This window comes from Benincasa hispida, chromosome 1 (assembly GCF_009727055.1).
Source record: "Benincasa hispida cultivar B227 chromosome 1, ASM972705v1, whole genome shotgun sequence".
In the NCBI taxonomy this organism is placed as follows: domain Eukaryota; kingdom Viridiplantae; phylum Streptophyta; class Magnoliopsida; order Cucurbitales; family Cucurbitaceae; genus Benincasa; species Benincasa hispida.
In genome coordinates, this window is record NC_052349.1 from 79045634 (window position 1) to 79100768 (window position 55135).

The 55135-nt window shown below is 33.9% G+C and overlaps 5 protein-coding genes across 18 annotated transcripts; 1 reads left to right on the forward strand and 4 right to left on the reverse strand.

The window, feature by feature from the left end:
* Window positions 1–2718: 2718 nt before the first annotated feature.
* LOC120070632 lies at window positions 2719–3459 on the reverse strand. Its single transcript, XM_039022491.1, has 3 exons — window positions 3262–3459; window positions 3114–3178; window positions 2719–2959 (listed from the first exon to the last, which is right to left on the reverse strand). Exons 1-3 carry the CDS (start codon window positions 3398–3400, stop codon window positions 2840–2842), a joined length of 324 nt encoding a protein of 107 aa, XP_038878419.1. The 5' UTR covers window positions 3401–3459; the 3' UTR covers window positions 2719–2839.
* An 18367-nt stretch (window positions 3460–21826) lies between these two features.
* Window positions 21827–24859, reverse strand: LOC120070789 (ribokinase). Its single transcript, XM_039022676.1, has 4 exons — window positions 24012–24859; window positions 22790–22975; window positions 22343–22538; window positions 21827–22140 (listed from the first exon to the last, which is right to left on the reverse strand). The coding sequence occupies exons 1-4, from the start codon at window positions 24648–24650 to the stop codon at window positions 22049–22051; spliced, it is 1113 nt and encodes a 370-aa protein (XP_038878604.1). The 5' UTR covers window positions 24651–24859; the 3' UTR covers window positions 21827–22048.
* Window positions 24860–26783: 1924 nt separating this feature from the next.
* Window positions 26784–29791, forward strand: LOC120074239 (ABC transporter G family member 10). The gene has a single exon (XM_039027297.1). The coding sequence runs from the start codon at window positions 27243–27245 to the stop codon at window positions 29079–29081; it is 1839 nt and encodes a 612-aa protein (XP_038883225.1). The 5' UTR covers window positions 26784–27242; the 3' UTR covers window positions 29082–29791.
* LOC120074245 (cold-responsive protein kinase 1-like) lies at window positions 29480–35651 on the reverse strand. Of its 12 annotated transcripts, none has more exons than XM_039027350.1 (10): window positions 35478–35650; window positions 35260–35391; window positions 34535–34619; window positions 34360–34443; window positions 34146–34264; window positions 33091–33221; window positions 32767–32980; window positions 32446–32683; window positions 31506–31656; window positions 29522–30169 (listed from the first exon to the last, which is right to left on the reverse strand). In XM_039027350.1, the coding sequence occupies exons 4-10, from the start codon at window positions 34362–34364 to the stop codon at window positions 29798–29800; spliced, it is 1230 nt and encodes a 409-aa protein (XP_038883278.1). In that variant the 5' UTR covers window positions 34365–34443; window positions 34535–34619; window positions 35260–35391; window positions 35478–35650; the 3' UTR covers window positions 29522–29797. The 12 variants fall into 12 exon arrangements, with proteins under 12 accessions (XP_038883303.1, XP_038883278.1, XP_038883266.1 ...); XM_039027338.1 differs by having other exon boundaries at window positions 34360–34449; XM_039027346.1 differs by having other exon boundaries at window positions 34535–34628.
* Window positions 35652–39209: 3558 nt separating this feature from the next.
* Window positions 39210–47168, reverse strand: LOC120088340 (protein DJ-1 homolog A-like). Of its 3 annotated transcripts, none has more exons than XM_039045575.1 (9): window positions 46940–47168; window positions 46649–46849; window positions 46042–46191; window positions 45758–45940; window positions 45447–45527; window positions 44362–44562; window positions 44152–44292; window positions 40789–41017; window positions 39210–39585 (listed from the first exon to the last, which is right to left on the reverse strand). In XM_039045575.1, exons 1-8 carry the CDS (start codon window positions 47078–47080, stop codon window positions 40811–40813), a joined length of 1305 nt encoding a protein of 434 aa, XP_038901503.1. In that variant the 5' UTR covers window positions 47081–47168; the 3' UTR covers window positions 39210–39585; window positions 40789–40810. The 3 variants fall into 3 exon arrangements, with proteins under 3 accessions (XP_038901503.1, XP_038901509.1, XP_038901495.1); XM_039045581.1 differs by having other exon boundaries at window positions 39210–39619; XM_039045567.1 differs by lacking the exon at window positions 39210–39585 and having other exon boundaries at window positions 40529–41017.
* Between the last annotated feature and the right edge of the window lie 7967 nt (window positions 47169–55135).

Genomic DNA, 55135 nt, shown 5'->3' on the forward strand with positions numbered 1-55135 from the left:
TAACTCAAGATTCAGTCTCTATTATTAACAATGTTATATAAAAAGACTAATTATTTCGTGGTTTAGTCTTATACAAACTCTTTGTATAGGATACCCCACTCGCATGTCTCCACATGAATGATTAGGAGATCATTTATAGCACTTTACAACATTTGTAACACCTATAAAGTGGGTCGTATCCATAGTGTTACCGGTATCCAACCTTATTCATCTACTACATACCGTTTTGGTTATTATTTAAACAAGATTCACTTGTATGTCTCTACATATTTGTTTAAATTACATTATTAACAACAATATGTTTATATAGTGTTTACAAACTACGAGATGGAGATTTAGGACACCATTCCCAATATTCCCCATATTAAAAATAAGAGTAACATTCCAATGATTTGCTCACTTTGGTAAATCAAGGTTGATTTTGATAATGATAATTAGTGTATATATATAGAGAGAGGTTAATCGCTTATCAAATAAACAACACATACTAATTAAACCTAAAATTTTTATTCAATATTTTTTTTTTCTTGAAAGACCAACATTATGTACTTTAGATTTTTTTTTTTTTCTTTTTCTTTTTTGTCTCTTCTTTAATTTTCTACGTTAGCAACATTTACAAGAAGAATGGTTGGCCCTAAAGAGTTGTACAAATTATGCTTTTGAAGCCCCTTTCTACTTTCTCTTGAAAGGCTATGGCTCCCTAAAAGAAGCATTTACATAGTATATGTAATATATTGAAACATAATATAAGCACTTTTTGCTAAAAAAAAATCAAAAGATTCCCTTTTTTTAGCAAAGGTAAAAGATTCCCAATTTTGCAGTGCCTTTCACTAGCAAAAATCCCTGCCCAAGATCTCTTCTAAAGTTTATATGTATATAAAATAAAAAATAAATAATAATAATAATAATTTAAAAAAATTCTCCCTCCCTCCATCTACTTTTTTCTCATTGGTCAAACTAAATATTAATTTTAGGCTGACATTGCGTTGGCGGCCTTCGATCTGAAAAAAATCTTAACCTTTTTAAGGGTTTGGTAATTTACTATTTTTAAAAATTATAGAAAATTACTTTTTAAATCTTACCGTTTTCAAAATCCGCTAAAAACTAGTTTTCACTTTTAGATTCTCTATAAATCAGACTTTTTTTAACAGCAATTAATTTTTTCCATAATCTTTTTTAATCCATCGATTGCACTCATTTTTTTTTTTTTATCAATCACTTCTTTTTTTATTGACCACTTCTACATCACCATAACATCACAATTACAAGAGAAAACAAATTCAATATCAACCATAATTAATTCAGGTTTTATTTTTTATTTTTACAGTCATCATTCCTTTTTTTTTTTCTCAATTGTCATTTTCTTTTTCCTTCTCCTATTTTCCATTTGTTGAATGATTTATCTCTCTGTATAATTTTAAAATCTTTATGTTAAGTATAGTTGAATATTTTTTTTTAGAATTATTTCAAATTGGATAAATTAGAAGAATAATGTTGTTTGGAAATTGTGTTTGATAAAAATGAAAAATCTTTATAAAAAAAAGTGAATTGTAACTAATATATTTTATTATAATTTTATTATGATTTTCTTTACGGTTTCAAGGTTCTTCCCAAATCAATGGGAATCAAAAAAATCTTTAACGGTGTAATCTCATTTGACCAACTAATCTTTCTTTAGAATCCATTTTATTTATGTATCATTTGATTGTGTATATATCTAATTTCTTTAAACTCTTATCTTGCAACTTTCATCCTTAATTGAGTCATTTAATCCAATTTTTCTAACAAAAACTATCCATGTTGTTATTTCATTAACCCATAATTTTAATTTTGATTTCACTAATTCTAGATGGGGTAAAATATAGTTTGTAATTTAAACTATAAAAAGTATAAATAAATAACTTGTAACAGTTTAATATACTAAAATAATAATAATTAAATAATGTCTAATTCGAACCTAAGATAAAACTATAGTTTTAAAATAATTTATTATGATTTAGTTCTTATCATGAAAATGTTGTTAAAATTAATGAGTATCTCTTAAGAATTGAACGAAACATGTTTATAAATTACAAAAATTAAATCGTTACATAATAAAAATCTCCTCTTAAATTTTATGGATGATTTTTTATTGTAGAGACTAAATTGTTACAATTTCCTTTAAAGAAATTCAATTGTTGCACATGCTAAATTTTAGATGTTAAATTGTTACCGATTTTAAAATATATAAAGATTAAATAATTAAATACTAAAATTCATTCATAGACTAATAAATACACATGGATGAAAATAGTGTTTTATTAACTTTTTTTTTCCAACAATAACATTGTATTTAATTGCAAGAATATGAAAGAAAAAAAAAAAGAATGAAAAGTTTCAGAAATAGTTATATAGATATAGCATTGTTGAATTTTTTAATTGAAGAACAGAAACTTATTATCTTGAAGGTAGTTTAAAAACAAGCTTAGCTAGAGATGTATACTAAAGTATGAAAACTCCCCTTCTTAACTTACTAAAACAACTTAATGTGATTTTTAATTATTTCCATTTTATATTATAGTTAATATAATCTATTTTTTTAGTGACAAAAAAGAAATTAATACAGTTTTCTTCCTAAGCATACAAAATAGACCAAAAACATCAATTAAGGCCTCTTTATGTATATTATTACAAAATATATAAACACAAACAAATACATAGTAAATGAAAATAAAAGATGTCATAAATATAATTCATGAGAAAATTTATTTCATCAATTAATTTATCTTATCAATTATATATAATACATTTTCACTTTGGGCTACAAAGTGTTTTAAGATATACAAGTGGAAAAAAAAAGTTAGGGATCTGATTGTAAAGTGGTGTTCTTGGGGTGTGGAACAGAATTACCAATAGGGTTTGGTCCAGAATGAACTTCATGCAACATTTTTCTTTGGACAAGAATATAATCATCCTTAAACTATAATTAAAAAACAAAAAGTGAAAAACATTAGGAAATTGAAAAGAAGAAATTAAAAAAAAAAAAGATAAAATTTGATATTTTTCTAATTAAACTTTTTGTAAATATTATTCAAGAAAAAAAGAAAAGAAAAGAAAAAAAGAGATATGCTTACAAGTTGAGGGAGAATAGTAGTAGTTGATGATGATGAGTCTCTTAGAACTCTTGGAATCTGAGAATCTTAACAAGATTAAGCTGCAAATTAGTTGATATAAACAAAAATTTGAGTTGATAAATTAATATTTTAGGGAGAGAGAGATTACCTTGAAGCTTTATTGGTGATGATAATGGAGAAATTAAAGGGAAGAGAAGGGAAAAAGAAAAAGAAAGGATGAGGAAAACTGAAAGAGTTAAGAAATTCCAAAATATTTGGTTCTTCATGAGTGAGAAAATTGCATGCATGTTTGATATTTTGGAATTACTTGGAAGAAGAAAGGGATCAAAACCATTTCTGATTAGTTCTGCTTAGAGAGAGAGAGAGAGAGAACATGGAAACTGCCCATAAAGTTCTTATACATGCTTTAATAATTGGATTTGCAATATCTTATCCCTTTTGCCCAACTCATATATATTATTAATTTAGGAAAATTAAAAAAAAAATTAATCACTTGAACTTATAAACCATGATTAAACTTGCAATTTCACTAAATTATTATTATTATTTCACTCTTCTTCGTGGCTCTCCATTGGTGCAATTTTTTAATCATCAGAACTACGCATTATTCCCTAATCATCATAATTACGCACTGTACGTTCTTTAAATCTTTCTGTTCTATCAACATTCACATTGATTATTCATATTCCTTATGATAGAATAGAAGTAAGAATGTTACGTCTGAATGGTGATTCTTCAAGAAAAAAAGGAATCCCATGACTACTCAGTCTAAAGAAGGAACTCAATTTACCTAAGCTTACGAGTGTTTGCTGATTGAGATGAATGACTTTTTAGATTCAAGCTAATTTTAACGATGGTAAATTTTTTCGACCTAAATAATCTTATTAAAATTGAACCCAACCACGAAACATTGGGTTGGATTGGTTCGAGTTACTCGGATCATTTATTTAAATTTTTATTATAAGAAAAATTTTAATACAAAAAAATTCTATTTAACTATTTTCATATATTGAATTAAAATTAACAACTCAACTTCAATTTATATTATGAAAAATTTCTTTCCAAGTTATTAAAAAATTGGTTTTAGAAGTTGTTAGAGAATGTATTATTTGAAAAAAAAAACATGAAATTGAATAAAACTAAAATAAATACATGTATGTATAACGTTACATAAGTAGAAAAAAAAAATATTACACATTTTAAAATCAGTAATAAGTTTAGATTGGTTTGTGTTATTTTAGGTAAACCCATGAACCAACCTAATCTTGGAGTTTTATGCCCTAAATCTCATGGTTTATAATGTGTAAACAAAATTAATTTATTTAATAAAATAAGAAGTTACTTTATTTGGTATTTAGACTTAACTTAATTCAATAAACTGATTCAAGGTTATTTAATGTAACTTGAATAGTATGTGGTTGACATACAGATGGATGTAATTATAATATAAAAGGTCTGTAGCATATGGATAAGGTTGAGTATCTTATCCTTGCAACACTATGTATACGATTTACTTTTTGTAAGTGTTACAAACGATTTGATCCAATTCATTTGTGTGAATGGAGGTATCATATACAAAGAGTTTGTATATGATGGGATTCGGATCCCGAGCGAAGCGTGTGAACGTCTTACATCCCGCAAATCAATTTTTACATAAACAAAATCAGTGTACTAAAATAGAATATGTGTAGAATAATCATTGAAATAACATGCTTTGGAGAAAAAAAAGAACCATCCTTACCTTTGTAGATTCCCAAGCACCTAGAACGATCCTCTCAATATTCCAACGAAAGACTCCTCCAACGATCTTGAACACAAATGTTTCCTTGAACAATCTTGAACATGACTACGAGAATAACCTTGTTATTCTCAAGAATTCCAATAAAAGAATAGATGGTATCCAATTATTGGAAAAGGGTGAGAAGAAAAAACCTTTGGGAGAGTAGAGAGGATTTCTTTTTGTAGCTCAAGGAAAAATTTGCAAAGTGAATGCTTGCCCAAAAAGGGCCATAACGAAGATTTTATATAGAGAAGGGTCAACCCCCTTCTCTAAGTCATTTTACAATTTTTTCTTGTACACTATTAATTAAATAACACTTAAATAATTAATTAACACATCAATTAAATAACTATTTATACATTAAATCCAATTTAACGTATATATATTTAATTATCATAAACATCTTATGTTTATGTGCAACAACTCTCTATTTATTAATTAATTCTTTGTGAATCTAATTCACTTGAATTGATTATTTGAATCTTATTCAAATGTTTCTTTCCAATTTAATTTAAATTACAGATCACATCCATAATCAATTACAATACAATTTCCTCAAATTGATTTAAACAATTCAAATCATTCTTCTTTAATATCCTTTAGTGAGCTAACAAGGGGACTTGGTTGACTTGTAGATCAGAAGCTCCAACAATATGAGATTAATTGGCTAAACTTATTAACTAAGTTAATCAATATTCGTTTACTATGGGTACACTCCACTAAAGACCCACAATTATACTGTTCTCGCTACAGATATATTTTTGTGTCCACGAATATAGACCAATAACATCAAGTTAGTCCTTCACAAATGTTCGTAACTCCAACTAGGTCAAATTACCGTTTTACCCTTGGATTACCCCTAACTCCTTAAGTAACAATGCTCCTCTAATGAACAACCTGTTTATGGTCCAACCAATAAACAGAAACCCTTCTTGGGCCATTGAAAGGGTAGGGCCCTTTGTTCAAGTCTCGGAGACACCACTTAAGGAAACACTCATCTACTTACCTAGAAGATGGGAAAGAGTGAATTCCATCTTGTATTGTTATGTTCCTAGTTCCCCACTCGATCTTGTCCCAAAAATGGTAGGTTTATTGAGTCGGCGAACAGACAACTCTCACCCATACAAATCAAAGGACAATCTCTCGTGAACAGAAGTTCATAATATACTCAGGATTCATACTAAGTTGCCTAGAGAAAGAGTTAAATAATATGCAGCGGAAGTATCAAGGATCCATAGGCATTCAAATTCACTAATTTTGATAGAAATTAAAGCATGGTTTTCTGAAAAGAGGGTTTTAAGATCATACCTTTAAAGAACTCTCCAAGATCTTGATTGTACAGCAGCAATCTTCACAAAAGATCACCGTGAACCACCTCAAAGTTTTCCCCACTATCCTCTTGGAGCTTTAGACAGAGTTGTGGGACTCAAGAATAGCTTGAATTGATGTAGAACAGTGAAGAACACACAGCAGCCCAAAAGGAAGAATTCTTTCTTCTCACATAGATTTTCTCTCAAAATTTCTGCATTAGTTCTACTCAAATGACTCCAAACTTCTTTATTTATTGTAGATGAACATGCAAAGAAGTGAATTGCATGACTTGCAGCTCATGCTTGGAGTATTAATGGAGAGAAAAAGATGAGGTTTATGTGAGCATAATGAAGATGATAATGGAAATACAACATTTTCCATTTGTGCTTAGCATGCAAAAACCAATTTTCATTTTTCTTTTTAAAATCCCAAAATGATTTCAAAACCATTTTGATTAATAAAACTAAAAAATGATTTTCTAAAATTAATTTCATAAATTAATTTAAAATAATAATTAATTTAATATTAAATATTAAGTTAATTTTTACACAATAATCATCTTCATATATTTAAATCATATTTAAATATATTTTCCTATTCCGTTTAATTTGAATGTTTCAAATTAATTTCTCAAGCTACTTTAAAGCCTATCCATTTACGAGCTAGTAGGGGGACCTCGCGGACCTACAGATCATGGGCTTCAACGATTCGAGATTAATCGGCTAAACTCATTAGTCCAATCTAACTCCCATTCATTAACTAATAGGACACTCCACTATAGCCCATAGTTGAACTCCTCTCACTGTATATATATTATGTCCACTTAATAAGCATAATCGGTAAGTCGATCCTTCACAGGTTGTTCGTAATCATAACTAGGTCAAAAATACCGTTTTACCACTGTGAATACATCTTGTTCCTTAAGTTCCTACTGATCCTTTAATGAACAATTCTGAGTCATAATCTCTATGAATCAAATCCTTTCTCTATCATGAGAAGGCGGGGCCCCGAGTATTCAAGATCTGAAATCAGTACTTAAGAGAACAACCTATCTGCTAACCCTAAATAGGGTAGGAGTGAATTCCATCTTACAAGGCTATGTCCCCAGCTATTCATTTGGTCTTATCCCCAAAATGGTAAGCTTATTGAGCAGTGTTGTTAGACCACTCTCACCTTTTGCAGATCAAAGGATAATCCCGAACAAACAGGAGTTCATAGCTAGCTCAGAATTAAGATCGAGTTAACCTAGGTTATATGATAAATGAAATAGTTAATTTTAACAGTAAACGGTCGTTATAAAGAAAAGTGACTATTTTTGTGGTCCAGTCTATATGAAAACTCATTGCATAGGATGCCCCCACTCACATGTCTCAACATGAACAATTTATGGATCACGTTGTTTGTAGCAACTTACAACTTTTTGTAACAACTATAGAGTGGGCCGCATCCAATAGTATTACCAGGATGAGATACCTAATTTCATCCATATACTTATTAGACTATTTAGGCTATATACTGTCAACTTAATCTTATTTATGTCTCTACATAAAGTTACAACATTTAGACTATAGCCAAGGATGCGTTTATTGGATTTTCATAATAAGATGCAAATCAACAAGTCATTATTATTGATAAAATAGAATGTTTAACACAAACTACGAGTTCTAGGACATTCCCAACACCTAAGTCATCCTAGTGAAATAGAAACCTAACTAGTCAATGGTGTTATATTAGTAGCTATTATTTCGCGTCCAGTCTTATACAAACTCATTGCATATGATACCCCCACTCGCGTGTCACCTACAAGAATGAGTTAAATCATTGCATTTGTATCAAATACAAAATGAGTCGTATTCATAGTGTTACCAGGATAAGGTACCCAACCTTATCCCTATACTATAGACTCTTTAGGCTATATCTTGAACATTGATCCATATATGTCTCCACGTACAGTTCAAGACTCATAAGATAGCCTTGGATATTAGTTTATTGGATTTAGGGTTATTAAGACAAAATAGAAAATAACACAATTATTGAATCAACATCTATAACTCTTTCTTGATGACAGTCAATTAATAACACTTACTATCCACAAGTTTTAGGGCATAAAACCCAACAAACACTCACTTGAACTAAAACTCTAGTCAGTGGATTGTACATGATGTTAGAATCCAAAAAGCGGGATTATGGTAAATAAATACAATAAACTAAGGCATCCATATACCCATGACACATCTCCTACATGCCCTAAATTATACAATGTACATGTCTCGTAGACCTAGATTCTCTAGATGACCCTCGAACACTTTAGTCGAGAGAGTCTTCGTAAATGGACCAGCAATATTGTGCTCTGAGGCAATCTTTGTGACAATCACATCTCCTCGTTGCACAATCTCCGATATCAGGTGATACGTCCTGTCAATATGCTTTCCTCGTTTGTGACTGCTATTCTTTAGAGTTGGCTACTGCCCCACTAATGTCATAGTATAAGGTGATGAGAAAGTCTGTATTTGGAACCACTTCCAAATCGCTTAGAAACTTCCTGAGCCAAACTACTTTCTTTGTTGCTTCACAAGCAACTACATACTTAGCTTCCATAGTAGAATCTGCAATCTATTCTTGCTTGATGTTATGCCATAATATAGTTCCCCCATTCAAGGTAAACATTGATCCTGACATGGATTTCCTAAAATCCTTGTCAGTTTGGAAATCAGAGTCGGTGTATCTTGTCAAGATCAAATCCTTAGCTCCATACACCAGCTTGTAGTCCCTCATTCTTCTAAGATATTTAATAATGTTCTTAACCGCAGTCCAGTGATCTAACCCTGGATTAGACTAGTACCTACTGACTATTCTCACTGCATAACAAATATATGGCCTAGTGTAGAGCATAACATACATTAAGCTGCCCACAGCTGAGGCATAGAGAATACGTCTCATATCCTCAACTTCTTGAGGTGTCTTAGGACACTGTTCCTTAGACAAGTGAACTCAGTGCTTGAAAGGCAATAAACCCTTCTTAGAGTTCTGCATCGAATATCGAGTCAACATTTTGTCAATATAAGTCGAGAGCCAATATAATATTTTTGCGACCCTTAATGATTTGGGTCCCAAGTACATACTACGCCTCTCCCAAATATTTCATTTGGAATTAGACTGCTAGTCATTCCTTAATGTCAGTAAGGTACCCTACATCATTTCCAATGAGTAGGATATCGCCAATATACAGTACTAAGAAATCTACTTTATCGTTGATGATTTTCTTGTAGATACAAGTGAAGAAACTCTTATCAAAGAGTACCTATGAGCGGAAGAAAGATCGTTCCAAATTCATTATGATAGAAATACAGTAATCACAAACATACATACAAGTTATGCATCTACTATCAAATTACAACATGCTTTAAACAAATAAATGCAAAGGACCGATAGACTCACCTTTGAAGAATACTTCTTCTGTCTTTCTTTCGCTCTCGTCAAAATAGCACCTCTCATTGTCGCTGCAACGCCAAGCCAATTGTCTACCAAATCTCGTTGTTGTTCAGCAAACGAACGGACTTCTCCTTGAAGAAGCAATAACTAGGACACCACCACTCAATGACCTTGGTATTCTCAGAGTGAGAATCCAAAAGGTGTGGGCTCTGTTGGATTTGGTAAAGGGAAGAAGGAAAGAACGATCGCCCACAACGACCAAGCAAGTGGAAGAGGTTTGAGTCTATCGTATAAAGTGGTGCTTGATCGTTTAGTAAAAGGTATACGATTGTTTAGTAAATCAGGTTGATCGTTTAGGTAATCCTGCTCTCGCGCGCGATCGCTTAATAAAAGCTACACGATCGTTTAGGAAACTATGCGTGTACACAATCGTTTAGGAAAGCTTGAGCTGTCGTGTAGGCTCTTGCTAGCTAAACGATAGACAATGTACAATTTTTGAAGCAATTATCTGATCATTTTGCAAAATGAAAACTATTTTCATTTTATCCTTTTAGTTATGAAAACTGAATGCAACCTCCCACTTTCATGCACGGTTATGGAGAAAACCACCAACAATTATCTCATAATTGTTTAATTATAAAATAAATAATAATAACTAACTTATCATAGTATATTTATAACCTATAGTTTTAATATCATATCATATGTAACATTTTAACTATAGTCCTTTTCTCCTCTACTAGATATAAATCGAGAGTTTAGGGCATCACCCCAACAATAAGGTTCATAAATGTTTTGATCAAAACCAAAATATTTGATCATTATATCAAATCTAATGTTTCAAGATCTGGATGCCTATTTTAACCCATAAATGGATCGATCTAGTTTGCAAAAAAATTTCTCTTGACCTTGGGCTATGAACACCTCGGGCTAAGACACAAAGATATTCTCTTCAAGATTTCCATTCAAAAAAACAGTTTTGACATCCATTTGTCATATCTCATAGTCATAATATGTGACTATAGACAAGAGAATCCTTATAGACTTAGGCATAGCAACAAAGGTAAAAGTTTCCTCGTAGTCAATCCTTTCCCTCTGAGTATAACCCTCTGCTACAAGTCTAACTTTAAAGGTTTGTACCTTTCCAGCTACATCTCTAGTTTTTGTATAGATCCACTTACACCCTATGGGTTTGACCCCTTTAGATGGATCTACAAGATCCCATATTGAATTGGAGTACATAGACTCCATTTTAAGTTCCATGGCTTTGACCTATTGGTCCTTGTCTACGTCATTCATTGCCTGTTTATAAGACAATGGATCCTCAACACTATCACTTGGTATGAAAATCTAAGTTTTAGTTAAACCCAATAACGATTAGAATGTATCACAATCCTCCCACTGCGTCGAGACACTTTTAACGATTGAAAAGGACGTGACTGACCTGAAGTGATGGCTTCTTCATTAACTCTTGATGAAGGACCACCTGCATTAACAACCCTTGTTGATGCTTCAGTAACTTCACTTAATACTTTTTTCCTACGTGGTTTATGATCTCTCGTGTGGTTTTCCTCTAAAAATGTAGCGCTTTTCGGTATAAACACTTTATTTTCTTGAGGGTCATAGAACAGACCACCTCTCATTTCCTTAGGATAACCAAAAAATTGGCATAATCTTGAACAAAGTTCCAATTTCTTAGGATTTGTCACTAACACATGTGCAAGAAAGCCCAGATTCTGAAGTAAAGTAAATTTGATTTACGCTCCCTCCATAACTCAAAAGGTATTTCAAAAACACTCTTTGAGGGAGCATTGTTCAAGATGTGAACTGCAATCTCTACTGCATACCCTCAAAATAAGTTAGGCAATTGAGCATAGCTCATCATAGAACGAACCATATCTAATAAGGTTTTATTTCTCTCTCTGATACACCATTTTGCTGATGTGTACCAGGTGCTGAAAGTTGGGATTGAATTCTATGTCCTATCATATAGTCTTGGAATTCTAAATCCATATACTTTCCTCCCCGATCAAATTGAAGTGTTTTAATTATTTTACTAATAGGTTTTCAACTTTAGTCTTATACTCTTTGAACTTTTCAAAGGCTTCAGATTTATGTTTCATTAGGTAAAGTAACCATACCTCGAATAATCATCTATAAAAATGAAGTATTCATACCCTCCTCTAGCCTTTACATTCATTGGACCACAAAGATCCAAATGTATGAGCTCTAAGTGCTCTTTGGCTCTATAACATTTTCCACAAAAAGATCTTTTAGTCACTTTTCCTTCAAGACAAGATTCACATGGAGATAACGAATCATCTTCTAACTTGCTTAGAAATTAATTCTTTACTAATCTCCCGATCCTATCGAGATTTATGTGACCTAATCTCAAATATCAAAGATACGTATCATTGTTACATGGAGAAATTTTTTGCCTTTTTATTTGAATATTCACAGTTTTAAACATCTCATGATTTAAAAGTTCTTTTGATTCGGTTGGTCTTAACACATATAAGTTGTCTTCTAGTTTAACTGAACAGATAGTCATATCATTTTTCATAATGAATGCTTCTAGAAGAAAAAGAAATAGTGTACGATTGTTCAATTAAACAGGAAATATAAGCAAGGGTCCTCCTCATTTTAGGAACAATGTATAAGTTTTCTAAAAACAGAAATCTACTTCCAAAAAACAACTTAGCAGCTTCCACTACACAAGCTAAAATGGTGTCTCCTGTTCCAACCTTGATCATCATTTCATCCTCCTCGAGCTATTGGAATAAACTAGTTCCCTATAAAGAAGAATAAACGTGATTTGTGGCTTCTGAATCAAGTATCCAGGCATCATGGTTATTTTCCACTAAACAAGTTTCCAGAACTAGCAAATCATATTTATCTTCTGATGCGTTGGAAAAGGAGAGAAAAATAAATATGCAACTTATGTTATGCCTTGATCTCCATACGTCGATGGTCATGCGTTGGACTAGAAATTATACAATATGCATTTAAGAATGTATGCGATGACCATACGTTCCTGCCACAAGTTTTCTCACTTTCTTGCCAAGTATAACGAGAACGCAAGTTTCTCAAGGTAAACCAAGGTCGAACATAGGGACTTGTAACTCAATGTTTGTGAAGTAATGTGCTTGAGGCAATGAATAAAAGTAAAAAGATAAAAGTAAAGGATTATGCACTACTCCTACTCCTAACTAAACAGATTGAGCAATGGAAGTTTAACTATGAGAATTGATAGAGATGCAGTAGTCGTTAATGCATAATAATGTTCATTATGTTAGGTCACTAAGTAATCTCAACTCGCCACACTAATGCATCGCACCTCTCGGTGACCAGCCACATGTCTATATCTCTATAATGCATGGTTGCGTCAAACATAAGATCGTGCCTATCTCTAGAAACAATGCATATTTTACTTTAGTGTGTTTCACTACCCACCCTCTCAAGCGGTTAGTTGTGGCTAATTAGCTCATAGACAAACATTGCAACAGCCTATAGACAAGCATTGCTACAACCTCAACCAAGCGAAGAGGATTAACTCACTATACTCGCACAACGCACACCTCTCGGTGGGTTGTTACATGCGTCCTATCTCTAGGCTACATGATTGAGTATGCGACCGCCTTTGGTAAATAAATGATGAAGGTAAACAATGATAAAGATGAAGAAGATGAAGAAGATGACGTTGAAGGAATTAAGATATGCATTGATTACAAAATGTATTAATGTCTTAAGCCAAAATATAATACAATACAGAGACAAGAGGAGAAATGGAAGGCTAGATGAAAACAATCTCTTGCTTTTCATCTGAAATGCGTCAAGGCTACTGGTGGCGTCATGGATGGATGATGGAGAAGTTTCTCTCGAGCTCTATCTCTGGCGAAAACTCCGGTCGTCACTCGGAATGGGTTATACAGGTGAAGAATCCTCAAAGAAAATTCCGCCCATGCTCTCATCTATGATCGCAAGCATCTGCCTTAAGGCAGAAGCTCGGATGCTTTGAAGTGAAGGTCCAAGGTGCTATTTATAGAGTTTAAACGCCGACAACATTCATGATTGCGTTCTGCCTCACTGCTACCTTTTTCGTGGTATGGGCAATGTCAACATCATCTTATCTTGTTGATACTCCCAAGGTATGCATTCATGCTTGTTTCTCTTGAGGTGCCAACACATTCCATCTATCTTGCGAGCAGACTTTTATCACGATTATCACTCTGTGGACGCAACATTCCATACGGCGAACTAATCTTTATGACAATCAACTCATGCGGTCAACCTTACGGTAGTTTGGGACCGATGCATGTGATCAATTCCTGTAATATCTACAAAAATTGACATTTTGACTCGGAATAACGCATGGTATAGGGTTAGTAAGAATTTTTTGTGCTAATTGATGCAAGCTCACTTTTCACATAAATTCTTAGTATTATCAACGCATATTCTGCTTATTAGCCCTCATAATTCTAAGTAAAAGGCTACAATAGCTTGTATTTCTACGAGCTATCATCTTCCTTCTCTTTCTTCTTCTCGGCAAGGTACTTGGGACAATTGCGTTTCCAGTGACCATCCATATTGAAAATGAAGCATTGCCCTTGCCCTTACTCTTGCCCTTCCCAGTAGCGAGAGTCTTCCCCTTCCCTCTTTTTTTTTTTTTTTTTTTTTTTCTGGATCTTCTTAGAAACAAAGGATGAAGAGATAGACTTAATTCCTAAGGATGAACCCTTATAGAACTTTTTGGAATGGGCACATTTGTCTCTCCTTCTACTGGTCCCTTACATTTTATAAGGGACTCATAAGTTTGTAACTCATTAAGAAGAGTAGTCATAATGTACTGTATTTTATTCATAACCACATTGCTGCGAAATTGAAGAAAACTCTTTGAAAGAGATTCTAAAATAAAGGACACCTAACTCTGCTCGTCGATGATCACTTTGTTCATTTCGACAACATTTAACTAGACCATCAGGTCAAGAACATGTTCTCTCACTAACTGGCCTTCTTTCATGCGTGCATTGAAATGTACTTGAGGGCTTCGTGTCGGATCTGAATAGATAGTTGTCCAAACATCTGTTGGAAGGACTCCATAATCTGACGCATAGGCATCATGGCCTCATGCTTCTTGGTAAGAACGTCAGATAGACTTGTCAAGACGTAGACTCGGGTCTTGTCATTGGCTTTCGTCCAACGGTCATATGCATCATTCAATGCTTGGGATGCATTGTGAGCGGGAACTGAAAGAAATTCCTCCGTCAAGACGAACCGAAAATCATCAACAATCAAAATCGTATTTAGGTTAGATTTCCATGTCGTATAGTTTTCACTGGTTAATTTTTCATTTTTAAGCAAAGAAATGATTGTGGAAGACATGTTGAAACAAATGACAATCAATTAACCATATTAGTTATATTTTTCTTAACCCATTACATAATTATCTAATCAATTTAGAAAAAATACATGTAATCATCGAACCCTAATTAAACTATTGATTTTAGTTTCTGCAACGATACTTCAAAGGATTAAAGCAACAACTACCAAAGGGTGATCAGCCACTCCTCCCCTGAATTAAGACAATCTCAGTAAATCACTAATACCAGAATAACTTTTATTCCTATAGTTTTTAGCTACCGTTATTTTCGATCGAGGATTTTTTAACTAGCTTAATTCGTCCTGTAAGTGTGACCCTTCCATTTTCGAATTCCAGAGGTATGCTTCAATATTCTACCGAAAGGAAAAATAACTGTTGAAGATTAACCTAAGAAACCCTATCCATTGTTGGAGTTTGCATTGTTCCGACTCTTATGATCAGGATCTCCGAAGGGATGGTCACTCTAGGAAAACACACAGGCAGACCATAGGAATCTCACGGTGCAACCTAATGGAGGAAACCATAGGATATGTTGACATGCATCCCTCTCCCACTTACTACGAACACTTTCCCTATTCACCTTGTTATTAATTCACGCAAACACTTTTCAAAGAGAGGTCACGCCCAGGGAGACACGAAGCCGAGCATGGATCTTACAGTGTGAACTCTTAAGGACGTGAGAGCTAAAGCTTGATATATCACATATACCAATTTCATTCCACTAAAGTAATCTAATATTTTTAGGGTTTTATTATACTAATTTCCTCACAAGACCATGGCATAGGCTTTGTTGTTTGTTAACAACAAATCCTTAGAAAGTTCTGTCCTCTGATTCCGTCAAAAGAAGCATTCAATTCCATTAAGAATTGAATCACTTTGTTCAAGTTTTTCATAGCAGCACGTTCCTTTGTTATACCACAACTGCAAGAACAGTAAAGTATAGGCGCTAGAGATTCTTGTGTAATAGGTGACCATAGTTTAATCACCTTGTCTCATAGAGTTGATTTCTTGTTGGATCTAGAACTTGCAAGCCCTTTATCCTCGCCAGGCCCTTTATCCTCACCATATCTCTCCTCAAGCTCTTTTCATAATTCATTTGAGTTGTTGGTGTAGAGAAAGTCGTCTCATATGTCCTTTGAAATGGAACTTTAGAGTCAGGCCATGACCACGCAATCTTGCTTTTGTCATGAATCAAAATCTGCAGCATGTTCAACAGGTTTTTCCTTTTAACCATTGCCAAAATCGAATTTGTTCTTGGCTGCCAAAGCAATTTCCATTACTCTCTTCCATGTTAAGAAGTTATTTCCATTGAACACATTGTTGGCAATAGATATGTTGGTTTGTGTCTGGTGTGTTTCTTCAATTTTTTGTGATTTCAACCATGATGGGTTAAATAGTGTTGAGAACAGAAATGAATAGTTTTAGAGCAAGATTGCTTTAATAACATGAAAAATATTAAGTTAGGATTTCAATCAAAGTATATTTTCACGATAGATCATTATAAATTTTAAAAGATGGTTTATTATAAAACAATAGAAACTTAAAAGAATGAAAAAAAATAAACTGCTATCCAAAGATGAGAAAAAATGGAGGCCTAACCAGACCTTCCTACTATCGAAGATTGGGATAACGTTAAAGTATCGGTAGAATTCTTGAAGACTTTCTTAGAGAGTGCGTTAAAGTTTTCTGCATCTTTTATCTTTACCTGTAACTTCAAATATAGTTTTTCATGCCATGTATTTGGTCCAAGAAATAACTCGTGAATATCCAGTGTTAGAGAATTCACTATTGAGTCAGATGGCAACAAGTGAAGTTGACTAATTTTACAGCTTGGAGGTAGAATGAAAGGTTTCTTGGCCCTTTATAATCTTGTATTGAGAATGTCAGCCATTGGCTACCTCCCACTACTTTTGTTAGTCATTGACTGCTTGTTGCTACTTTGAAAACATCTAGATATTCTTTTCATTACTGCAAAATAGCTTAATCTACTCGCTTTTGAAGCTTCACACTAACATAAACACTATTCTTCGTAGCTCCTGGAGAAACTGCATTTACGCGTATGCTTATTCATATTCTTTATGAATTATAATAGAATAGAAGCAATTAGAAGGCATCCATGACTTCAATACTCAGTCTAAAACAGGTATTCAATTCACTTAGGATGCCTCTCATTTCACTTTTATTCAACCAGATCATTTTAAAACAAAGGATAACAATAGCTTGGAGCAATCCGATAGAATTTATCATACAAACATAATCATGTCGTAATGTTTATCCTTAATTAGAGTGATTTACAGCCAAAACCAACATAGTTCAACTACTTAAATCCTTAATATAAGATTAAATGTTTGATTCGCTAGATAAAAAAAAATAACCCTAAAATCCCCTTAAAAATGCTTACTATTGGACTATTTGATAACAAAAAGAATTCATTATAAATAAAATATGATTATTAAAAATAAAAACGACAAACAAATATTTGAGTATGTTTGGATTTGATTTTAATAAAGTTACGACAGTTTCTTTAAATCTGTGTTCTAACGATGATAAGAATGAATTTAAAATCTATACTATACAATCAAATCAACATTAACTCGTGAGTCCAAGTTAATCCATAAAAATCAATATGTAGTATCAATCATGAGTTTTACTAGGTCGAAATTATAGTTTGGAAAATTGACAAAGTTTAAATACTATTTTAGTTCTTGTAATTTTAGTTTGGTTCGCTTTTTACATTTGATTCAATTTAGCCCCTTTCAAATATCAATAGATCCTTGTACTCTATGAAAGTAATCAATTTGGTCCTTTAATTTTCATTTTTAGCTCGTTTTTCTTCTAAAATTTATGTTAAAAATTTGAAATAAACATTATAAAAGTTCGAAAACCAGATAAATCAATTTTAAAACTACAAGACTAAAATAGTATTTAAACCAATGAATAGACTGGATAGTGTTGAAAATAGGGTTTTTACCCTAGGGGTATTTTTGTAATTGCTTCTAACCCTAGGGTTCTCTACAAGTCTATTTATTCACCCTGTTCTCATGTATTCAGTGTATTAGTTTATAATAATAATTAGAAAAGATCTGTACCATGGTTTTTCTCCCTGGTCTAGGGTTGCACATAAATTTGTGTTTTTTCTCTGTTATTATTTTCATCATGGTATCAAAGTAAAGGGATGAAATCCTAGCTATTATGGAAAGAAAACCATCCACAATCGCCTTCCGCTGGTGGATCTTCAAGTTTTTGATATGCAAACCGCTATTAGGGTTATGGTTAAGGAGTGTTTTCAAGCTGCCCTACCAGACTTAATCTCCACTGTCCGATTGCAGGCAACCAATTCTTCAGGAAAACCATCCGGTTGCAACAGGATCACAGTCGTCGATCAGGAACAGCCCAAGAACGTCGACGAACAGAGGCTTTCCGACGTGCAGGCGACCAACGAACTTCTGATCGCTCCTCCTCGGCTATCTGAGTTTTTGGTCGCCGATTATAGGGTTTCTAACCCTTGAAAATCTCAGATCGGCGAACCCTTCAGATCGATGAAGCAGCGCCGCCTAGGGTTTCATCTTCTGTCGAACCCACCTTTCCGGTGTACACCCAAGGAGTCACGACAGGCCCGGTGAGTTATTCCGTTCGGCAAGGAGAGCAAAATCTCTCCGATTCTGTTCTCGGTTCGTTTGACCAGAGGGATGAGAGATTTTTCGGCAACCATCTTGAGCAGCGCAGCCGACCGGGGCCTTCTCATCTACCGACGATCTCTCAACCGGCTACCAGTGCCCCTCCAGCGACCATGGCGACTCAGTTTCCAGCCGGTTGTAGTTCGGTTCATTACTCCGATGATGTGAGACATCGGTTGGCCTTTTTGCATCAACAGATTTCAGATACAATGCTTGGCACAAATCGTCTGATTTCCGATGTACCCCTCCGTGTCTTCAGCTGTGTCGCTTTTGTCCACTCTCATGGTCCAAATCGCATAAAATTTCACCTTCGTGCTAAAAAATGTGTCTTTGTTGGATATCCCCTTCATCAACGTGGATATAAATGCTATCATCCGTCCTCTAGAAAATATTGTCTCCATGGATATTACCTTTGTTGAAGACCAACCTTTCTTTCCCGTTAGTCATCTTCAGGGGGAGAGTCCAAGTGAAGAGCCTAGTTGGTCCACCTATGCTATTCCCTTAGGGGATTCTACTCTGATCCCTTCCACTAGTTCTGAAAGAGCCTGCCCTGTTCTCCCTACCAGCCAGCTTCCTTGGATAACCTACTATAGGAAGAATCGTTGAAAGGAAGAATTGCCACCTGTTAATCCGTCGGCTCCGGTCCAGGAATCAGAACCGGCATCTAGTTCAGGTACGTGTATTCCTGAAACTAATGAAGTTGATATATGTATGGAGACTGACAAGTGCAGGGACGAAAAGGATGAAGGAGGTAGAAATGGCCATACCGAATATGTGACAGATGAAGAAACAACTGAAAGAGAGAATAATAAAGGGAAAAGCCCTGTTGTTGACAAAGAAATGGAAGATAAAACTCCTGTTGTTGACAAAGGAGTGGAAGATATTACTAAAAATCTCGAGTTACAGGTGACCAGTCATGCTGAGAAACCGAGAGAAGTGGAAAATCGTGATGCCTCTCTCGACCTTCAGATAGCACTAAGGAAAGGTACTCGCTCATGTGCAAAGTACTCTATGCACAGCTACTTGACGTATAATAACTTTTCTTCCGAGTTTAAAGCACTAGCTTGGACACCATAATAATTCCAAGCAATATCCATGAAGCCATGGAGAACTCTGAATGGAAATCGGTTGTTATGGAAGAAATGAGGGTGCTTGAGAAAAATGGCACATGGGAACAGGTGCCTTTACCAGAAGGACACAAGACAGTTGGTTGCAAATGGGTTTTCACTTTAAAATACAAATCAGATGGGACGATTGATCGGTATAAGGCCAGACTTGTTGCTAAAGGTTTTACCCAGACTTACGGAGTTGATTATTCTGAAACATTCTCTTCTGTAGCTAAACTCAATACTATTCGTGTGTTGTTGTCAATTGTTGTTAACAAAGATTGGCCACTGTATCAATTTGACGTTAAAAATGTGTTCCTTAATGGTGAACTTGAAGAAGGGGTCTATATGAGCCCGCATCCTGGATTTGAAAGTCAGTTCAAGCACAAGGTTTGCAGACGGAAGAAATCCTTATATGGACTAAAACAATCCCCAAGGGCGTGGTTCGATAAGTTTACTACATTTGTTAAAGCACAAGGGTACAACCAAGGGCACTCAGATTATACACTATTTACGAAACGATCTGATTCCGGGAAGGTTGCTGTTCTCATAGTGTATGTTGATGATATTGTTTTGTCCGGTGATGATGAGAGTGAAATTATGAGGCTTAAAATGAGAATGGCCAAAGAATTTGAAATTAAAGACCTTGGTAAGCTGAGATACTTCCTGGGAATGGAGGTAGCTCGATCAAGAGAAGGTATTTCAGTCTCGCAAAGAAAATATACACTTGATTTACTCAAAGAGACAGGAATGATTGGCTGTAAACCTGTTGACACACCTGTGGAGTATAATGCAAAACTTGGTGTTACAAACAACGGGGTTCCTGTGAGCAGAGGTTGGTTGGAAAGCTGATCTACCTATCCCATACCAGACCAGACATTTCATATGCAGTAAGCGTTGTGAGCCAGTTTATGCAAGCTCCGTATGAGGAACATATGAATGCAGTTGAGCGTATCCTTCAATCTGTCTCTTATACACATCTAGATGTGTATAAGAGACAGTACTAGAGGTTGGTTGGAAAGCTGATCTACCTATCCCATACCAGACCAGATATTTCATATGCAGTAAGCGTTGTGAGCCAGTTTATGCAAACTCCGTATAAGGAACATATGAATGCAGTTGAGCGTATCCTTCAATATTTGAAGGGAACCCCCGGTAAGGGCTTAATGTTTAAAAAATATGGGAAAAGAACGATTGAAGCCTATACAGATTCCGATTGGGTAGGCTCTGTTATTGATAGAAAGTCAACTTCTGGATATTGTACCTTTGTCTGGGGTAATCTTGTCACTTGGCGAAGTAAGAAACAGGGAGTAGTGGCGAGGAGTAGTGCTGAAGCTGAGTACAGGACAATGAATTTGGGAATATGTGAAGAAATCTGGTTAAATAAGGTGTTGACTGATCTTTACCAAGACAGGGAGCTTCCAATGAAGTTGTTCTGTGATAATAAAGCTGCAATAAACATTGCGAACAACCCAATTCAGCATGACAGAACCAAACATGTAGAGATCGACCGACACTTCATTAAAGAAAGACTGGATAACGAGAGCATTTGTATTCCCTATATTCCGTCTAATCAACAAGTGGCAGATGTTCTCACCAAAGGGCTGCTTAGACCAAATTTTGACCATTGTCTCAGCATGTTGGGTCTTATCAACTTTTATGCACCAACTTGAGGGGGAGTGTTGAAAATAGGGTTTTTACCCTAGGAGTATTTTTGTAATTGTCTCTAACCCTAGGGTTCTCTACAAGTCTATTTATTCACCCTGTTCTCATGTATTCAATGTATTAGTTTATAATAATAATAGAAAAGATCTGTATCGTGGTTTTTCTCCCTGGTCTAGGGTTTCCACGTAAATTTTGTGTTTTTTCTCTATTATTATTTTCATCAGATAGAATAAAGGAACTCATGTATCAAACATAGACTTGATTTTTAATCTGAAATACAAAATTCTCATCCATATGCCAAAATGCCTCCTAAACTTTTGGAGTCGCAAGAAGGATATCTGGTTGATGAATGTTGGTGAAAGTGAACAATAAGAAATTTTCATTTGTGTAGTTTTTACATCTTGCTGCTTCCTTAACAGATGTGCAAAGCCCCCAAAGGAAAAAAGAATTAGAAAAAGCTGAAGGATCAATTGGTCTGGCCAAGAACATACTCTTATCAAATAACGCAAAAGTTGAAAAAGCTTTGTAGATTATTTATTCACGATAATAAAGTTACATGTCCATTAAAAATAAAAAATATACCCTCAAACAGACTCAAGGAGATTCAGCACTGATTCCCTATCAGGCATGCTGGGAATGGCTCCCTTCACTTGAACACAAAGTGAAGCTGCAGCAGCTGTTCAAAGTAAGAAGAAATATCAATCAATTGACATGAAACAAACTTCATTTCTAAGCCGATAAACAGCATGCTGCTTGTCATCTACCGATACAGTCTAATTTTATTGGATCAAGAGTATCATAATGTAAGACACTGATTCCTTATCCCCACCCACCAATAGTGATGATGTTATAAGATAGAGAATGTGTAGAAGGCGTACCAGCAAATTTCAGGCATTCCTCCTTCGACTTTCCTTCAACGAGTGCCACAGCAAAAGATGCGGTGAAAGTATCGCCAGCTCCAGTAGTATCAAGTACTTTTGCGGCTGATATAATGGGTTGCCTGATTGGTTTTTCCCCTTGTTTAAAAAAGGCAGATCCTTTGGCCCCAAGTTTTACAAGAACTTGCTTGACACCCTGAAATCAAGCATTTAGCAAAGTTAAGAGATGGAAAATACACTTGAGATCTGATCATGATCTCTGACGATGGATTAATTCCATAGATCAAATCCATGAAAAACAGCCTAAACACTAAGTCCATGATATTATAAATTACCAGCAATTCGTTAAGACTAGAAAAACAAATTTAAATTTAAAATAGAGAGAATTCATCTGAGACAAAAACAATGATATCAAGGAAAGCTTTCTCCAATGTATGGGTGACTCACCATTTTATAGCATTTTTCTACAGCTTGTCCAATTTGTTCAAAACTTTCAGTTGGGCATCCTGTCAGGCGACTTAGCTCGCTTTCATTTGGACTAAAAATATCAACATGGTCAAGCAGTTCTTGTGGGATAGGAGCGTCGACTCCTCCAGCATCCAAAATAACTGGAACTCCAGCACTCCTGGCAGCCTGCAGCCATTATTTCTAGTCAGATCAATTTTTTTTTATAGATAAGAAACAATTTTATTGATGAATGAAATAATTCAAAAGTTTGAGCTAATATGGCGAGGCCCAAGGACTTGGAGCACATCTTTTGTTATTTCCACTGCTTGAAGTAAGATAATATGAAACATTATTTTAAGCAAAAGACTGAGAATTTTTTGCATTAGAATAGCTCCAACTGCAACCATGGAATTTTGATCCTAAAACAGACAAATTGTTCTTGGGCATGCAACAACGGGAAAATAATAATAATAATACCAATAATAATAGTACAGGGAGCAGGAGGTCAAAATCATGCAGAGGGAGACCTGTTTTTTTTTTTTTTTCCCCAAGGCCCAACTAAGACCCTTACACCTTACTTTACATTGACGAAAACATCAATAACGATCAAAATTCCAAGGACTCAAGGGAATGGATGCAATTGTTGTCAATTGAAACTTAATATTTTTCAATGGATATGCCCTTCTCATTTTTTATGAATGTGACAGAATTGGCTCAAATTTAGAACTATCAGTAAAGTTCACCTTTAAGTTTTAAATAAACAAAGTAGTTAAGTGTGAGAATTCTGAATGACAAGATAAATTATTCACAGATCATGAAGCAAAAAACCTTTGTTAAGCTAGTTTTATATCATTAAAGTTGAACTTTAACAGCTCTAAATAAAGAAGATAGATACTTCAGATAAGTTCAAGACTAATGTCTCTTTGACCCTCTATTCTAAATCCTGGACAGTTTAAACCCACTTCTATAAACACTTTGAAATCGTTTTAATCACAGGTGGTCTTAAGCTTTCAGTTACCAGAGAATCAAAAACTTATAAAAAATCAAATTCTTACAACTGTCAATGTACTTGACTTCAAAACTAACTGATTTTGCTCTAACACAACATTCTCAACTATTAGAGTAATGCAGAATCAGACCAATAGTTAATCATAAGATAATGTAACTGTAGAATTAACAAGTTAACGCAGAAAGAAAAACAATATTCAATCCAATACCTGACCTTTGCAACTTGGATATTGACTGAATCAGGAATCTCCCTCTGAAGCAGAACGATCCCAGCATTTCTTATAACCTCCAAATCACTGTCAGACAACGCGTCAGGCCAACAATTCATATTAGCACCACCAACAATGATGATAGAATTCTGCCCACCAGACTGCAGCATCACCACCGCGTGCCCCGTCGGCGCTGCCGCCACGGTAGTTAAATGATCAAGCCGGACGCCACCGTCCTCAAGCGCCGCCGTGATCAACTTCCCATGAGCATCCTTACCAACCTGCCCCACAAAGTAAGTTGGGTACTCGAGCTTGCCACCGCAGCAGGCCTGATTGGCCCCCTTGCCGCCGGCCAGAGTCTGGCCACTCCTGGCGGAGATAGTCTCTCCCTCCTCCGGCAGCCGGTCGATTTCCACGTAGATGTCAGCATTGGCCGAGCCGACGACGACCAACGGCGGTGGCCCGGCGGGGGTCACTGGGGTTGGGGATTTGGATGAATCGATGGAGAAACGCGGAACTGGGGGTCTAGAAATTGTTGGGTTTTGCGGATTTGTGAATTGAAGACGTGGGGAAGGGATTTTGGTGGACTTCATTGGTAGTCTGAGGAAGTTTTCCGGCAATGGAGAACGTGAAATTGCCTTCATGATTTCGTCGGAGAAGAAGGAGTGAAGTTGAAATTGAGAAGAGATCAAATTTGACGCCCTTTTCCCTTAGTCGCTCAAATCTCCGGTTCCGATGCTACAGCTCAGTTTTGGCGTTTGTTCATCGTTTTTTCTCTCTTTTTTTCTTCGAGACACATGGTTTCTTATTGTTATTTCTTGGTTCAATAGCTTTGTATCACACTCCCAACCTGAGTTCCATTTTAATTTTTTAAGTTTGTTCTAAAGTAAATTTTGAGGCTTTTTGCCCTCAAATTTATGGACAAAAAGAAAATTGTGTGTTTGTGTAAACAAATCTATTGAAACCAAATTTGTAATTGTTTGGAAAAAAAAAAATAGAAAGAGCAAAAAAAAAAATACATTTATTCAAAACGAGCATAACTCAACTAGCAATACATATGCATTGCAAATAATATATCTATGGTTAAAATCCTCTACCTCTATTATACTAGAAAATTTTTTCTCAAAATTCATCAAATACAAAAAAACAAAGAATCTTTTAACTAATCACAACAAATAGACTAGTTCGAAAACCAATGGATATATTTTTAAATAAAGTATTAACAATTTTCGTCTAAATATTTTAATAATAAGTGTACTTCTAAACTTTGAAAGGTACTAATAAAATTTTTGAAATTTTAAAATATGGTTATGAACTTTCTTGTTTTTAAGTTTAAGGATATTATTAGATTGATTTTGATCACGATTATTTAGGCATTTTGTAAACATAATCTAATTTTTTATCACTATCGTTTAGGGTCAAACGGTAACGGTAATGGTAACAGTTTGTGATAGATTCATAATTCTCATAGTGTAATAATAACCGTATCTATAATGGTAACGGTATCGGTTATTGGGTCGCATGTAATTTCCAAACGAAATCGGATCGATCATCCTTCGCTCCTCAATCAGGTTGGGTTTGTTTATTATCGATTTGGTTGTGGGCCCCACATTCATTACGATTATAAAATATTGATAAACAACAACAAACATAATTAAATAGAACTCACTTATATATTACCATTCATGGATTATGTTTCCTAAAATAAATATGGTCTTTTTAACTTTAAAAATTCCTTTTTTGAGTTTCTAAATTATAGGTTATATATTTTAGAACATTTCTATAAAGTAGCAGACAAAAAAGAAAAAAAAATACTCACCTAGGCTGAATAGCATTTATAAGCTAAAATTTCAAAACTTAAAATAAAATAATTATCATGCAAATTAATTCATTTTAATATGAATAAACAACAAATTGAGTTATGACTATTCCATAAGTTTAAACTAAGTCATGTTGACCTCATTGTAAATATAATCTATCAATACTAATTTAAAAATTTGACCCCATTTGATTACATTTGTTTAAGAATTCTTTTAATATTATAGAAGTACCATACCCCTTATTGATACTATAAATTTATTTTTATAAATATTTATGGACCTCATATTAATGTCAGTTGATCTCACTGTATTTAAAATATGTTGACATGACACATAACAAGTTAAGGTAATATGAAAAAATGTCTATACTAGCATACTATAGAAAATTTTCCCACGTTTGTTGTTGTTTACCATTCCATTGTCCTATAATTATAATTATTACGTGTGGGAATACCTTTTCTTTTTTACTAACTCTTCATCATTTGCCCTTTTACTTGTTCTTTGAAAAGTAAATAACCGATAATATTTTAGATTCTTTTTGCATGGAGGCTTATCATAATGTTTTACATTAGCAAAGGTAGCCTAACATTACAAACAATATATATGTATATAAATATTAAAATAAAAAACGATAATTCCCACCAAGGGGATTTGAATTTGAAAAAATGGAAAAGGGAAATCGTTTTGGTTACGTAATTCAATTATTCCAAAAAATAACTAACTCCCGGATAAGTACAGGTGTAGGTTTTGAACACTGGGGTCAGCATAGAATTTTGAAAACCAAATAGATGAAGTGTTAAATTTAAGAGTTGGGCAAAAGATGGTGAAGCAACCCAACACACAAGACTCTCAAAATTAGGCAGTCAACATGCAGCTCACCAGAAATTAACTCCTTTTGTGCAATGTTAAAATGTGTTCAATGAAGCCATCTCATTAAAATTATTTGATGCAAGTTCAAAATTTGTCGGTTCATATTAATCATCTTTAATTTTTCCTCTCATACATCTTACGATAAAAAATTTTGTTATCCCATCCCGTTGTAGTAGTGTAGTGTAGCTTCAAATAATATCTCCAATTTTCGTTACATTTTCATTTTTTTTCAAAAAAAAAAAAGAACGAACGAGCGAACGAACGAACTCATCTTAGCCTAAAAATGAGAATGGAATTATGGAAATGGAGACCATGGTCAGGTCAAATCTTGTTGTTCAAAAGCTGCCTAGATTATGAATGGAAATATCTATGGTTTTCCTCTTCTTGCCTTCCCATATATAACTTCTCACAATATTCATAAGTTTGGTGGGTTAGCTCATCTTCTCATAGGCATTCTTGGAGCCAAACTCTCTCTCTCTCTCTCTCTCTCTCTCTCTTTCTACACCTTAATCTCTCTCTCTCATTGTCTTCCTGTCTATCTTCTTCATGGGCTTGCCAATGAAGAGGACTATTTCAGTTGATCAGAGAAGCCATTACAGAATAGAAGCCAGAAATCTTTGTTACAAAATAAGTGAGAGTTTTGATGGGTTGAATTGGCTGTGTGGTGGTGATAATTCAAAGAGAGGTCCCAAGTTCATTTTGAAGAATGTAAATTGTGAGGCTCGAGCTGGGGAGATTACAGCCATTGCTGGTCCTAGTGGGGCTGGCAAAACAACATTGCTAGAGATTCTTGGAGGAAACATACCTTTGAAGAAGATTTCAGGCCAAGTGCTTGTTAATGATCAACATATGCTTGAGAAAATGTTCCCAAGAATCTCGGGATACGTCACGCAGGACGATGCTCTTTTCCCTTTCCTCACAGTTGAAGAAACACTCATGTACAGTGCTCTACTGAGGCTTGCTGGTGGAAGAAAAGAGGCTGAATCTAGAGTGAAGAAGCTGATGAAAGACCTTGGGTTGGAACACGTAGCACCATCAAGGGTTGGAGGAGGATCAAACAGAGGCATTTCGGGAGGTGAAAGACGGCGAGTTTCGATTGGAGTTGAATTGGTTCATGACCCAGCTGTGATTTTGATTGATGAACCCACATCAGGGTTGGATTCAGTCTCAGCACTTCATGTTATGTCAGTGCTTAGAAGAATGGTTATTAGCCAAGGTAAGACTGTTCTTTTAACCATCCATCAACCCGGTTTTCGAATCCTGGAACTTTTTGATCGTCTAATACTGCTTTCTAGTGGAGTTGTGATGCATAATGGATCACTGGATCATCTTGAGGAGAGGCTTAAGCTTGCTAATCATCAGATCCCTCACCATGTCAATGTGCTTGAATTTGCCATTGATGTTGTGGACAGCTTGGCTATGCATACTTCAGAAACTTTCAATAGACTCCATTACCTACAAAACAGGGTTGAGAATCAGACAATGAGAGTTCTACGCCTCAACAAGACAGACGAAGAACCTGTTTCTTACCAAAATTCTAGATCCAAGGAAATTGTAATACTAGGACAAAGATTTTTCAAAAACACATTTAGGACCAAACAACTCTTCGCTACAAGAGTCATTCAAGCCATGGTGGCTGGATTGGTACTTGGGACCATATTCTTCAAAACTGGGAATAATAATGGCAAAACTGCATTGCAAACCCGGCTCGGGTTTTTCGCCTTTAGTCTCACTTTCTTGCTATCTTCAACTACAGAGGGTCTTCCAATCTTCTTGAGAGAAAGAATGATCCTAATGAGAGAGACATCAAGAGGTGCTTACAGAGTATCTTCCTATGTTCTAGCAAACACCCTCATCTTTCTCCCTTTCCTTATGATGGTCTCTCTCCTCTTTGCAGCCAGTGTTTACTGGTTGGTTGGCTTTAAAAATGAAGTTTTCGGGTTCCTTTACTTCTCTCTAGTCGTTTGGATGGTCGTTCTGATGTCCAATTCTTTTGTAGCATGTTTCAGTGCTCTTGTCCCAAATTTCATTACAGGAAACTCAGTAATAGCAGGGCTAATGGGGTCTTTCTTTCTCTTTTCTGGTTACTTTATCTCAAAGAAGAACATCCCCAACTACTGGATTTTTGTGCACTATTTGAGTCTTTTCAAGTACCCATTTGAGTGTTTCTTGATAAATGAGTATGGAGGAGAACAAGGGAAGGGAAGATGCATAGAATCCAAACAAGGAGTATGTACAACATATGGAGAAATGTTCTTAAGACAACAAGGTCTAAAACAGTCACAAAAATGGAGCAATTTGGCAGTAATGTTGGGATTCATTGTTGGGTACAGAATCCTCTCTTTTGTGATCTTGTGGTACAGATGTAACAGAACCAGGAGCTAGATTTTTTAGCCTATATGGGTAGATATTTGTTTTTGTTTGTAGTTTTCTTTCTTCTTGACTTCATTCAAATTTATTTATATTTTCTTTGTTCAGATTTGTTGAAAATTTTAGAATGTTGCATCTTTATAAAGAAGTAATGACATCATAAAGCATATTCCATGTTGATCCTCCATATCTTAATAGTGAGGAAGTTCTTGGTTCATCTTTTAAGAGATCATTTAATTCGAAAAAGACATATAGGTTCTGTTTTCTTTCTTTCTTTTTTTTTTTTTTTTTTTTTTTTTTTTTTTTTTTTTTTTTTTTTTTTTTATAAAAAGATGGTTTTGGTTTTGGTTTTTGGAATTTCTATTTGAGTTTCTCTTTTTCTTTGTTTAAAAAGAGGGAAGGGAAGAGAGATATCAAACAATCAAAATGCACAACACATTAAGCAGCTCCATATCTTTTACATGCAAATATGTCAACATTTGTTCATGACAAAAGTATAAAAAATACAAAGAATTGTTCAATATACACCTTGAGAACACAACACGTCATGTGATTTTCACTGAAAATTCATCACTAAAAACTCCTACAAGACAACACAGTTAGTTACTGACACATGAAGGTGGAAAAAGTGTCATAGTAGATTTCAAGTATGTATTCATGATAGAACAAAAAAAATAAATATATACCTCCCTTTAATTAGAAGGCTTGCTAACCAACAAATAATTTCTAACTCAGTTACTACGATCAAATATCGAATTGAAAGTTATCGTAGCATACGAGGTGTCCATGTATCCTGATGATGAAGTTGAATCAATTGGCTTTCCTGAGTCTTCAGTTGTCGACTCTCCCTTTTTGCATAGTACATCTTTTCGAAGCATGAACTCTGAAAGCATTCCTGGTCTAGATATTGCTTGATCAGATATATCAATGTCACCTGTTAGCATCTTGACAACAGTCGCCATAGATGGACGGAGTTTTGGCATATCTTGGGTGCAAAGAAGACCGATTTTTAAGTATCTGCAGGCCTCCTCCGTCCCAACATCTCCATGTAATGACAGGTCTACCAATTCCAGCAATTGCCCTTTCTGATGATGCTCCCACACCTGTAGCATTTACAATTATTTGTTAGCATTACCAACACATTAAGCCTAGACTGACAATATATTCCAAACTAGCCATTGCATATTAAAGTACTTTCTTCACATTTTTATTGCAAAAGGATGCATGTTCTACCCATATGCTTCAATATTTCCAACCTTACTCATCAAAATTTCTAGGAATTAGTATAATTCTTCTTAAAATGAAACATTTTCCTCTGCTCTCCAAATTCCATTGTTATATATAAATCAACAAACACCTCAAGGAATTTGAATAGAAAACCAAATGAAGTCGTGTATAAAGAGAACAGATTTAAAGTATCAATTTTGTATTTACAGTTACCTAAAAATCATTAATCATTTCACACACAAAACGAATTATATTCTTTGAAAGACAAAAAGACAAGGTGAGATGAAAGCAAAGCTCCAACTAGCTTCCCTTCCTCTTCTTAGGTTTCACTAACCAGTTCATCAACTTCATATGAATTTAACAATCCTCTCAAGTCATGCTGTGGCAAGAGAGAGATCTTTTACATGTTTTCATTAACTTGCATCTTCACATTGCACATCATATGTAAAAGCATCGGATGTATCGTGTATACACAAGCAGAAGCATAGAACGGTAAAAAAAATAATAAATGGAAGCACAGACCTAAAGACCATAGACCTTGAGGCCTGGGGGAAGAGAACTAGAAGCAGGAGCCCAACTACTGAAAAATATATAGGAACCTATCTATCTTGATAAAAATATTGAGAGTTATGACTTATATGAAGAGCATGATCCTGGGACTTATGGCATAATAGTATTGTCACTGATAACATACAACTTTCTAGGAAATTCACCTCAAAATATAATGTAAATTTTTTGCTGTATATTTAGACTATGATTTCATTTTTGTCTTAATTGAAGTCTGAATTTAAGATTGCATCCAATGCCAGAAGAAAGGGCTGTTTGCCTTAAGTTTTGAACAAATATTGGAACGCATTTCAGAAACTATAATGCTGCGCTCGAGCAATATACTTAACCAAATACTGTACTCAAAATTCTGGATTCTCAGGGCTGAAGATTTTTTGTTAGAAAAACACTAGTATGTCCATCTTTGAAAAAAAAATGGAAGGAATCTAGAAGTTCAACAAACCATAGAGTAACATTAATACAGTCTCGTTGGCTAGGTTTTGATGCCTATCATGACAAAGTTAGTGCACATGTTTATAAAGTCATTTGGAATCAATTACAAGGAATGCCCAGTTATCAAAGGTTTTTCATTTGACTTGTACAATCAACTCCAACTACATCCCACCTAACCTTTTATTTTCATCAAAAACAGCAACTAAAGCATACCATTTCAAGAAGATATGGTTCTTCAGCAGGTAATCGTCTATTTATGTTGTACCTCCCACAAACAATCTCCAAAAGTAAGACACCAAAACTATAAATATCTGTTCTTCTCGTCGCTTGCCCCCGTATGGCAAATTCAGGTGCAAGATAACCTCTTCATAAACAAAACAGCAGAAGAGTTAGTTATAGCATTTATTTTTTTTCCAAAAGAAAGTAAAAATTGTGGGTTTGCAAGGGGAGATTGCAAAACTCGAGAGAGTGTCTGCTTGTCAGAACTTGTAGTTAGTAAACAGAGAGAACTAAGGTTAGTGGAACCAGAAGTTCTCTTGGATAGGCAAGAGGTCTGTCAGAACATTTCATCCCTTGTTAAGTTAGAATAATATGAAAATCGCAAGGTTAAACAATTTCTTCTAATTCAAACTCAATGCACAAATAAGGGTTAAAATTTTTTGGGTATTAAAAAGGAAAATGAAGGAGCAATAGTCCTGACTCCTAAGAGAACACAGACCATCTAGAAGAACAGCACAAACTAGCATAGGACATACAATTTGTCAGCATCACCTTTTACTATCATCGCATATTCCAATTAGATCAGAAAATTTTGTATGACCAGAAGTATCAACTTCTACAAACATATGTAGTCAGTTTATCGTATTATTGAGTGTACATACTTTCATACAAGTTGCCAATTGCATACCATCTTGTATGAATGTTTAAAATACAAACAACATACAAAGTCATCCAGACTTGAACAGAACTTAATGCAACATGAGAGCAGTCACAGAAATATACTACATGAGGACTCCAAACAGAAACAGTCATCACAAAGCTTTTCAGAAAAAGATACTAAATAATATAGGGAGAGTAAATATCAATTTCAAAGGTTTTAGCTCTGTAATTTTCTGAGATTAAAAATTTAACATCACTAGCATACACAACTTACGCTGTCCCGGCAACACGTGTACTAACATGGGTCAAGTGAGCAGGGAGTAGTCTAGCAAGACCAAAATCAGAAATCTTTGGGGCTAAATCCTTATCAAGCAGGATATTGCTTGCCTTGATGTCCCTGTGTATAACATGCGGCTGGACTTCCTCATGAAGGAAAGCTAGCCCCTGTGCAATGCCAATGCATATTTTACACCTTGTTTGCCAATTGAATTGAATATTCCCATGTCCTCTACCTATCGTAAGAAGTTCCATTAGAATAAGTTGTTTCTGGGAAAACGACAGAACTGAGAGACTAAAACAAAACAGGATATTTAACCACCAAAAAGCATCTTGTCAAGACTGCTATTTTCTAGGTAAGGATAGACCAAGATCCGGTGCTGCCCTTCCACACAACAACCATGCAACTTAACCAGGTTATCATGGTTTATAACTGAGATCACATTGATTTCTGTCAAAAACTCCCGTGTCCCTTGGCTTGAATCCATGGATAGTACTTTTATGGCAACCAGAGTTCCATTTCCAAGCCTTCCCTGCTCAAGTGAAATAGTTCAAAACAGAACTCAGTACCAGGAGGTCTGAAGAAACAACTTTTGGACATTAGCTATCAGCAAGAAACCACAAGAAGCTGCTTCAGCTATACCTTGTAGACAGATCCAAAACCTCCCTGTCCAAGTTTGTTTTCAGACCTGAAATTTTCAGTTGCTTTTCTAAGTTCTTCGTATGAGTACAAGCGAACGTTCGGAATATTTGAAATCTCTGTATCAAATAAACCTATTATAGAGCTTAAACAACACCATTTAAAAAGTTCAAATCATATGATCTAGAAAAAATCTCAGTCCTCAGAAAAGATAAATAATTTGATGGTTTATTATCTCTTCGACGTAATGAAACCAAATCTTATTTTAAAATTTTCTTCAAATGAAAGACCATGAAATGGCTTGACTTCCCGAAGAAGATGAGGAAAAAAGAGAATTTTAATCTAATTTTAATATCAAAATTGAAGACACAGGGTCCAAGTGCATTGGCCAAATAAGGATAAGGGGGAAGATTTGAGTTATTTAGTAAAATTGTGGGAGGATGCAGTAGCGACTTGCAATTTTTCTACAAAAAGAAAATAAGAGAGCACAAGAGAAAAATTAATGGAGGCAAGAAGTTCATAATAGAACATTGCTCGAAGAGTTTTTTCTACGAAAAATAACTCTTTCTACTAAATAATCTGAAACTGAATCCTTGTACACTCGTAGACAAACACAAACAATGCCACATAAGACCAGTGAGAAAGAGGGATGAAAAGAACGAAATCTGTTTTTCTTTTTTCTCTCTTTTTAAAATCTTGGACTCAGACAACACCACCCTTTTTATCAACAGACCTTTCTTTTTCTTAACGATAGAAGATTGGAAATATGATTTTTAATTATCCAATTATGGTCATCTATGTTGCACCTCAAGCAAGGTTACACCAAAAAATTTCAAGAAATTTGACAAATTACGTATAATAAAGCCATTGATTTCTGATGGGTTGGATCCTCTTTCATCAGTGTAGACCTATTCATTTAAGCAATAACTTTTGTTCATGATGCCGTGATAGAAGTGTCATGCAGCTAAAGTTCTAGCCAAGTATCTCATACAACAGCCATCATATATGAATAAATTATTGCAGAATCACTTGTGCGAATTCAAGCTAAACCAGCATACCTTCAACTGCTGCAATTGTTTGTGCATCCGACGAATCTCTGTTTCTTTTTGAACAAAAACAGAAACAAGTCATCACAACTTCTATTATGCTCAATTTCCGATCCAACAATGAATAATCACTGCCATTAAAAAAAATAATAATAAATAAAAGTCAATTTTAGACATATACCCACAGTATGAGTTTGTCAAGTACTCAAATTTCTTATGGAATTACCTCATAAGCAAAAAAATAAGGCCAATAGAGGAATCTGATAGTCGGTTGACATCAACAAATGAAAAATATTACTGGAACAAGTGTCTGATTCTTTAACACGAAATGATGTATTTTATTAGAAGAAAAATTTACTGGGATGTAAGAGAATCTGGCCTACTAATGGTCAAAATCCAACCTCGTAAAAGTAGAAACAAACGTGTACACTGTGCGTACGATCATGATGGGACCCACTCGTTATAATCTGCTGTGTTTAAGCATATCTGAACAAGCTATACGAAAAATTAGGATAAATAAACAGTTAAAAGACAACACGAGTGTCCATTCTATTCTGCCACTTCGAGAATCTTGATTGATCCCAATAACAGTAAGTTTCCACTTTCCAGAAATGAGGAACTTTCTTGTTTAAATTGGTACCGCTTATCAAATATAATCGTAAGAAAGAAGCGAAATTAAGGCACTCGTGACCTCAACACTGACGCAAGCAGGCAATTTAGGAAGACATGATAACACTCATTTTGACATTCCATGAAATTATCTAGATCCAAACGAAGTAATCAGAATTAGAAACCAAGAGCGCTTTTGTGTTTCATATAATTTCATCAGGATTAACCGAGTAAATAGCTCTCTTGAGCTTAGAATAATCCATTCAGGCCTCCGATCTTTCTCAGTAAGCAAGGATTTAACAAACTTCTTAAGCTAAAACAACCTTCTAAGTTCTGACGAACTTGAGCTAAATTCGATGCTGATTAGGCTACATAATCGAGAACTCTAAAAAAATTTCAGAAAACTCAAGAGCACGATCTTGAGAAATGAGAATTCAGACTAACGATGAACAATAATAGAAGGAAAATTCTAACTCAATTCTCATCCAAGTGAAACAAAAACTTCAACTGAACTCACCTCGACTGCAACAAGTCTCCGGCAGTTTTGACCTGAAGTAGAGCTGGAAGAAATTGTCTCCTCTCTCTCGAAAAGCAGAATAACAACAGCCAAACGCGAAAAGAAGCAAACAGCAACACGAAAAGAGTCCAACTGAATTCAAACAACAAACAGGTATGGAAATTTGTTGTTGTGTTGAGTAAAATGCAACAAAAATCGCAGAAAGAGAAAGAGATTACAATTCATGCGCGTGGAATTCGTCGGTCCTAAGATGAACAGTGGGTTTGAACGAACCGGAATGAAGAAGATTATGCCTCTACGCCGGCTACTCACATTCGCCAACCAACCAAAAACCCACTTGTTTTTTCTTTTTCTCCCTCTCTTCCTCTTTTTCCTTTTTTTCACAATTGCTTTTCATTAAAATATTGATAGTTTCTAAACTTAGTCCGAATATGGTAATGGAATGAGTTTGTAATAGATTGTAATCTCAAGTCAATGTTTAGACTTAAAATTTTGGATCTGATTTGTAATTTCTACTATATTTCTTTATTTTCAACCCAATCTATTCCATTATTTTCATGTTTCACGCTATCATTTCAACATCGGTCTTAACATTTCATCGTAATCAGCATTCCAAATCGGTCGGTCTCTATTTTCATATTTATTGAGATATTTAAATGTTAATTTAAACTTTTTTTTCTTTGCACATTTGTAATTGATTATAAATGAACAAAAATATTAATTTTTATAAAATGTTTGATAACAAAAACAAAAACGCTTCTAACAAATTTAGATCTATTATTAAGTATCCTTAGCCAACTTGTGATTATAAAATGGATGTTTAAAATGATTGCTGATCACTTCAAAACCACTTTTAAAAAGAAGCTTTACATATTAAGAAAATGTAAAATCTACATGGAGAATAATTCATAAGATACTTAAATTACTTGCCCTCATATTTGAAGTTTCTTCTCATTTTGTTTTGAAATGGTAATCATTTTATTGAAAAGAATCTTGAGGAAAAAAAAACTATTAAAAAATGTTAAAAAGGTGTAGAACTCATATCCAACTATCAAACTTCTGATATGGAGTGTTTTTTTTAGTAATACAAAGAAGAACAAAACTAACAGGATATCAAATTACTAAACACTATAGCATCGATTCATGGAAGGTGATTTTAAAAAAAAAAAACATAAAATAGATTTTTTTTTTTTTTGAAAAAAAAAAAATCAACGTTTCATCCAACATATTTATTATTTTTCTTCATCTTTTTTTAAGAAATTATCTTATTTGATTTTTTTTTTCTTTGTGACTTTGTTGTGATGTATTTCATGGGTAACCCATAGTTATATAGAATAAGATTTTATGATGGTAGCGTTTACTTATTTTTCTTTCCATGTAGTTTCTTAAGATATAAGATGGTTGAGAGTGGATCCCACTATATTTAAATAAGCAAAAGAAATGGGCTCAATGGTATTTATAAAGAGGAAATTTCTAAATAAAGACTTTTTCAAGTTTTAATTTAAAATTTTGATTAGATGTCACATAATAATAAAGGCTAATATGTATTGATTACATAAATTACTATTAATCGTAAGATTTGATTTTTTTTTTCATATACCAAACCACCCCATTATTAATGAGTAGAAAAGAATATGTATGTTAATTTCAATTGATTAAAATATATATCATCAATTAACATGTCGAAGATTTAAATCACTTTTGAGGTTTTACTTTCAAATAGTCAGTTTCATACTGATATGAAAATAAAATATAAAAAATACATAAGTGGAAGAAATATGGAGCATTTAAAATTAAAAAGAAATCTCATATCCTAAATAATTTAGGACAAATATCAATTTATATTTTGAACTTTGGGTGTTATATCAATTTAAATCCTAAGCTAATCATTGTATCAATTTAAACTCTAAACTTTGGAGATTATATCACTTTAAGCCCCAAACCAATAATTGTATCAATTTAAGCTCTGAACTTTTATAATTATATCAATTAAACTCTCAATTATGTTTTATTTGGATGCACTTATGAAATGTTCAAGGTTTATATTAATATATTTATGAAAGTTCAAGGTTTAAATTGATATACATATGAAAGTTCAAGGTTTAAATTGATATACATATGAGAGTTCTAGGCTTAAATTGATATAATTATTAGTTTAAGGTTTAAATCCCAAAATTTAGGGTTTATATTGATACAACCCCAAAAATTAAAAGTTTAAATTGATACAATTCTTAGTTTAGGGTTTAAATTGAATTTTGGAGTATAAATGGATATTTTGGCAATAATTTAATATATTTTATTTCTTTAATAAAATGTAAATTATCTATTTAACATGACATGCAACCGGGTTACATTCTTAAAATGAGAAAAAATGTTTTTTTTTCTTAATCTAAAAACTTTAAATTTATGATTCCAAACGTGCACCTCCATTTAATTAAAAAATAGGGAGATTTTCAAAACTAATAAAATAAATAAAACTATTGATACAAAATAACAAAATTTAATCTTTTTTTATAAAGATTGATAGAAATCTATCAATGTCTATCAGCAATAGATCAAACTGATAGAAGTCTATCATTGATACTATGTGATAGGCGCTGATAGAAGTCTATCAATGTTTATTTTTTTTCTTTTTGCTATTTCTGTAAATAGTTTGATACTTGTTTCTTATTTGTGAAAATTTTTCTAAAAGATATGTGGGAAAAATTTAAACATATGACCCCTCGAGTCTTTGAAATTTTAATATTATATTCAATGTATCTCAAGTCTTTGAAATTTTAATATTATATTCAATGTGTCTCAGACCTATTTGACATTTTAGTAATGAATGGAAGGAGACCACTGACTTAGTTGACATCATTTTTTTATTTTCTTTTGAGAGTATAATTGAGTACATTTGACTTTATAGTTTACACTATTGAGATACATAGCATTTGATATATAGACTCTAACGATATTCCACGAAACAAAATAAATGAATATATACCCTAAAAAATTATATAGTTGCTATATTTGGAAGATCAAAATATTTACTTTTTAAATTTGAAAATTTTACTTTTGATGTAATTTGATTGGTTAATTATCTTTTCTCAATAATCTCTTATTTTTCTTCTTTTTTTTTTTTTAAGGATACCCTGTTTTAAAGGTGGAAAAAGAAATAATAAAGTTATTTTAAATGTATTTTGTATGTCTCATCTTTAGTTAGACAATGATTATTCTAATAATTAAATGTCAGGGTTTTTTTTTGGGAAAAAGAAAAGTTAAGACTTTGAGTAGGAGAAAATATTCGAAATTTAATGCTAATGGAACGAGATTTTTGAATTTTTTAAGACGTTTTGAAGTGGTTGTTGAAAAGTAAATTGAATTTATTATTTATCTCCAAATTCCACAACTGTATTATTTTTTCACTTTTGTTTTGTTTTTATTTAGATGTTCTTCTAAATTCCAATGGGACAGGTGAAACTGACCGATTTTAAGTTTGTATATTTTTATTGTAAGGAGGTGAAACTTCTCGAACCGATGACTATTGACTTTGGACTTGAGACGAGATATCTTCTCTTTATACATCTCGAGAATCCTTTACCTGAATCTGATTATTTGGAAGCGATTAATCTGTTGAACGATATTACTATCGACATTTTCTAAGCCTCTTCATTAAAGATGCTAAGAACTTAACTTGTGATATAGGGATGTCTCTTTTTCTTTGGAGGCACAAGAATCTTTGATCCTTCATTCTCCTTTTCCATAATGGTTTACTCTACTTTTATCACATGATGTATTCTTGTAGGTCTTTCGGCCTTTTGGCTTTTGAATGTATTATTGTAAAAAAAATAATGACAATAATAATAATAAAAGATATGACTGATTTAAAACATTATGGTACTTGAAATTCTGGTTCTAGACCACCACCTCACCACATCATTTTAGGTCCATGTTTTCATCTAGAATTGTTACTCTAAAGGTAATTTTAAAATATATATATAAAAAAAGAGACGGTTGCAATAATGTTTAAAAAGTTTTCTAAAATTAGACCTATGGACAATATTTATTGATTTTACAAGATTGTCAAACTAATTAAGTCCAACCCAATTTCACTAATGGGCTGAAAAGAAAATATTGAAAATACCTTCACTTATTTGAATCAAATCATGCTCCTCCTCAACGCAATTTTAGGGTTTCACTTCCTCCAATTTCTTTTTCTCTTCAACGCTAACATCGAGACCATCATCTTTCACTATAGTTCTTCAGCGTCATTTTCACGTCGATTATAAGCCAATTCCTTATCCACAAAATATTCTTCTCTTGAAGCTGTCGTTTTTGCTTCAACTAGAAGAGAAGAATAAAATAAGAATATATTCCCCTAAAAAACATCCAAGGATATTTTTATAAGAAAAATTTCACAGGAAAAATATCAAACTATTTACATAAATCGCAAAAAAAAGCACTAGGGATATTTTTATAAGAGAAATTTTCACAAGAAAAATATCAAACTATTTACATAAATCACAAAAAAATACACTAATAAACATTGATAGACTTCTATCAACGTCTATCAGTAGGAAGACTGTATCAGTTCTATCACTAATAGTATCCATGATAGACTTTTATCAGTTTTTATCACTGATAGACAATTAGACTTCTATCACAACTATAATTAAATTTTGCTATTTGTGTAAATATTTTCCCTTATTTTTCTTTTTTTTTAAAAAAAAATCCCCTTTTTGTAACTTAGTCTTATAACAAATATATATTACACAATTTGATAAAGATAAAGTTTCATCTCAAAATTAACAATGACTAGACTAACTCATATACCTTATAAAAATTATGAGATCTTTTTTAATCTTTCTAATGTGAAATTTTCAACGATGATGCCTCTTTGAGTTCATCATTCTTGAGTCAATTCCTAATTTTGGATCAATTATCTATCTGAACTCCATGACTTTGTTACCATATTAGATAAACATGAACTTCCACTCAACTAACAATAGTCAAAATAACTCATATACCTTATAGTGAATTATTTAATTAATTTATTTATTTAAATGTAAAATTCTCAATGTTTCTCTTTTCAATGATCCTCTTTGAGTTCATCATTCTCGAGTTGAATCTTAATTTTAGATCAAATATCCACTTGAGCTCCATAAATTTTGCTATCATATCAAATAAAACATGAAGTTCCATCACAAAGAAATGAGGTATAATTATCTTTTCTATGTAGATTCCCAACATGCACATACCCTCCTCCCTTGCATTTAACCAGATCAGCTTGAACTAAAGAAAGATAAAAGAGGATCTATTAATCATCCATAATTCCACCTAATATGGACTCGAAAAACATAGATTGACAAAGAAAACCTCATGTTGTGGCCTTGCATTTCAGGCTATACAGAGCGCAGTATATTATTTCCGAAAACATATATACACAAAATTTAGAAGTGGATTCACACATTCAAATGAGAATCCAGCCCTCCAGTTAATACAAGTCATTCCACTCATCCATGATAGTTAAGAAGATGGAACACTCACAGTGAGAATGCTGGATTGACCTTTAATCCTGAATGAAGACCATTGTTTTTCCCAGCTGAACTGCTGTATCCCTTCCAAAAAGCTTCTCCACGATTGCCAGAGAAAACTCCATTGTAGTTCCAGGTCCTCGGCTTGTAATCAGGTTTCCGTCAACCACCACTCTGTTTTCAATTTCGCTTTGGTCGGACAATTTATCACATAATGCAGGAAAAGCGGTAGCTTTCTTACCCTGAACAAGGTTGTTAACTCATGAAACGAAAGGAGTATTGAAATTAAAATGTAATGTATCAAGCACCACAAAATGTATCGTGTATGGTAAGTTTTATTTTGATAAATAATATTGAAATATAAATATAAATAGTTAAGTCTAAAATAGATTAAAAAAAACAGTAAATAACTTTAAAATAAGTGAGGAGAAGAAAATACAATGTATCTGATATGCATGTAATGTAAAACAGAAACCTGAAATTATCAAATCAATGTAATGTGATATGCATATAACGTACTGTGAGAGGGAAAAAATAATTGAAGAAAAATAAAAAGAAAAGAATCGTCTCCTCAAAAAAGAGGCACCCAATTAATTTTAATTTATAATTTTGAAATATCAGCTTGTCTTTTCCATTTCCTCATAGTTCTTTTATTTCCCTCTTTTTCTATTTCCCAGGTTTTCAGTCTCATTTCCATTTTTCTATTTCCTCTTCTTCTTCCCTTTTGTCTTTTGTTTCACTTCGTTTCTTCACCGGAGGTTGTGGCCATCCCAACACAAAAAGCCTTCGACTGTGGCCAATGATATTTTTTGTTTTAAACTATTTTCCTTTTTCAATTTCGAATCGGAACTTGCAATTTCCTATGTTTTTCCGATTCAACCTTATGAATCAAATGATTCAGCTCATTTCCGATTTAGATGAATGTGCCAACTCATTTTAGCTTCGTTCTGTTTAGACTCGTATAATACCACTTGTGTAACTGATAGGCCTTTAATAACCAAGTTATATGAAAGAAGAAAGAAAATGAAAGAAAATGAGTAAGTTAGGGAAATTTGAGAGAATGTAGGGCCAAGGAATATTGTTAGTTAGAAGAGGAAAAACAGAAAAGAGAGAGAAAGGGGGCCCATGGGAGAGGAGGTATTTGTAAGGCCATTTGAGGCCATGAGAGTTAGTTAAGATTTATATCAATTCTCATATTTGAGACTGATGGAGAGAAGGGGAGCTCTCAAACTCTTCCCCATTATTAATAAAATAAGGAAAAGTGTTCCAAACCTATCAGTAACATACAAGTTTAACAACACTGATCCTAAGAATGAAGTTAGTTCTATTTTATATGTTAAGATCATACCATATGTAAGATCAGCGGGCTGAGGAAAAGGTCCATAGAAAATTTAAATACTACTGCAAATTTTGATATATACCATGATTGTTAAGACGAGTAATTTGAAAAAACTATAGTTTTTTGGCCATGGTCTATTTCAATATTAATCTATAATATAAACCATGGTTGACACCAGTCGTGCTCTATATTTATTGACCATAACTAACGTCAGTGGTGGTCTATATTGTCATAGCCAAAGGTTGATATTAGTCCTAATTTATAATATCGATCATAACTGATGTCAGCCATGGTTTATGTACTTACAAATCACGAGTGGCATTAGCCATGATATTTTACAAAAGCATGACCAAGATTAGGTGTTGTATGTTACAATATACTATAGTTTATGACAACCATAGTCTATTAAACGACTAACCAAAGAGAAATGATTTAGACATAACTTACCTGTTCCCAAAGTCATTGATAAACTTCTCAATAATCCACCTCTTATATAAAACCCTTTTCCACTTGTTCTCATCATGTTGGGTGTTTGGACATCACTTTGCATATGATTCTGAATATTATTTATGACATGCTTTGGTGGTTCAGTTGTCTTTCGCAACTAAATGCTAAAAGTTTGGGTACATTTAGTGTTGATTATGCACTTCGTATAACCAGCACCTGGAGGACTTTGAGGAGGAGCATTGGAATGGTTCTTCTCCAATCCAACAATACCATTGCTCATGTTATGAAAAAGTCTAGACATACACTTCCATCTTCTAATACCTTCACCTGTGTACCATCATTTTTAATACATTTTGGACTTAGGTGAAGGTATTAGAGTCCAAAATGTATTAAAATGATGGTACAAAGGTGAAGATATTAAAAGATGGAAGTGTATGTCTAGACTTTTTCATAACATGAGCAATGGTATTATTGGATTGGAGAAGAACCACACCAATGCTCTTCCTCAAAGTCCTCCAGGTAGGTGCTGGTTATACGAAGCACGTGATCAACACTAAATGTACCCGAACTTTTAGCATTTAGCTATAAAAGACAATTGAACTACCAAAACATGTCATTCAGAATCACATGCAAAGTGATGCGACGTTCTGTGTTGATGCCTAAACACCTAACATGAAGAGAACAAGTGGAAAATGGTCTTGAATAAGATCCATGTGGGCTATTGGGAAGTTGATTAATGACTTTAGGAAGAAGGAGGTCCATCTAAATAATTTCTCTTTTAGTGTTAGTCGTTGTCTACTCTAATAGACTATGGTTGTCAAAAACTATAGTTTATTGGAATATATATAACACCTAATCTTGGTCGCCATGCTTTATAGTAAAATATTATGACTAACGCAGGTAGTAGTTGACATAACTGTGGTTTATATTATATAGACTACTACTAATGTCAGCCATTGTCTATGACAATAAAAACCATAATTGAAGTTAGTTATGGTTTATAAATATAGACTATGATTGATGTAAACCATAGTCTATATTATAGGCTACTAGAGTCTGAAATAGACTATAGTCGAAAAACCATAGTCTATTCAAATTAACCACAGCTTAATGAGCATGGTCTATACCAAAATTTCTAGTAGTGAAAATCATTGCATTTTTCCTTTACCAGGTTTGAAATTAGGGAACTAAGATTGAATTATGGGATATCTGGGAGTAAAAAATTTTATGATATAACTAATAACTGGATAAAGTTTTCAGCTGAACTTTTTAACCGATACTATAGATATAACCAATATGCAGAAAGTTCAGAATAAGAAGTGGTTGGCCGAAGATCATTTGAAGAATATTTCAAATTATTTCAGTCTCATTTTCAAAATATTCACACTGCAATTTACTGAGCTTATGATTGTGTGAAAGCTCACGTTCGTTGGAATAGCATGAAACTAATGGGTCTAATTAATTACAAGCGATGCACTCTCGTCTAGCGAAAATTGTGCTGAATGAGATTTTTTATTTTCCATTTAGGGTGATCATAGTACGTATGGCCATAATCAGGAGAAGGTAATTGAAAATATGTTAAGATAATACCTTCAGCATGCCGTGGGGTTCTAAGACCAAAGCTGGGGATGCACATATTGCTCCATAGGGTTTGTTTGATTCTCTCTGCCTTTTTAGCAGGTTAATCAGTTTTCCAGATTTTGCAAATGCTTCCGCACCACCAAGCCCGCCCTGCAAGCATGCAGGTCCAATTAGTTCAATTCAATCATTAATACATACAATCGAAAAATTCGAACTTACAGGCAAAACAATTAGATCATATGACTGTTCAGCAGCTTCGTCAAGAAGTAAATCTGCCTCCAGTTTAACTTTCCGTGATGCAAGAATCTCTAGTTTGTCCTCAACAGAAGCCACCACCACTTCCCCTTTTGCTCTCCGAAGAATGTCAATGATCATAACAGCCTCCATTTCCTCGGTACCATTAGCAATAGGTACGAGAATCTGAAAGCAAAGTATGAATATTACCCACTATAACCCTGGTAATTCTCATTTCAAATTTAAAATGTACACCAACACTGCTTAAATAAAATTATCTACTTAATAAGCTAATACCAATTTGATAATTCTTCATATTGTTCTATATATAAGCAACCCTCAAAAACACTGAAAATGCCCCATGATTATGAATTGTGAATTATGATAACTAATGAACAAGATAGCTCCTAAATCGTAATTGGATCCTTGTCTTAACAAAGGTGTTGAACTTTGTGTAGATACAACATTTCTTGCCGTGCAAAAGATTTACATCAATTTGGTTTCTAAATCTTGACTTAATCTCAATTTCCAGCCAAAGAATGTCACTTTCCGACTCTTCTAAGAATCCCAGGAAATATAAAGGTGCTACACATCCCAAACTAAAACCGAAACAAGAAGGAAGAGATAGCTTGTCACTATCCAACATGATTTCGCAGGTGAGCAGATGCTACTGGTTTATCCTAGTAATCACTCAGGCATACATATCAAATAACTCCATTCCTCAGGAAATTTAGCCTTTTTACTGACTTGAAAAATGCTGTCAATTTCTTCCGGTTATATTCTCTAAAAGACACCCAAGTTGCATTTCTATCACAAGTGAGCTTCCAACTTCCACAAGCTATGTTAATCAGAATTTATTTCCCAACTCTCTCTGTCATAGACCAGTAGACCTAGCATCCAATGACTGCAATGAGATACATACTGATGTACAGATATTGAAATTGATATACACATCATATTTTAAACATGACAAAAAAAAACCACTTTCAGTAAGCAGAAGGGACAATTATTAGACGAGTTAGTTAAAATGATTGCAACCATGGTAACTGAATAGAAGACATAAACCTTACCCTTGGGCCATCATCAAATGTCCACTTCACTTGATTTTGCTCAGCTATGGTATATTCATGACCATGATTGGAACGCAACAACTGATTAGACATTAAAAAGGAGCATATAGATAAGCAGATGATACAGCAACTCAGAATTTTTTACAAGAAAATACAAACATTATTCACTCTGGAAATTGATGAATATCGTATGTCATGAGAAGGAAATAGAATTGATAAACAAAGGCAGTAGACGTCTCCAGTACATTAGTTCAATGTACACACAGCATATACAAATATAGCAAAAAAAAATATTGGAGAAAGCACTGTACCAGAGGACCAGAAACTTCGTCGGCTTTTTCTTTCCCATACAATTGCTCAACCAGTGCAGCAGCAAACTCCAAGGTAGTACCAGGCCCACGACTTGTTACAACTTGGCCATCAATTTGTACTCGGGCTTCAACAGCAATGGCATTAGATCCCAGTTGCTCCATAAATGATGGATAGCATGTGGCCTTTTAAGGTCAAGTATTAAAATAAAAGTTTAATTGAGTAAACAATTCATCATAAAATCAAAATATGACTTGAATCTCAAGAAAAATATCTGGTAATTTACTTTCAACCCTTTCAGCAAACCCCATGATCCAAGCACCACTGCAGGTGAAGCACAGATGGCAGCATAAAGTCGACCATCAGCAGCTTGCTTCTTCACTATGTTCTGCAAAACTGCACAATCTCTAAGGCTGGTAGCACCTGGCATACCTCCCTAGAACATGGAGAGAGAGAGAGAGAGAGAGAGAGAGAGAGAGATTTCATGCTTCAGTAAAACAAACAGTAAATGAACCAAGTCCATGAAGAAAAGGTAAATGAGAATCTGACGAACCAGAGTAATTCATAATGGTAGCATCATTAGGCTTAAAATTTCAAAGCAGACAAGATAAATCATCCATGATCCAATCAATATAGCAATGCAGAAAACTGATGACCTAACGTGATGGATATAAATGCAGAGGTATGAGTAGTCCCCCAGTACTGAGATAACTTACAATAAAATCAAAGGCCTAATAATATCATTACTGGGAGATTCAAAATGTAAGGAATCGGACGTTGTGGGAAACAGAAACCGTCGTCGCTTATCAATCTTCAATCAACAAGTTCTCAAAAACAAACATAGCCAAATATACAGCATATAAGTACAAAAACGAGGGAGAAAACGTTAGTACAGGAAGTGCGATGAGATCGAAAACAGTATCTGTGCAATCAGAAATGAGAGAATCCGCAACAATCTTGATCTGATGTGCAGCATCAACACGAATATGATTCTCCACAGAAGCAACGGTGACATCAGCTCCAGCACGTCGAAGCACGTCAATGGTGATGACTGCCTCAAGCGGCTCGGTGCCGTTCGCAACCGGAACCAAAACCTAAACATTCAACAACGAGATTGTAAACACAAACAAATTGTCAAAAAAATCAAACAGCAAGATATTTCAATGGAGCAGCTATAAGAGGACCTTGCGAGCAGGGGGAGACGCCATGGAAGCACGGATGGAGAAGAAGCGGTATCTGTGAGAATGGAATTGAGGAGTGAGCTTTGTCGCAGTGAGAGAAAAGCGTAGAAGAGGCAAATGAGGTACTAAATGGGAAATTGCCATATTTGTTGGGAGGGCAGAACGGGTAATTTACAGTTGCTCTCGATGTTCTAGACTCTGGAGGCATCGGTGCTTCAGCTTGAGCTTTTGGCTATGGTGGAAATGATTCGGTGGATTATCTTCAATGAATGATTTTCGTCGTGGGAGATCGCGTTCACTATGATTTTGCCACGTCATTTACTCTATTTATATTATAGATTTAAATGCTATTTTGGTTCTCTCCTATGAATTTTGATTCATTTTTATTCTTGTACTTTCAAAATATTCATTTTCTATATTTTCAATTTTTGTTCATTTTGGTCTTTGTAGTTTTAAAAAGCTCATTTTGGTCCTTATATATTCAACTTTGGTTAATTTTGGTCTTGAAACTTTTAAAAATTGATTATTATGGTCCCTTCATTTTAAGTTTTATTTCATTTTTAAGGGATCAAAGTGATCACTTTCTGAAAGTTTAAGGAGCAAATTGAACTCAAGTTGAGAGTACAAGGACCAAAATAAATATTTTGAAAGTATAGAGACCAAAATGAATCAAAATTAAAAGTATGGAGACTAAATTGAACATTTTGAAGGGAAATTGTCCAAAATAACCCCATTTACTTTTCACATTTAAAAAATAGCATGCTTTCTGATAAATTGGTTTTTCTCGAGCCTTCTCGAGTGAGATCAGACCCGAGATTGTATTAATTGTTTTAACTTTTGAATAAATTCGATTGATGGGAAAGAAATTTTATCAATATGCCCTCAGTAATGTAAAAATAACATAATTATTATAATAACCCATTTTTTGGGAAAGATTGGCTTGCCTGACAAGTTTCCTAAACGTTATCTAGAATATTCCCTAGTGTTTGGAAATCCTCTTTTTGCATACATACAAGAAAAACAAGGTAAATGTAGCGACTTTTGTAAATTTGTTGTAGTTGTTATTTGCTTGCTGTTGAGGCCAATAATTTATGTTTTCGTGGTTGTTTATGTATTCTTGGTGGAAAATAATCTCGATCGCGATTGAGTATAATTCTCCCGAGATTTAGCGCAGGGTTTGAAATCTCAGGTGAGATATCTATATAGTTGCACCGAGCTTATGCAATATCCTTGAGATCAAGTGAAAATACTTGTAAACTTAATTTTAAAAACTAAAAAAAATGAAACAGTTGTCCAACAGAGTTTTAGAGATCAAGTAGTTGAATTATAACATTTTTATTGACTGTTAAGTAATATATAATATGTTTAGACATCTAACATTATATACGTTATCAAAAAAATTAGTTTCAACAAGCATGCAGCAGAAGAAAACGGGATCATTAAACACTCTAATTCATAAATTTTAGCTTCAAATTAAGCATGTACATCAAATGAAAAGAGGGTTTCATAAATACATGCGAAGATCTTCTTGAATCTTCAAATTTAGTTGCGATCTTCTCCTCTTTTGGTTGTGAACCACCACAAGGTCTTCCCTACTATTCTCTAAAACCTTAGATTGAGTTGTGGGACTCAAAATGATATGAATTTAGGGAAGAATTTGAGAGAACAACAAATTTTTAGGTTTGTTGAAGAACATTGCTTCAGCCTCTCCAATCCAGAAATTATCAACCTTGCATGCATTTCTCAACTGAATCTTCTCTGTTTTTGTTAAAATACAACATGCTTCGAGTCTTCATCAAATGAAGACACCACCTACTTGGTGGATTTAGTGGAATTGGATGAGTATGGTGCCTCAACTAAAAGTGGGAAAATCTCACTTTTGCGGGTTTTCCAATTTCATTCTTTTTTTATTATTATTTTTGTTTTTCAATTTTGAAACTATTTTCAAAATCAAAATCTATTTTCAGTTTTAATTTCTTTTAATTAAAATGAAAATTTATTAATTTTACAGAATTTAATTTAATTAATTAATTTTTCAAATAAAATTAATAATTAATTAAACAATTTAGTTAATTCTATTAATTTAATATCAAATATTAAATTAATTAACACCAATTCCAATGTCATGAATCCCTATTCATGAATTTTGATATTTAAATCATATTTAAATATTTTCCGATTCTCCAATTTCTTTTAATTCTATAATTAAACGTATAATTATATCGTATATAATTATTGATTCCCTTAATACGAATTTGAACGTTTCAAATTAACTCATCACGCTCTTCTAAGGTTTATTCTATTTGTGAGCTAGTAGGGGGTCCTAATGGATTTACAGATCATGGGCTCCAACGATCTGAGATTAATTAGCTAAACTCTTTAAACCGAATTAATTATCATTCGTTAACTACCAGGTCATTCCACTAAAGCCTAGTAGTTGCACTCCCCTCACTATAGATATATTGTGTCCATCGATATAACCATTATTAGTAAGTTAACCCTTCATAGGTTGTTCGTATTAACGGCTGGGTCAATAGTTGCTTTACCCCTGAGATTACCTCTTGTTCCTTAAGTTCCACTGATCATCTAATGAACAATTGGTTTGAGATCCAATCATCAAATCGAATCTCTCTCGGGTCAATAAGAGGGTGGGGCCCCTTGTTCAAGACTCGTAGTCAGCACTTAAGGGAACAATCTCACTACTATCCCTAAAAACGGGTAGGAGTGAATTCCATCTTGCACCTTATGTCCCCAGTTATCTACCTAGTCTTACCCCTAAAATGAGAGGCTTATTGAACCGACATTGTTGAGTCATCCTTCACTCATCCAACTGTTTATTGTTTAATACTGACTATTTCAAAATGATGACCTAGGTAACTTAACCTTAATCCTGAGCTAACTATGAACTCCTGTTTATTCGGAATTATCCTTAGATTTGCATAAGTGAGAATTGACTCAACAACGCCGACTTAATAAGCCTCCCATTTTTCAGGGGTAAGACTAAGTAGATAGTTGGGGACATAGGGTGCAAGATAGAATTCACTCCTACCCGCTTTTAGGGATAGTAGAGAGGTTGTTCCCTTAAGTACTGACTCTGGGTTTTGAACAAGGGGCCACACCCTCTCATTGGCCCGAGAGGGACTCGGTTTGATGATTAGATCTCAAACCAATTGTTCATTAGAGGATCGGTGGGACTTAAGGTACAATAAGTAATTTCGGGGGTAAAACATCTTTTGATCCAACCATTTTTACAAACAACCTGTGAAAGGTTAACTTACTAATCATGGTTATATCGAGGTGGACACAAAATATCCATAGTGAGGGGAGTGCAACTACTAGGCTTTAGTGGAATGACCCGGTAATTAACGGATGGGGGTTAATTCGATTTTAAGAGTTTAACCGATTAATCTCGGATCGTTGGAGCTCATTATTTGTAGGTCCATTAGGTTTCCCTACTAGCTCACAAATGGAATAAACCTTAAAATAGCGTGATGAGTTAATTTGAAACGTTCAAATTCGAATTAAGGGAATGAGTAATTATATGTGATATAATTACATATATAATTATGGAATTAAACAAAATTGGAGAATTGATTAATATTTAAATCAATATGATTTAAATATTAATTTCATGAATAAGATTCATGGTAGTGAAATTGGTGTTTAATTAATTTATATTTGATATTAAATTAATAGAATTAATGAAATTGTTTAATTAAATATTAATTTTATTTGAAAAATTAATTAATTGAATTAATTTTTGGTAAAAATAACATTTTTCAGTTTAATTAAAGATTTGAAACTAAAAAAATGGTTTTGATTTTGAAAATTGATTTCAAAATTAAAAGAAATTTTGGAATTTGGAAAAACCCACAAAAGTGGGATTTTTCCAATAAAAACTTGGAACACCTTATTCACAATTCCACCATCAATCATGCAAATTTTCAAAGTAGGAGTTGTGTGTTTTGTGTCAATCTGATTACATGAAAGATAGATACAAACAAAAAAAATTTTAGCTGAGATTGGGCATGCAATCAGTTAGTTTTGCTAAGAAATTCAACTGAAGAAAAGTTCTTCAGTTTTCAGGAAAACCAGACACTTTCTCCTCTTAAATTCCCTTTGATTCAATTTGTTTTGAGTCCCACAACTCAATCTAAGGTTCCTAGATGATAGTAGGGAAGATCTTCTGGTGGTTCACGACCAGTGGAGGAGTTGCTTGCAGCTGAATTTGACGGAAGAAGAAGATCTTCACAGGTATTTCTGAAACCCTCTTTTCTTTTGAAGAAATGCTTTATTTAAAAGCTAAAATTGATGCATTAGAGTACTTAATGTATTGGAAATAAAGAAGCATGCACAACGAAAGCAATTGGTCATAAACGCTCTAATTACATTAATTAACTAGGAATAAACATGGAAAGAGAGTTAGAAATACAACTTTCGTAGTTTTCACAAGAATCCTCGTCTCCATGAGCAATCGGCACCACCAATGGTAAATTCTCTATTCTCCGGTTGAAGAACACGGTTGTAGGACTGAAACTTTAATGAAAGTTAGGGAATTTCACTAATTAAATTGGAGATCAAAAAGAATTTGTGGAAGAAATATAGTGAATATTCAAGGAAGCATTAAGTTTTAATTTTTAAAAATCAAAACCTATTTATAAAAAAAACACATACAAAAACCCTTCTTGCGGCCTCCACCTCAAACTCCATTAGCATGAACAAAATAGGTGTCAAGCTTATCATAAGCCACTTAAGAACCCACTTAGTTACTGGAAAAATACAACAATTGGATTTTTCCACTAACTAGTTTTTTATAAAAAAATATATATATAATAAAACAAAATTTTGACAAAAATATGAAATACTATTTTCATATTTTAGAAGTTTTAATTAAATAAATAAACAAATTTAACATCACATATTAAATTGTCTTTGACACCTAGCTTTTGTTAATCACATTAATCAAATTTCAAACACTTTCATGCTAATATTTTCCTTAAAACATACTCTCCAAAAATAATTAATTAATTGTAAATTATATCTTATATAAAATACATTTTTTTCCTAAGGACCGAATTTTGAACATTTCAAATTCTTACTTTACCTAGTTCTTCAATTTTGTCCATAGTGAGCTAGTAAAGAGACCCAATGGATCTATAGATCATGGGCTCCAATAATCCGAGACTAATCAGTCAAACTCTTTAACCTAGTTAATCAACATTCGTTAATTAACAGGATTGTCCACTATAGCCTGTAGTTGCACTCTCTCACTGTAGATATATTATGTGTCCATTCGGTACAACTGTCATCAATAAGTTGATCCTTCACAGGTTGTCCGTAACTTCAACTAGGTCAATTACTATTTTACCCCTGAGTTACATCTTTTTTCCTTAAGTACCACTGTCCCTCTAATGAATAATTGATTTAGGATCTTAATCACTAAATTCATTCCCTCTCAAGCCAATGAGAGAATGGGGCCCCTTGTTCAAGACTCAGGATCGTCCCTTAAGGGAACAACTTTTTTACTATCCCTACAATAGGTAGGAGTGAATTCCATCTTGTTGTCCTCAACAATATACCCGATCTTCCCTGAGTTAGAAGGAATATTGAGTAACGTTATTGAGCTTACCCTCACCTATACAGATCAATAAATAAATCCCGAATAAACAGGAGTTCATAAACAGCTCAAGATTCAAATCAAGTTATCTAGGTCATCAACAAATGAAATTAATCAGTGTCAACAGTAAACAGTATTAATACATAACAGTGATTATTTCGTGGTCAGTATTACACAATCTCATATTGTAGAACACCCTCGCTCACATGTCTCTATATGAACGAACTGATCACATTGTTTATGATACTTTACAACATTTGTAACAATCATAAAGCGGGTCGTATTCAATAGTATCTCTAAAAATAGGTACCCAACCTAATCCAAGTACTATAGACTATTTAGGCTATTTTACTCGAACTTGATCCAGTTTATGTCTCCACATAAAGTTCAAGTATTCTTTACAACAACCAAGGGTTCGTAGTTTATTGGTTTTAGAGTTATCAATTCATTTTCAATCAATAACATTTGTCTGAATAAGCTTCATATATATTTACTATCTACAAACTATGAGTTTTAGGACATATAACCCAACATAATGATTTTGTTTTCTTCCGCTACATGCTTGCTAAAACTAACAATTGAGCAGCTACATACTCAGCTTTCATTGTGAAGTCAGCAATACAACTTTGCTTGATACTCCTTTACACTATTGCTCCTCCGTTCAAAGTGAATACTGACCCTGAAGTAGATTTCCAAGAATCTATATCGGTTTGAAAATCTTAATCATTATATCCAGTAAGGATCAGATCTTTCGCACCATACAAAAGCATATAGTCCCTCGTTCTCCGAAGATACTTGAGGATGTTTTTAACGGTAGTCCAATGATCATATCAAGGATTGGATTGATATCTGCTGACAATTCTAACTGCATAGCATATATGAGGATGAGTACACAACATGGCATACATTAAACTCCCTACTGTTGATGCATATGGAATTGGTTTCATAACCTCAACCTCTTGAGGTGTCTTAAGACAATGTTCCTTAGACAAATGAATTCCATGTCTAAAAGGCAACATACCTTTCTTGGAATCTCGCATTTTATATCGAGACAACATCTTGTCTTTATAAGATGCTTGAGACAAGGCAATCGTTTTGTTTTTGTGGTTTCAAACGATTTGGATCCTAAGAACACAAGGTTCGTCAACATTCTGTTCAACATAAGATTTGATCGCAATATCAAATCTCATGTTTCAGGATTGAGATGCTTGTTTTAGCCCATAAATGGAACTATTAAGCTTGCAAATCTTTTGCTCGTGACGTTGTTCAATAAACCTCTTGATAGATACAATGACCCTCAAACTATCTCCACAATGGTATGATATTGTCCACTTTGGGCATAAACCCTCATGGCTTTGCTTTTGGTTTCACCCCAAAAGGCCTCATACCAATGGAGATAGTCATTCTCACTTATATACCCATGATCCTCTTCTTATCTAACCAATGTGGGACTTTGGTCGCATTCCCAACAATCCTCCCCTCGAACAAAGGACCACCAAGCCTCCAATCATCCATCCGTCTAACTCATATCTAGGCTAACTCTTTTTCACCCGAGCATACCACCTATCCAATAGAGTTCAACTATGGATCACACCATGACTACTTCCAAGGCTCCATCTTTGTTCGGCACCATGGATTCTACTGAGCATGGTTAATTCAGGAGCATGGCTCTGATACCACTTGATAGGGACAACAACCCTCAAACTATCTCCATAATGGTATGATATTGTCCACTTTGAGCATAAACCCTCATGACTTTGCTTTTGGTTTCACCCCAAAAGGCCTCATACCAATAGAGATAGTCATTCTCACTTATATACCCATGATTCTTCTCTTATCTAACTAATGTGAGACTTTGGTCGCATTCCAAACACCTCACTGGTTGAGACATATAAATACTCTTCATAGTCCACCCCCTCTCTTTGGGTAAATCCTTTTGTCACGAGTCTAGCTTTGTAGGTTTGTACTTTACCAACTTAGTCTCGCTTTCTCTTATGATCCATTTGCAACCAATGGATTTTACCGCTTCTAGTTGATTTACAAGATCCCAGACTAAATTGAAGTACATCAACTCTATTTTGAGGTCCATGGCTTTTATCCACTAGTCCTTATCCATATCACTCATTGCTTGTTTAAATGTCAATGGATCCTCTAAGTCATCATCAGGTATGACGACCTGAGTTTCGATTAAACCTACGTACCGATCAGGCTGTTGCACAATCCTCCCACTACATCAAGGCATTCTCAACTCTTGAAAAGGATGTGAAGTAATAGTTTCATCAGTAACTATTGTTGAAGGACCTGTTTGATTAACAACTCTTATTGTTCTATCTGTAGTTACTCTAGACATCTCACTTAATACTAGCTTACTATGAGCTTGATGATTTTTAATGTGGTATTCCTTTAAGAATGTTGTATTTGTCGATACAAATACTTTATCTTCCTGAGGATCATAAAAGAAACCATTTTTTGTCTCTTTAGGATAGCCTAAAATAGGCATACTTTTGAACGATGTTCCAATTTCTTTGTATTCTGCACCAACACATGTGTTGGGCATCCCTAAATCCTGAAGTAACGTAAAC

Coding starts and splice junctions, on each gene's coding strand:
- LOC120070632 (XM_039022491.1), bottom strand. CDS start 3,400: ATGCATGCAATTTTCTCACTCATGAAGAACCAAATATTTTGGAATTTC. Junction 3,179..3,261: donor ATCACCAATAAAGCTTCAAG/GTAATCTCTCTC, acceptor AATCTTGTTAAG/ATTCTCAGATTCCAAGAGTT. Junction 2,960..3,113: donor CTACTATTCTCCCTCAACTT/GTAAGCATATCT, acceptor TTTTAATTATAG/TTTAAGGATGATTATATTCT.
- LOC120070789 (XM_039022676.1), bottom strand. CDS start 24,650: ATGAAGGCAATTTCACGTTCTCCATTGCCGGAAAACTTCCTCAGACTA. Junction 22,976..24,011: donor TCAATATCCAAGTTGCAAAG/GTCAGGTATTGG, acceptor TAATGGCTGCAG/GCTGCCAGGAGTGCTGGAGT. Junction 22,141..22,342: donor GGAATGCCTGAAATTTGCTG/GTACGCCTTCTA, acceptor TACTTTGAACAG/CTGCTGCAGCTTCACTTTGT.
- LOC120074245 (XM_039027350.1), bottom strand. Junction 33,222..34,145: donor AACAATTGCAGCAGTTGAAG/GTATGCTGGTTT, acceptor GCTCTATAATAG/GTTTATTTGATACAGAGATT. Junction 31,657..32,445: donor ACACGTGTTGCCGGGACAGC/GTAAGTTGTGTA, acceptor TTGTTTATGAAG/AGGTTATCTTGCACCTGAAT.
- LOC120088340 (XM_039045575.1), bottom strand. CDS start 47,080: ATGGCAATTTCCCATTTAGTACCTCATTTGCCTCTTCTACGCTTTTCT. Junction 46,850..46,939: donor CGTCTCCCCCTGCTCGCAAG/GTCCTCTTATAG, acceptor TTGAATGTTTAG/GTTTTGGTTCCGGTTGCGAA. Junction 44,563..45,446: donor CATTTGATGATGGCCCAAGG/GTAAGGTTTATG, acceptor CTTTGCTTTCAG/ATTCTCGTACCTATTGCTAA.
- LOC120074239 (XM_039027297.1), top strand. CDS start 27,243: ATGGGCTTGCCAATGAAGAGGACTATTTCAGTTGATCAGAGAAGCCAT.